We start from the raw sequence: 72,089 nt of genomic DNA on the forward strand, positions 1-72,089 counted from the left end.
AAATTTTGATGTTTGTGATTGCATCATTATTTCAAATCCTCGTCTGGTAACCTAATAATATAAATGTTCTCATGTAAATATAAAAAATTACGAGTTCAATCCTGCTTGCAATATTAATATTAAGGCATTAATGCCTGCTCCCATTAAATGAAATCTTTCATGTCAGTTAAGTGACAGGTTCGACCCTATCTGTAACCTAAAAGATTAATGTCTATCCTTTTGCTTGAGCACATCGGTGCTACGTGGAAAGCAATGCAGTCAAGCAAGCACGAGGAGTAGGGTATACTCTGTCCCTTTGATGAGGACAGGAGGGGAGTTGGGAATTTGGGAGCATTCATTTATATAGAGGAATTGATTTCATCAATTTTCTTTAAGAAAAAGCCGAATGAGTCAAGTTTTGGGGGTCTCATCATCATGAATTCATGATTAAGATAAGACTTTGAATTAATAGGATTAAAAAATATTGAGAAAAATATTTAGAGTAAAATACATTGACTATCCCTCTATTTTACTTAAATTGCAAAAATTCTCTTTTGTTTTGAAAATATATATAAACTTTTTGGGGAAATCACAAATAAAGACCCTCGAATTAGCAAAATCACTCTATGGTCACCTGAATATGCCAAATTACCATGAGAGACCCGGTCTCAAATTGTAATTATGAAATCATGGCCAAATTACCAAAATACCCCTCTTTAATTTTTTTTTTTAAAAGGAAGCCACTGCCTCACCGGAATCCGGCCACCGGCGCCGGAGCTCCGGCGGCCGCTTCCGGCCGGGGTCCAGCCGCCGGAGCTCCGGCGATTGAGCCAACAAATTTTTGTTAACATTATAATGCAAAAAAAAATATAAGTTAACTCATTTACTCTTGTTCCAGATGATAACAACAATACATTTGGAAATAACAAGTTCTGATTGTAAAATAACACGTATGGAATAAAAATTTAACAATATGTTTTTTTTATAACAATAAATTTTGTTGCAGGCAATAACAACAATACATTTAAAAATAACAAGTTTTGATTATAAAATAACAAGTTTGGGATTAAAATTTAACAACACGTTTTTTTTTATAACAACACACTTTGTTTCAAGTGATAACAACAATACATTTAAAAATAACAAGTTCTGATTATAAGATAATAAGTCTGGGATTAAAATTTAACAACACGTTTTTTTATAACAATTAATTATTTTATACTTTTAAAAAATAAATTATATATAACTTATAAAAAATATTTTTAATATATTTATTTCTCTAAAAAATACTTTTTAATCTGTATATCTATACAACTCATTATAAATCAAACTACTTCTTATAAATTATAAAGTATTTATAATAAGGCATTTTTAATCTATTAATCATAGTATAAATTTTATATTATTTCATTCTTTAAATATTAAAAATAGTTTTTATATTTAAAGAATAAAATAGTATTTTTAATTATAAATTAGAGATAAATTTCATTTATAAATTTAAGCAGTCAAAAAGTATTTTTAATCCACAATAAATTGTACTATTTATAATTTATAAGAAGTAGTTTGATTTATAATAAGTTGTATAGATATATAGATTAAAAATTCTTTTAAAAAAAATTAAAAAAGTGTGTTGCCATTTTCCCTAAATTTTATTTATAAATTTGAACAATAAAAGAGTATTTTTAATCTATAAAAAATTATACTTCAAGTTCTGATTATAAATTGGAGATAAAAATTATTTTTTTAGCAAATTAAATAGATTACAAGTACTTTTTATAATTTATAAATAATTTATTTTCCAAAAGTATAAAATAATTAATTGTTATAAAAAAAAGGTACTGTTGAATTTTAATTCCAGACTTGTTATTTTATAATCAGAACTTGTTATTTCCAAATGTATTGTTGTTATCACCTGAAACAAAGTGTGTTGCTATAAAAAAACATGTTAAATTTTAATCCCAGACTTATTATCTTATAATCAGAACTTGTTATTTTTAAATGTATTGTTGTTATCACTTGAAACAAAGTGTGTTGTTATAAAAAAAAAACGTGTTGTTAAATTTTAATCCCAAACTTGTTATTTATAATAATCAGAACTTGTTATTTTTAAATGTATTGTTGTTATTGCCTGCAACAAAATTTATTGTTATAAAAAAAACATATTGTTAAATTTTTATTCCAGACGTGTTATTTTACAATCAGAACTTGTTATTTCCAAATGTATTGTTGTTATCACCTGGAACAAGAGTAAATGAGTTAACTTATATTTTTTTTTGCATTATAATGTTAACAAAAATTTGTTGGCTCAATGGTCATTCCTTATTTGGGAAGCATTAGGTTGGGGGATCAAATCCCCCCAACCTCACTTCCCCTACTATTTAAAAAAAAAAAAGTTGCAAAAAAAAAAAACAAAGGAAGGCCGCCGGCGCCGGAGCTCCGGCGGCCGTGGCCGGATTCCGGTGAGGCAGTGGCTTCCTTTTAAAAAAAAAAAAAATTAAGAGGGGTATTTTGGTAATTTAGCCATGATTTCATAATTACAATTTGAGACCGGGTCCCTCATGGTAATTTGGCATATTCAGATGACCATAGAGTGATTTTACTAATTCGAGGGTCTTTATTTGTGATTTCCCCAAACTTTTTTTAAGATTAAAATATATGTTACATAAATCCTCCTTATATTTTTGAGATTTTATTTCCATCCATCCAACTATTAGTTAACCGCTAAGTTTAACTTTCAAATTATTATTTTGACCAAAATATCCCTCTTTAATATAAACATTATTTAAACATTTATATATATAAAAAGTAATTTTTGATGCAACAAAAAATAATTATAATATATGTATTTTCAAAATTTTTAATAAGTTATAAAATTTATTAATTTTTATTATATTGTATAATTATATAATTTTAATTTTTCATAAAATATTGAAACTTAAGGTTTAAATGGCAAGAAAATATTTTAAATGCTTTTTTTTATCATATAATTTAAATTATGTGAGTTTGAAAAATTATATAAATAATTTAAATTTAAAATTTAAAATTTAAAATGTTTTTTAAAAATTTTTTTGCAAACATTTATAACTTATTTAATTTGATCAGTTGTATATTTATCCAAAGAATTAATCAAATTTCTATTCAATTTTTTATTCTTATATTAACTAAATTAATTTTCTGACCCAATATGATAAGAATATTAAACAAACAATATTTTGTAAAAATAAAAAATAAAATTAAGATAAAGAAAAAAATTCAATTATTTAAAATAGTTTTAGTCAAAATCTAGGGATTTAGTATTACGAATAATAAATTAGTAAACAAAAAGTATTTCAACATAACTTTTAATTAAAAAAGCCTCTTTTTAAAATATTCTTAACGGAATTAATAATTTAGACTCAAATATATGTTTTTAAAATAAAGAGAATGTATGTGTAATTAAAATAAAATACAAAGAATGTTAGAGTATTGTACTCCATATTTTAGCAAACTTCGGCCCCCTCAATTGGAAAACACTTGAAAAAATGTTTGCTTGTGGGGCGGTGCATTGCCATCGTCTGTTGGTTGCCTTTGGTAGTAAAGGTGGTGGGGTATTAAAAAAAATTAATTCTTTTTTGACCAGCAAAATATATATATATATAAAATTCAAGGTAGTGGGATATTAACAAATTAATATATAAAGTAAGACAATGCATTAAAAAACTCTTTTCAAAAACTCTTTTCAAAGTACTCCTGTTGCAAGAATCATCAAAGTATCTTTAAAATTAATTAGCATTTTGATTGTCCAAGCATTAGTTGCTTTGGCTTTCTAGATGTCATTGATATTAGATGTTGAGTTTTGAATATAAAGTAATATTATATGCATATTTTCATGTTTAACTTAGTAATAACTTGAAATGCAAAGTTGTTTAAAAGTCAGTAAAAGGATCAATTTTATTGATTAAAAAGGAAGAGTACAATTATTAATAATATTAATAACTCGAGTCTGGTATTATTGATCAATATCAATATCTCCTCCTTTTTTTTAAAACCAGATTAATATCAATGTCGGACATGAGCATATAGCGCCTCTTTTTGATTCATTTACTTAAGGTTGTGCAGCTAAATCATGAGCTCTTGGGCCCGTGTGGGATGGCCCAAGTCCAAGATGGAGCCCAGAGTGAGGATTGATGGTGAACGGAATGGGCCCAGAGGGTGCCTGCAAAGGTTCAATCAACTTGGATTAGGGTTTAATTGTAAGAAAAAAACTGTTCTCTCCATAATTTTTTTTCATAAGACAAAATTATATTACTCACATTTATCAAGAGAATTCTAACCAATTCGTGTGCTTTGGTTCCTTCTGCTCTTTGTTTCTTTAATGTTTTTTATTCCGATTTTTGGCTGACAAGTCCCCCCCCCTTTTCTTTTATTTGGTTTTGGATTCGCAAGTATTGCTAATTTTTTTTGCCAGAAGCTACTTTTAATGATTATTTTCTTTAGTGAGAATATAGTCATATATTTGGCGAAAAATAAAAAGGTGGGCCAAGTCTTTTTATTCATCGATTAGGGATTATTTTTTATTAAAAAAACTATTAGAGTATGTTTGGCTCAATGAGAGGAAGAGGATGAAAGGGATTTTAATGGAGGGAAGGGGAGGGGATGAGAGTGGAAGGATTTTAATATTATCTTGTTTGGATTTATAAAAAAAGAGGGGAAGGGAGGGAAAAATATTTTAATATGGACAATTTTGCTCTTATTGTATTTAAAATATGAGCATAATGGTCACGACACGACAAAATATGGACATAATAGTTACAACATGGCAAAATATGGGTATAATGGTCACAACATGACAAAATATTGCTTTTTCCCTCCAAATCCTCCCAATTTTGGAGGGGAGGTTGAGGAGGAGAGGGGAGGAAATTTTTTTTAAAATTTTCTCTCCCCTCCTAAAATTTGTGTGTTGCTAAACAAGAAGAAATGATTAAAATCTCTCCCATTCCCTCCCCTCATACCAAACACATCCTTAGTTACTCCTAAAATTTTGTAAATTAAATTGGCAACGAAGGGGGTATCTTTTGATCTTGATGTTAAGTATTCTTAATCTTGTCAATATTGTGAGCGCGCACACACAGAAGCTTTGGTTTTTAATATAATAACTTGTTTGACTTTTATTTTGATCCTTAATATAAGACCCCAATCCACTTTATAAGGCTTACCTATTTTTTTTAAGGTAATCCTTATAATAATGATAGTTCTAATCAATACATTTGATTATTAAAGATATTTTAAGAAGGACAACACATATCTATTATAAATAAATAACTTAAATAATTTTTTTAATCTACTTAAATTAGTTAATTAGTTTTTATATTAAGGACCGGAAGTAGTATACATTAAAGTTCCGTTACAATTTATTCAAGGGTAATAAATTCAAGTGAGTCACTGTTTGTTCATTCTACTCAGGCAAAGTCGTGATTCAAATACATCCTCATGGCTTGACCTGATTGGATTCAAATTGATTAGAGCCTAATAATGTGATTTCTTGAAACAAAAAAGCAAAAAGTTTATTTCCTACGCAATTCATGGCCGTAGCCCTATCCTTGCTGATCGCACACACTATCCTCTAGCTCCAGTTATCAATATCCATAGAATATATACGTGGATATAGACAAACCAAAGTCTATTTCCAATTATTAAATGTTAATATTTTAAAAATGGATCACATAACTGTGTGTAATTGCAGAACTTAACATAACAGATATAAAAAAAAAGTTAATGTTAAGTATTATTCTATGATGAATAGTGTTAATCAGCTTCAGTAATTAGACCACTATACTAATTCAATGCTTTTCGTTGTCCTGCAATTTCTACTATCATGTTATACATTTGGCCAATAATGAGTCCCCTGTGTACTTTATGTTTTGTGATTGTCATGTAATCTAATTTTGAATCATATATCTCTAATTTGTCCAACAAGAATTGTTTACTACTACTTACGGTCCTTGATATAAACCCAATAGACTAATTTGGAGAGATTAAAAAAATTAGTTAAGTTATTTATTTGTAATAAACTGGTATTATCTTTCATAAAATACCTTTACTAATTATGTGTATTAGTTAAAATTACTATTTGATAGAACCTTTAACATATACAACTACTACCATGGATAGATTACTTTTCAAAAAAATGGATAAATATACTAGTAAAAGAAAAAGTGGATTGAGATCTTATATTTAAGACCAATTAAAAATCAAATTAGCTCTTATCTTAAAGATTTGAGGTAGTAATCATCTAACTATATACATGAGATTAATTATGTTAATAAACTTCTCACAATATATATATACATGAGCTAGCCATTACTCTGCATCCTCATATGCAAATATTTTATGTATGTCGACGTATATCATTATATTTTTACGTATCAAGTTATGGAGTAATACTTTCGGTTGGCTGTTTGCTAGACAAGACAGAGAATCTTTTATGTACCTTCCATACAATAAATTTTAATTAATATGAGAGCAAATTAACATTACATGCATCTTCCTGAATTTACATATACTCTAATTAATAATATCTTTTTCAGTTGTTAATGTTTTGATGGTACGTAGAAAGATGCTTCAGCGTTCGGGCTCTTTATATAATATATATATATATATATATATATATATAAAATAAAGAAAGAATTATTGTAAAATGTTTTATTGGCTGACCCATTACGGGAATCAGTTGATTGGATGATAATTGATAAAGGAACGCATATATATTGGAACCAGTCGGTGCCTATCTCTCATCGTTGTGGAAATAAGATGAAATATAATTTCAAAAGTCCAGATTTGAAATTTTCATCCAAAACTTTTTCAATAAAAAGTCCTTTTAAATTCCCTTTTTACAAGAAATAATCACTCTCGGTGTTTTTGAATACAAAAAAACAAGTCCTCTCAGTTTGAAATATTAAACTAATCTTTTCATTTTTATCCTATTAAAAATATCTCACTTATTATCTCTTTACAATAAACTTTTACTCATTATTGCTCATATAGTACTCTCTTCATAAACATGGATATAATTAGAAAAATATATTTATATCTTACATATTTATTACTTTTAATCAAATTTAAGTAACATTTTGAACCGCATGATTTATGATAAGGGGCGGAGGTAGTAGTTAAGAGATTATTTTCATTTTAAATTTTATACATATTAAAATATCCTCTATAAAAATAAAAGTTAAAAGATGAAAATCAATAGTTATGAGTTTTTGGTACTGATGGGAGCCTTTGTTTTTCGTTTTGGGGTTCTCAATCAAAAATAAATTCAAGCAATACAATATAGTGCAAAACTCAGGTCGTTTCACTTTGAGTAACCTTTATTTAAAATCCTAAGCAACTAAGTATTAAAAATAAAGAATTGACTTGGAAAGAGATTGATTTTCTTTTTAACTAACTAATTGGTAAAATTTAAAAGGATGCAAAATGAGTAAATAATTTTTGGATTTTTAGTTTATAAAATGGATATGAATGAAATAAATAAAGAGAATTAACAAGTGACAACAAATAGAAAAGCAATCCTCTAGTACAATGATTAAAGCTATCATTACTTCAATTAATTTGAGAGTTAGCTAAATTCAAAAGACTCTAAGGCTACCCGTTAGACTTAGTTTAATTAGAATAATCAACACCAAGCTACCTTGCATATTAATTACTCACAATTAAACTGTTTCAACACAATTAGCTAAAGAGAACTAGAGAAAAACAATTAACATTTTTAATCCAATAACCAAGCCACCTTGAATTACCACTGAATATTCACTATAATTTCAAAACATAGTCTAACCAAGTACAATGTAAGGAAATTAAAATTAATCACAGCATAATGTCAAATGCTAATCAAAGATTTCAGCAGCTATAACCAATCTTAATACAAATATAAATCATTACAACACATTCAAACATTACAAAATTCATTCTAAGACCTAGAAATCATAATTACAATGAAAGAAGTAAAGATTGGAAGAGCTGAAACTCTCCTTTAAAGTTTTAAGTTCAAGCCATGACCATTGCTCTAGAGAATTGGAAGTATTTAGCTGCTCCTAGCCATCACTACAACACCAAAATTTTAATTCGGTACAGCCATGAAGAACAATGACGATGGAATCTGGAGGTATGATTTCGCCGTGAGCTCACTGTTTTCTGATCCTTCATTCTGTCTCTGTTGACCGCCAGTCCTCTGGTTCTGTTGCGCAAGGCGGAGAGGAAGAAATGAAGAGTGCCGCACACGTAGCCGCCAAGCGCCCCTCGCGTCCTCTGCCGTCAGCTCGCACCCTTGCGTCCAATGAAGATGATGAATATGAATAGTTGAAACGTAGCTGTGAAGGAAAATGACATTAATTTTTTTGACCTCGGAAAATGACATTAATTTTTTTCACCTCGGAAAATGATATTAATTGTTATACTACTAACTAATTAGTTGTTACGTAAAATATCCAAATACTTAACATCAGAGGTTCATACAAGACACTCAAGAAGGCTTGCCATGGCCAATTTCTAGGATATATATAAATATGCCATAATTATGAAACTAGGCGTAAAACAAACTTATCTGTCATTAATAGATAAGGATTGACGAAATTCTTCATTTTTATATTATTCTAATACAAAATTACATTCCGAGTACATTTATTTATCAATATTAATGACTAATCTTTGCAAATAATATACACAATCTATCAGTTCAGATGTAGAACACATTTAACGTAAGTTAATCTACTTGTGAAACAAATTTTTGTATATATAATGACAAACTTTCTTCTTCTCCTCTAGCAAGCTAACTACTATGTAGGAATACTGATTTGTTTTCACACGGTCCTTTGATTTCGCCTATAAATATTCAGAGAGGCCATTCACCATATCAACTCATAAACAAGAGTCTCTTTCTTTCTCCTCAACGTGTAGAAAAACCAGAATATAGATATGGAGCCTGAGACAGAGCATTCTTGGTCGTCCTGTGAAGGCATAAGCTCAACTTTTGATCCTGTTGAGTCTTTTGACTTCAACGTGGACGCTCTTTTGTTCCCCACTTCAGAGGATGCTTCTTCTGCAGTCTTCTGCACTGATCATGTCTATTTCCCTATTGATGAACTCCCATCATTGATTGATGATTTCTCCATGGATCTTGATGCTTTTGATGCCACTTTGAGTTCTCAAAGTCCGGGTATTATTCATGGATGCCCTGAAGAAGGTGAGGGAATAAGCTTTGCTTCCCAGAACCCGTGTTTTCAGAGAGATGTTTGGAGTCCAACCACATCGATGCAATCAGGCATGTCTAAAGTAGTACAAGCACCACCATCACTGATCATACCAGGAGAAGACATGGAGATGGAGAACCAGTTGAGTCTTCCTCATCTTCTGGAAGCCATTGGAGAAGCCTTAGAGCAAGGACAGAAGATTCTGAGACGCATCAGCCACAAAGTAAGCCCTCTTGGTGATCCTCTTGAACGTCTGGCATTCATTTTGTCCCAAAATCATGATGATACAGAACAAGGGAGTTTCATCAAACAGGAGGCCTGCAAGAGCTTCCACCACTTTTTCAAGGCTATCTACCAAGGCCTCCCACATGGAAGAATTGCTCATTTTGCAGCCAATTCAGTAATTCTAGGATCCATACCAGCTGATTCAGAAGTGATACATATAATAGACTCTGATATGGGAGAAGGGGGTCAATGGCCTCCATTGATGGAGGCTATTGCTCAACAGCACAAAACTTTGAAACTGACTGCTATCACATTGGAAGAAGAGGAGAGTCCAGATATTGGTTGTGTTTCCACTCAATGGAAATTTGAAGAAATCAGAAGGAAGCTCTATGAGCACGCCAAATCATGTGGTTTGAAGTTGAAGGTGGAGGAACAGAGGATCGAGGAATTGGTGACAGAGCTTAAGAAATTGAACAAAAGGAGTGGGCATGGAAATGGAAAGAGAAATTTCGTGGCCTTCAATTGCATGGCGGGTCTCCCACATATGGGAAGGGTCAGAAGTAGGAGACATGTCTTGGAATTTCTACAAGTAGCAAAGGATTTCATCAAAAGCTCAACTCCCAACAGGGGAATTATAGCTTTTGGTGATGGAGAAGCCTGTGAGAAACTGAGAAACAGCACCGATTTCATGTCCTTCTTTAATGGCCATTTGGAGCATTACCATGCTTTATTAGAATCCATAGAATCAAATTTCCCATTCCAATTCTCAGAGGCAAGAACAGCTATGGAGAATCTATTCGTGGCGCCATATATATCATGTGAGGATTGGCTTCGGAGGTGGGAGGAGATGAGACAATGTGGGAATGTTCAATCAGGAATAGAGTTAGAGCGTGGAAACTTGAGGGAGGAGACATTAATGGAAGCTGGAGAAATGTTGAGGGGAATGGAAGGGTCGTACGAGGTTAAGATTGAAGGCAATAATGGCAATGAAATGGTTCTGCACTGGAAAGGAACGCAGCTTCTTAGAATTTCAACGTGGGCAAATTAAAGCTCAACGCCGAAGCAGAAAGTATTATTTCCCCTCTTATTGTGTACGTAATTATGATTCAATTTGTAAAGATTTGCTATTTAAATTTGTATGCAATGCATGTAAAAAAAATTATAAATACATGCTCGTTGTATTCTTACCCTACTGCAAAATTGATTATATCCGTTGAAAAATTAATGAAACAATAATGTTTTGTTTATGAAGTACTGTTAAATAACTATAATTTAAAAAAGAAAAGAGAATAAGAAGATACTAAATTCATGACTTTGTTTCCAGGATAAAACTTAGATCAAGTTAATTAGGTCCATTATGTCAGTATTTAATAAGCTTCTGCCACCTGTACTAATTTTCATTTAACCCCTAATAAGCTTTTGCTAAAAGCTGATGATTGTTTTCAGATACGTATTCTTCTACTCCCAAGATCCCATATAATTCATAGGCACCTATTGATGTTATTCTTCAAGATTGTTCTCAACAAATCTACAGCTTTCTACTGCCCTCAATTGTTCTCCATCATCTATCCTCTTCCTCCACCTTCTCTGATCACCATCGGAGTAGCTAACTTGCTGCCACCACCAGTGACGATGATTCTTCCACTCCGGCTTCTCTATGCAGATACAATACCGTCATACCAACACACATCTTTGATTATCTTCTTCGTCTAGTAATTACTGAACCAAAAAGAGAATTCTTAGTTCCAGAAAGCTTCAAGGACACAGCGTGAATGCGCCTGTGTTGGAATACCGGCACAAGAAGATTGGAAATTTAGGTCGATTTCATGGGGAATTTGCAGGAGACGAGTAGGAGTGAATTGAATTAGGGAAGATAATTGTTGGTTGCTGATACATTGAGGAATAGTGAACATGATGAAGACTGAATATGAAGAAGTTGAGATTGGATCGTTGAAGAAAAATAGAATAGAAGAAGAAAGGAATTAACAGCGTTTTAACAGTGGGTTTGAGGTTAAGTAAAAGCTAATACACGTGGCAAAAGCTCATTGGACACCTGGACATAATGAATCTAACTAACTTGACCTAAGTTTAGTCCTTGTTTCTAAACCCTGAACCCAGCAAAATTCCTTACGGTTTTTGTAATAACTGTGAAATAAAGGCTTTGCCTTGACGTTTATGTTTCATTGATAAGCATGGTAAATTAACGTCACATAAGCCAAAAGATGTCATAGTGCTTCCTTTAAAACTTGTTCTTAATCTTGTGTTTTTTTTTTTAACGCTTTTGGAGAGAGTGCGTATATATGCTACATATGGCCTATAATACAAAAACTAATTGACTAATATGAGTGTATTCAATGAAATTTGTTAAGTTAGTTATTTGTAATAAATATGTGTTATCTTCTCTAAAATATCTTTGCTAATCATATATATTAGCTAAAACTACTATTTGATAAAACATTTAACATAGACAACTATTATAAAAACTACCTTAAAAAAATAGATAAATATAAGAAACAAAGTGGATTAAGGTTTTATATTTAAGACCAAATTAAATGCCAAGCTAGCTTTTATATTAAAGATTGGAGATACCGTATCTTGGTGATCGGAGCGTACATACATACATACACATATTTGTTGCTACAGTATTTTATGTGTATGAGAATCGCATATATATGGGGACATTAGGATATTTATCAATTAAAATCTTGTTGAATTTGAATCTTAACTAATAATTAATCAGTTTTGAGAATTTTGGCCTGCCACAGCTGGATCTCCAGAACTTGCCCTCTAAGAACAAGTAGAAACAGACAAGCATCATATCATTAATCTTAACAAAAATCCTTCCTTAAGTTGAGAACACGTACTTTTGTTCAAAAAAGAAAAAATTGAGAACACGTACGTGTAGAATAATATTCGTCTGAAGCATTACTAGCTAGACAATAGTCTTATATAAATTCTTTAATTTTCTTTTTATAATATTAATGGAACTTTCATCATGAACGACACATACACACACACACAGACAGAGACGTACGATACATATAATTATCTGAAACAAGTCATGTATATGGTTCGCAGTTAACCTTAATTAAAATAATACTACCTCCAATTGTTAATGTAAGAGTTATTTGCAAATTTAATTTGATTTTAAATATAATACTTTAATCTGTATTGCCTCACATCTATGGTGCCCCAAAGTAATTCTTATGATGAATTCACATATTAGGGGTCTTTTTTTTTTTAATCAAAGAGTGGTTCCAAGCTACATAATTAACATGGATATTTTAGACACTTATTATAAATAATTAACCTACATAATTTTTTTAATATTCACGTATTAGTTATATAATTCTCATGTTAAGGATAAGAGATAGTATATTTGCATGAGGCCAAAGGGGTTTAAAAAAAAAAAAAAACACCGAGACATTTGCATGCGTAGAGGGCTTCACGCTTTATTCGTAAAACCAATAACTTAATGGTTACAACGTTTTTGGATCCCACGTGAGAACGATATATATAATGCATACTGTCATGAATGCCAAGGAATTAAAAAAATTGCTCAGCGTGGTTTTTAGTGTTAAAATATGTCAAATGATAATATTATTCATATATAAAACTAAACTTAATTACATGTTTTGTTCCTTTCACTTTCATCAGAGATTCTTTCCGTTTTCTTCCTTCTTAAGTTTCTCCTTCAAATAAAAGAATAAATGATCAAGATGATATATATGCAGAATGAAGGAGTAAAAATATCTTCGAGTATTAATTAAATCCGGACATTATTATTTTATTATTCACCTTATGCTAATGTGCACAACATAAGAGTCTGTGAGTTCACACATGCACGCAAGCATAATAATTAAGAGACAAATCTAAGATTCAATACTTTTTTGGATTAATATTTGGCCATAAAACTCTTTGGTTAATATATATATATGAATATTAAAGTGGCATTGCAATTGGAACTGTTCATATATGTGCGGTGTGCTACCCTTTAGCACCAGTCAACATTTTTTTTTTAGGTCAACAGATAAAACAAAGTTAATAATGTCAAATTATTAAAAGATTGTGGTTGTTGCTATCTGGAATCTTATAGTATTGCTTCTGTCGAAATTCATCAATGATCAAAATTTTAGGTCCAATATTATATAATCTGTATATTTTTTTGGCCAACATTTTATAATCTGTGTGTGTGTAGAAGCTATGTGAGTTTCACGTCAGGTTTATTCCAATATGACAATGTTGCGTTAGACCTGTGTCTTGGAAACTTCCTTCCTAGTTCCAATCACTACTCTTAGGGGGCATATAATGAGAAGTTTCCGTACAGGTTCCAAGCATGTAAATATATCGAAATTAATTCATTAATTATTCGTTCAATTGACAGATCCCATGCCACTCATTAGGTTAAAATATATAGGATTAAGGTGTATCCAGTATCCTAAAATATTTTTTTGGGTACATCCAGTACTTTAAAGTATTTGTGGCGCATCTAACATTCTAAAGTTTTTTTGGCCTTGGTGCTAGATGTATAAAAAAAAAAAATTTAGGGTATTGGATGCACATAAAAAAATATTTTTGGTTGTTAGATGTACCCAAAAAAAAAAAACTTCCTAGTGGTGGACGCAATTAAAAAAATATTTTAGGATATTGGATGCATCTAAAAAAATATTTTGAGGTACTGGATGCACCTTAACTCAAAATATATTAATTCCTCCACATGGTTAATATGGAAGCTATATAACTCATTCATAAATAACCAACGGGGGTTGAATCCAGCAGAATGGGCTAATCCTTCACAAAGTGGTGAACCAAGCTTCGAATCTCCTTTGAAAGAAGTGCCCACATTTAATGTCCGACAGTGTCTCGAATAGGATTGCCTCAAATAGGAGGATACCCATGCTTTAGCAAAAAAAAAAACCTCATTCTTAAATATTAAAAAATTTAATGATTTGTAAAAATTATGTATAATTCTGTTGAAATACCTTTTTAATAATTTGTATTCAAATTATCTTAATAAAAACTTTTCAATATGTACAATCAATTGAAACATTTAAAAAAATTATAAATTTAAGAAAGGCATTGAGATTTTATATTTAGAATTAAAATATAAATTTCATCACTAACTTTTATATTTAGAAGCAAGGAGAGTATTAACATATCTTCTAAATTCTCCTAAATTCACTGATAATAGTGTTAGCTTCAAAATGCTCCCAAACTAAGAATTGGACCATAACTTCTAAATGCTATCTTTTCGGCTTTGCTTTTACTGTGCGAGTCCATTTTAGATGCTTTTGTGTTCTGTAAAAAGTTGTGAAATCTAATTTTAGATCATTAAGTTGGACACTTAAATTGTATCCCAAAAAAAAAGTTGGACAATTAATTGATTTTTTTCAATAAGTACTCTTTAATTTAAACTTATAATGAAAATAATTTCTCAAAGTTATTAGTAATTGTAATTAGAAATATAGCTAACTCATGCATTGTAGAAGATACGTTATTATGAATTTATGATGCAAAGAATCATGGGACACTTCGTGTAGCCGGATGAACAAAAAGAACTTTACTCTCTCCATGTCAATGTTAACTTCAAGTAATTCAATTACTCAAATAATTAAGCGTAAACATCCATCCAAAATCATCCAAAAAGTACCATATTCCCAAGTCAAGTCACATGTATACTTTGGGTTCTTACAAAATTTATATATTGGTATATAAATGTTACATTCAATCATCCTCATATGCAAATTAATCTTGTACCTATCGAAGTAGTATACATTTTCACAGAACAAGTTATATATATATATATATATATATATATTGGTCAAAGATAGAACGTTACACACACACACACACAAACTATAAAGCAATGATGTAACGCTTTTGATTGAGTGTATGCTACATAAGATCAAGAATATCTTTAGCTCCCGCACAAGAATGTTTAAATATGCACTGCATATGAATATTACATCTTCCAAAATATACAAGTATACTTCGATTAATGTTTATTTGTTTTTTCATGTTGGAAGAAGGAAGAAGTTTTATAGAGACTGATCAACGTAAATATATATATATATATATATATATGCAAAATTTAGAATGACTATATGTATAACGTGAAATTCACGATTTTACACGTACGTACGCGAAACATAGCATTCCAATATTGCAGACAGAAGTGATTTATTGGTTGGCCCATTCTATATGACCTCTTCAATGGATTATAAATAATTAATAAAGGAAAGCGCATATGATGCTATTTATTGTATCACTACTGGTATACTGAAACAACATTTATGCTTTATCTTGCCAAAAGAAATTTGAATATTATTAAACTCGTCTCTGCTATATATGTCCATTTTTGCTTCTGATAGTTGACTTTTGCTTTTGTATGTGGGCGAACTTCTTTAATGTTTGGTTTGGATGAAGGAAAAAGTAGGAGGAAAACAGAAGAAAGAAGACACATTAGAAGGGAAAATTCTCAACAATAATAATCTTTTTTTACTATTCTTTGGAGGTTTCCTTCTTAGTATCCTTTTTTCTCTATTTTTCTTAATATCTTTTAGATAAAAAAAAAAAAGGAAAAGAAAACAGCTAAAGATAGTTCAACTAATTTCTGATTTACTAGACCTAATTACGATAAATATGCCTACCATCTTCATCTACACACGCACAGGAGTTGAAGGCATGCATGTATACATTTCCATTAATGATCCTCCTAATTTTAAATCAAATAGCTAACAATGCGGGGAGGGCTGGCAAAGACACTCTTCACATAGTTTGATGAAACAGACAATCTCAAACATAATATTCCATATTTAATTAGTCATATACATCATATATATATACACACACATCTATAGGAACAAATTAAAGTACGTGATGGAGAAAGATGAAAGAAGAATGTATTTGCGGGTCTTTGGTATTTTTTGATTTTGAGAGTGAGAATGAGGGTTGATCTCATTTTCCCTTGGAACAAAATACTACCTCCAGTCCTTAATATAAGATATTGTTTGACTTTTATTTTGATCCTAAATATAAGACCCAATCCACTTTGTCTATCATATTTATGCATTTTTTTCCAAGTTAATCCTTCTAACAATGGTAGTTCTAACTAATACACTTGATTAGTAAGGATGTTTTTGGAAAGACAACATCTATTTATTACAAATAACTAACTTAACTTCTTTCCTTAATCTCCTCATATTAGTCAACTAACTCTTATAATTAGAACCGGAGGTAGTAGTTCCTAATGAAATATTGTTGATTGTGAGCAATCAAATATGTTATTCGTGTGGAAATGCAAAATGAATTTGTAAGATTTGAGCTTGGAGAAATCCAGCCAAACACATAATCCAAGTTTTAATTAGAGGCATGTTACTATTGAATAGGTCATTGGCTTGAGAAAATCATTGGGTAGATGTGGGTGTGTGTGTGTGACTTGATGGAGATTCTTACGTCATGATGTACGCACACACGCACACTATAATAGATTTCATTCACTCCGTTTATCCAATTTTCAGGTCGAATTCATTAGTTAGGCGAAAAAGTGCACTTAAAAAAATTGGTTCTTATTAGAGGCTAACACGTATCATTATACAAGAATTTCCCAAGATCTTCTTAATACTACCTCCGGTCCTTAATATAAAATCCTGTTTGATTTTTATTTTGATCCTAAATATAAGACTCCAATCCACTTTGTCTCTCATATTTATACATTTTTTTTCCAAAGTAACCCTTCTAACAATGATAGTTCTAGTCAATACACTTGATTAACAAAGATATTTTAGGAAAGACAACACCTATTTAGGACAAATAACTAACTCAACTTATTTCCTTAATCTCCTCAAATTAGTCAACTGACTCTTATAATTAGGATCGGAGATAGTATTGAGTTTCATCGCGTAACGTGGCCATTTCGGTGAAGCTTCTGCATATGTTCCTAATGATGTGAAACGTAATTGTGATTGGAAATGGACATTAATTATTAAACTAATCTCTTGGTTTTATAATTAATGCATATAGTTAACATCAGAGGCTCATTCATCCACTACAGGACATTCTAAAGATGCTGCCAAGTGCCGACACGAGAGAGGCGTGCAATGGCTACTTTCTAGGAATAAAAACTATGTAATTAAAAGGCAAGTTGGTGTGTTTATCTATTATCACCTGATAACGATTGACAATACATATTCTTCACTTTTACATTATCCATTCTAGAACTAAAACAATTTTTTCTTGTAAATTTGATTTACTAAACATTATATCATCATAACATTATACATAAAGATGTCAAGCATATTTAGTATTACTAGTTTATCATATATATATATCCTTCTTCTCTAACTAGCCGCTACGTTGGATTTATTTGTTTTCATATGTTTCTTCAGTTCGCGTATAAATATTCAGAGAGCCAACTCACCATATCACCCAGAGTCTCTTTCTTTCTCCTTGGCGTGTAGAAATATTAGAATAGAAAGAAGATGGAGCCCGAGATACTTGAGCCCTCTTGGTCGTTCTATGGAGGCATAAGCTCAATTTTTGATCAAGTTGAGTCTTTTGACTTCAACATGGATGCTTCATTGTTCACTGCTTCGGAGGATACTTGTTCTGAGATTACTTCCAATCTCCCCTTTCCTTCTACCCTCTTCCTCGATAATCATGTCTACTGTACAATTGATGAGAACAGCCTTCAATTCCCATCATTGATTGATGATTTCTCCATGGATCTTGATGGTTTTGATCCCACTTTCAGTTCTCAAAGTCTGGGAAACCATGGATCTGCACAAGAGCGTGAGGGAAGCCTTCCTTCAAAGAAATTGTGTTTTGAGACAGAAGATGTTTGGAGTCCAACCCCATCTACGCAATCAGACATGTCTACACCATCACTCATCATACCAGCAGAGGACGTGGAGATGGAGAACCAGGTGAGTCTTCCTCATCTTCTGGAAGCCATTGGAGAAGCCTTGGAGCAAGGACAGAACGCACTTGCACAAGTGATTCTGAGACGCATCAGCCACAAAGCAAGCCCTCTTGGTGATCCCCTTGAACGTCTGGCATTCAATTTGTCCCAAAATCATAATGCTACAGAGCAAGGGATTTTCATCAAACAGGAGGCCAGCAAAAGCTTCCTCCACGCTTTTAAGGCTATCTACCAAGGCCTCCCACACGGCAAAACTGCTCATTTTGCGGCCAATTCAGCAATTCTGGATTCCATACCAGCTGATTCAGAAGTCATACATATAATAGACTTTGATATGGGAGACGGGTGTCAATGGCCTCCATTGATGGAGGCTATCGCTCAACGGCGCAAAACTTTGAAATTGACGTCAATAAGACACGAAGAAGAGGACAATCTTGATGCTGATTTTGCTTCAACCCAATGGAAATTTAAAGAAATCAGAAGTAACCTGTATGAGCATGCCAAATCATGTGGTTTGAAGTTGAAGGTGGAGGAACAGAGTATAGAGGAATTGGTGACAGATCTCAAGAAATTGAACAAAAGAGGAGGGCATGGAAATGGAAAGAGAAGTTTCGTGGCCTTCAATTGCATGGCGGGTCTTCCACATATGGGGAGGGTCCGAAGTAGAAACCATGTCTTGGAATTCCTTAGGGTAGCAAAAGATTTCATCAAAAGTGCACCTTCCAACAGGGGAATTATAGCTTTTGGTGATGGAGAAGCCTGTGAGAAACTGAGAAACAGCACCAATTTCATGTCCTTCTTTAATGGCCATTTGGAGCATTACCATGCTTTATTAGAATCCATAGAATCAAATTTCCCATTCCAATTCTCAGAGGCAAGAACAGCTATGGAGAATCTATTCGTGGCGCCATATATATCATGTGAGGATTGGCTTCGGAGGTGGGAGGAGATGAGACAATGTGGAAATGTTCAATCAGAAATAGAGTTAGAGGGTGGAAGCTTGCGGGAAGAGACATTAACGGAAGTTGGAGAAATGCTGAGAGGAATGGAAGGGTGGTATGAGGTTAAGATTGAAGGCAATAATGGCAACGAGATGGCTCTGCAATGGAAAGGAACGCAGCTTCTGAGAATTTCAATACGGGCAAATTGAAGTCCGCAATCCTCTTATGTTTACAAGTCTGATTTAGTCTGTAAAGATTTATTATTCAAATTTGTAAACCAAAAATATAAATACATGCTCACTGTATTCTTCCTGTATAGCAAATTTGATTGTGTTATTAACAAATTATGGATAATTTGACATATTATTTGGTATGATGTATTTTTTCTGGTCATTATAAAAATTTTGTGCATGTTTATTGTATAACATGTATAACATTTTTCACTTGATGTTTATTGATGATTTGCTTCTGTTTGGAGCCGCTAATGAATGCCAGGCTCATTGTATGATGAATTGTCTTGAACAATTTTGTCAACCATCAGGGGAGAAGATCAGAGTAAGTCCTCCATCTTTTTCTCTCCTAGAGTTCCAGATAATGTCAGGATGAGCTTTAGGGAGGTTACTGGTATGAGAACCTCTACTGATATGATATAGGGAACTATCTGGGGTTTCCAATCATCAAAGGGGGCAAATCATCAGAAACTTTTCATTACATCATTGATAGGGTCAGATCTAAGCTGTCTACTTGGAAAGAGAACTGCCTATCACTAGCGATCAGGATTACTTTAGTGCAACCAGTCATTAGTGCTATCCCTCTCTATCTTATGTTTGTTGCTAAGTCACTTCTGACCATTTGTTTGGAAGGGGAGAGGTTATAGAGGAATTTTGTATTGGGAAAAGGCAACAATTCTCATGGATTCCATCCTATAGGTTGGGATTAGTTGACACTCCTTAAGGATTATGGTGGACTTGGTTTTAAACATTTATCTTCTTTGAGTAGGGCGTGTGGCACCAAAATTGCGTAAAATTTGATCATGGGATTCTCTTCTCTCTGGGCTGAGGTTTTATTGCAAAAGTACATGCTAAGAAATAAAGTTAATTGCTTGAAGCAGCCGGTAGTGATTCTCTCTTGTGGAAATTTGTGTCCAGGCAGAAAGATATAGTGGAAAGACGTATATGAAATGGAATGTTAGAAATGGTCTTTGCGTCAAATTCTTTACTAACAATTGGATTTCCTCTGAGATTAAAGTAAGTGATAGACATCTTAGAAGTCTTAACTTAGAGGAGGAGGAAAGTAAGGTTGCCGAGTGGATAGCGTTTGGTGCTTGGGATTTTGAACATTTGGCTAACATAGTCTCAAGTGAGGTTTTCCAGAGATTAACTACTATGTTGGCCCCCATGCCTGAAGCTGGCAATGATGTTTTATCATGGAAGGGGTCGGTTGATGGATCATTCTCTTTAAAAAGTGCCCATTATGTGATCGAGGAAGATCCTTCAAATCTCTACAGCCCAGTTTAGAAGCAAATATGGAGATGGAGAGGAGTGGAGAGAATTCGAGTATTCATGTGGATTGCTTTCAACAAGAAGCTACGTACCAATGCTTGGAGAAGCAAGTGGTCTTCCACTTCTGTTGTTTGCCCGTTTTGTGACGCTGGCACAGAGGACGTTATGCATATTCTTAGAGACTGCCTTTATGCATCCGAGGTATTATTCCAGTTTTTTTGCACCTTGATTAACAGACCGGTTTGCTTTTAATATCAAAAGGAATTTAGGTAATGACTTGAATTGCATGTGGAACTTGATTGTGGCAGTAGCGATATGGAAGCTTTGGGATTGGAGGAATCGTAGTGTGTCTGAAAATGATTTTAGTAAGCCTATAGATCCTGCGTCTGTTTTCCTTCAAACATGGAGGAATTTTGCTCACCTTGGGATGGGTTAAGTTGAATGTGGATGGTGCCATGTGCGTCACCAATAAGAAGTCAGGCTGTGGGGGCGTTTTACATGATGATGCTGGTAAGTGGATTGCCGGTTTTACTCATTTTATTGGCTTCTGTAATGCTAATGAGGCTGAAAAGTGAGCAATTTTAAAGGGACTCATGCTTGCCTGGGATCTAATTGGATTTAGGAGGATTATACTTGAGTCTGATTCAAAGAACCTGGTGGATCTATTATCCCCTAAATCCATTAATAAGGGAGCAAGTTTAGACGTTGGGCAGCTTTTGAAGCTGATGAATTATTCCTGGGAAGTATCTTTACATCACATATCTCGTGAACAGAACAAGTTGGCCGAGGCTTTTAGCGAAGGATGGTCTTCAAGCTCTTCAATATTGGATTCTTGCCCGCTGTATTTGAGATCTTTGGTTACAAAAGAGTGTATGGGATCTGATTTCCCTGAGTTTTAATTTTTGTGCTTGGGCTTAGCCCTCTTTTATGCAGAAAAAGGAAATTAACCATCAACAAACCAATATCCCAATGGCAGTATTCAGCATGGTAATTGGTATGCTTTATGTTAGTGTAAGTATATATGGAGTTAAAAAATTATCCATACGTCACAAATAAGAAAATTAAACATAAATAAATCTCCTCATCATTGTTATTATGGCCAGGACTCTGCAATCGGCTAGATAAAATTATGAAATTCAGATTAGATAGATATCAATACACACACATAAATAAAGTTGCGTCGATCCACTGCCTTGGGAACTTGTTCTTAATGATCTTATGCCATTATTTTTAACGTTTTTGGATTTATCAATTAAAAATTGTTTGACATGAAACACCACTCATTCTTGGGAGAATTTGGCCTGCTAGGATTCCTAGAATTTGCCCTCACAAGGAAAGAGACAAGTAGAGAGAGACAAGCATCATATGATTAGTCTTAACAAATCATCCTTCCTTAAATTAACAACACGTGTAGTAGAATCAGCTCAAGTATCACTAAACAAGTCTTAATGTAAATCATGATTAATGCTTAATTAGGATATTTGCAGGAAAACTATATCGTTTTCTTCTTCTACACCCCATTTGTTTCCTTCATTTGATCCAAGAGTTAAGAGAGAGGAATATAATGCCAGAAAAAATGAATCACTGACTAAGTTTTGGTCTTAATTTAAGAGATATACACGCCCATGCGTTATGTTCTCATATTTGTCCCCTTTCATCATAGATATCAAAATAATAAAATAAAATCATAGCGTCAATGGGATAATCTTACACTCATAAGCTAGCTGAATTGGAACTCACATAAGGATAAACAATTCAAGTTATTCAGCATTTGTTTTTCTAAAATAGGCTTTGGGTTCAGGTTTTGCAAAGTTGAAAGAATATAATTTTGCTTTAGTGTGATCTAACCCAATTCAATCTGAGATAGTTTTAAGTCAATGTAATTTTTTGATACTAGTCAGTTTTTTTAACTGCTTGGTACTTGGTATACCTCACCACAAAGTAGAACCGTATATGATATCATTTTTCAGTTTTCACCAACCTATATTTAATTTTGTGATATGTGTGTGTGTGTGTGTGTGTGTCTATGGGTCAGCTAAAGAAAACGAACTCTGTTTGCAAATATTAATGAAGAGATCTATATCAGCAAACCACCAGAATCTTTAATGCTATTGTTTTTTCTAATGAATTCTTCAATATATAATCCATAACCAACATGCTAATGCATTCAAAACTCTGAATTTCATATTAGATTCATTCCAAATGCAATCAAATTGCGTTTCGCCTGTCTTTGACACTCCTTCCTTCGTCCACTTTTGTCAAAAGAAGTACAATATATTAAGTTAATATTATGTTAGGATTTAGGAAGATCTCATGCATTAGTGCTCATACGCAGATACTCCTCCGGTCCTTAATATAGGACCCAATTCTTGAGTTGATTTTGGTCCTAAATATAAGACACATTTATCATATTTATCAATTTTCTCTAAATTACTCCTATAGATACTCCCTCAACCATAATTAAGTAAAAGAGAGAAAGGGGGTATTAAGAAAGATAATTATGGTGTTTTAGGAAAAATGTGTCAATTTTCTTATAATTAACTAACTTACCTAACGTCCTTAATCTAATCAAATTAGTTAAATGGGTCTTATATTAAAGACCGGAGGAGTATAAAATAAGAGGGGAATATTACGAGAACTTTGTCTATTATATAAGGATCTTGCAGTGCAGGGCCTTATCCATAAGATAAGCACAAAAGTCAGACCAAACAACCAAAGCAGCATCAATCAATGTCTAATGTTTACGTTAAGATATTTAAGTTGCATGACAATATGAGGACTGTTTTTTAATCCAACACGTTGCAGATTGTGCCAAAAAGAGCTAATTTCATAGCTAGTAGTTTATCTGGAGACATCCACCAATTTTAATGTATCCCATTATCAAGGTAAAACAATTTTTTTTGTATAAAAAAAAAAGGTAAAACAACATTTGCATTTCCTAACTCTAAGATATAATATGGTTAATTAGAGTTATGTGATTTACTTAGTTACAGTCAGGTACAGAAAGCAGCTAGTAAAATAAATACACACTCTTTTCGTGTCTCTTACTACGGGGGTGTTTGGATAGAAGCTAAACCATGTTTTAAAATTACTTTTATAGTATACGAAGTAAATATATAAGGAGTTTGTCTTGGTTTATGGAAAAGTATTTTTAAAAGCACTTTTTCATCTTGCCAAACACCCCCGACAACTTTATATACATGATCATAATATTATTATCCCTACAGAATTTATGTGAAAAGAACCAAAATATCTGTTTACAGAACCAAAAATGAATTGAACGAAGTCTCTAGTGATATCTAATCATAAATAAACAAGTCCAAAAGGGCAAGTTGTTCTCTTATGCAGTGAAAAAGTACAAGAAATGGTCACAGCAAAATGTGAATTTCTCAGCCAGAAATATATTGGCAAAATATATAAATTCCAAATTCGTTAATTGGGGGGAAAAAAGGATCTTTATGTACATCACGTAACTGAACAGTGGATTACCATTCTTCCTAGCTTGGCGCAGTGAAGCCCAGAAGTAGCAATGTGTACAAGTTGAAAAATTAGCCGGCAAAACCATATATATAATCGAATGACGCGTATTTACAAGCTATCCTGCTCCTCTTCTCTACTTCATCTTCTATCTGAATCCAAATTACCTTTTAACGCCTCTCTTCTGCAATCTCAGCTTTCAAAAGGCTGGCCAAAAAGATATAGACCATAATGTTTCTAGAGACAAAATTCCTTAGATAATTAAGGACAAAACTTCAGCACAATCAAGCGTTTGCTATTAGAATCTCCAATGAAAATAAGTAGAAATTTTCTAAAACTCAACACTAAATGATTGGGCTTTTCAAAGAAGCTCTTCCATGGGTTATGTCTCATGAAAAACAACTGAAAAATATATTACCTCAGTCTTGTCCCGTAGATAAACAGCACCAATCATCACAGGGTCTTCCTGTAAGTACTAGAAGGCAAGAATAGGCTGCATGTCTGCCAGAGGTAACGCAAGGAGAAAAATCGCCATCACCTAATCGCCCAACTTTTGTTCATTAATTTGTCCCTTTGCTTTATCACGAAGCTCCATCATCTCAGCATTGCTGGGATCAAGACAAAGGGCAGCTTCACAGTCTCTGATGGTGGAAATAAAATCACTCATTGATTCATAAAATGCTGCTCGAAGATACAACAGTTGAACATCTGGCTTGAATCTAATGGCCCTTGTAAGCTCAGCTATTGCTTCGGCTTCTTTGTGATCGTCCATCAAAGCTGGAAGGCAAAATTTCCATGTCAAAAATTGAGCACTGTTGTATCATGCTGCTCATCACAAAGAAAATTCATCATGAATTGACGCCAAAACTCACTGTGGAAAGACCAAAGGCATACAATACAAGACTTCTAATAAGCAAGTAATTACACATGGATATGCTGAAACTCAGAAGATCTTTTCTCTCTCTATTAAAAAGATAATCTCCATTAGTAAGATAGCCTAGCTTAGATTTCCCCTGACAGAAAGATTTGACATGAAGCTTCAGCTTCCTTGTGATTACCCTTTAACTAGCACCGGCAGACATAGTTCCACGTCAAGACTCGAGAAGTTTGGAGCTCTAATTGTTGTCACAAACAACTAGTATTTCTGCGTTAACCACACTAGCACCGTTTATGGAAAGAATGAAAGCATGGAAAGCAAAAATGCATATCTAATAGTTACGTCAACATACATGGATAAAACTAAACCAGAAAATAAGTCATATCACTATACTTCAATATGGTCACAGAAGAGGCAACCTTGCAACAACAACGGGTGAAATGATCAAATAACTTCCAACCACAACCAAAATTCTGTCCCTCCCTCTCCACTCAAGAATTTACACGCCCTACCCCTCAAAGGAGGATGAGGAGGAGCAGAACAAGTTGTTGGGAATTTACCTGCTGCCCTGTATTTGTATGGATATGTCCTTAGAGGATCCAACTCTGTTGCCATACTAAGATCACTCTCAGCCCTGTCACGTTCACAATATTCTGAACGTTTCTCATAAGCTGATGCATTATTCTGAGCCTTTTCTATAAGTTTTGTCATCTCATCATATGCATCTTTACGTTGATTTTTTAGATGATACACACGTGCTAGCCCCTGATGTGCTCGTGTATGCTTGATGTTGAGCGCATTCATATAGCAGTCAGCAGCATTGTCCAGCTTATCACAATCTACGTAGATACTTCCTAGATTATTTAGTGCCTATAAAGTAAAGGAGTGCCAAAAAACATATACCATGGGTTAGCATTGAGAAGAAGCTAACTTTGTATGAATTTGAAACCATATGTACACTCACTTGTCCTTTCCGAAGACCATCTGAAGGGCAACTAAGCGCTTCCTCTAAAAGATGAATAACGTACTTTGCAGTCTCGGCATCAAGACTTGAGTCTGCTAAGGCATATGCCTTGAGAAAGAAAGCCTCAAATGATCTCTGGATGGAAATAGACTCCTCAGCCTTTGCCAAAGCTTCTTCCCGCAGACCAGTGTCATACAATATCCACCCTTCATAGACGAGCCTTTCATGCTCAGAATTAGAATAATTTCTAGCCAGCCGCAGGCTACGCATAGCTGCCTTTGGACAGTTTAACCTGCAAGGCTCAGAAACATCAACATCCACAATTAGCCGGATCCTTCATTACAAACATCATATTACCACAGGAGAACCAGATCCCATGTGGGAAGCAAGCACTTTAATTGGGGGGGGGGGGGGAAGCAAATCAAATTGTTCATAGCCAAAACCCCTACGCAGTAAGAAAGGATTTGTGCGTTGTAAATGACAAATTCATCTAATACTCGTTCTAAGGAGATACCGCCTATATATCCAACATACCTACAAGGCCATGATAATAACATAGTGAATGGCCTGGACTAGAACAAGGACCAACATAAAAAAGATCAAGGTAGTACATCATGTCCAACTTTTCAATTGTTACACCTTTTAAAGGTCTCCCAGTTTTTAAGTTACTTTAGGGGAAGATGCATCATTAAAATATTCATTCGTGAACAGCACTTACTGAAGTAACTTCTTAAACAATTATCTTCAACCAACATAATAAGAGAAGGAAGACAGGAGAACTCAATATGTGCAAAGAAGTTGCGTTCACTGACGTATAAATGCAGCAATTAAATGCTCCAAGCTTCAAGTTACTTTCTCAGATTTGCTTTATTAGATAGTCAAAAAACCATACCTAGACTGTTTCTGTTACAATCCAATATTGAGAAAGATTCTATATGAGGGCAGAGAAGAAGAGCAGTATAGCACAGATAGAGAAGGGTAGAGAGAGACTGAACAGAATGATTCGAGTATCCATACCTGATACACGTAACCCTTGCCTTATAAACTAAACAAAATTCAGTTGTAAGGAAACAAACAGGAAATACTCCTAATGAAATAGCAATTACTAAAGATTTCTTCACTCTGTTCCAGTTGACTATAACCAACGAATAGTGAGCTACATCTTCAATGGACCACTTTTATTATCAACCAACTATTAGTAAACTAAAAGATCAATTAAGTAATTTTTTGTCATATTTTTCTATCAACTGGACAACTGTTTTTGGGCTTATGCCCCTTAGTTCACCCAAAAAAAAAAATCAACACAAGGAATAGTCAGCTTGAGCCTTTGTCCATACTTCAAGCCCGACCTTCAGGGAATAAGTGCTTCTTGACAGCTGTGATAGATGGACATTTCCACTAAATGCAAAATTGTGACAGTAAGCTGATTCTATTAAGCAGCAAACAAAGCCATGAATACAATACAAAGATGATCAGATAAAAATGAAAACTGGCTTAAGATTCAAACATGTCAAGCCAAATTTCGATAAAACTCATTCCAACTGATGAAGAGAAAGCTAAAAGCAATTTACAGAGGATATTTGTACGGAAGAAATTTAATAAGACACATAAGAAAAGAGATCAAGACAGAACGCTTCATAGTCAAGCTATAATTGAATTAATTTAAAGGTTTCACTTACCTTAACAGGAGGAGAGATTGTCGAAACCGCAAAAGACTTTTTCCTGGGTCATTTTCTAACATATGGTGTACAACAGCCAGAGAGCCAATATCATCAACAGAGGACCATCTGTCATACAATTGGATCCAGCATTCAGCCTGATTCCACTGCTGAACTGCAGGACGAAGGAGTTCTGTCAAGTCGTCAGCAGGCATCCGTCCAAAGAACATCATGTAGTTAGGATCCAGCGTCACAAGTGCCTGCACATCTCTTAAGGCTCCTTCATAATCCTTCATAGCAATCAAAAACCAAGCTCTCAATTCAAGGCAATCAGGAGAAACCTTAAAACTGATTATCTTGTTAACTTCTGAAATGGCAGCTTCAATCTTGTTCTCCTCCAGCAAAGAAACAGCTCGATATTTGTATGGAAAAGAAAGAGTTGGATCTAATTCAGTCGCAGAGAGCAAGTCCATCAATTTTTCCCTCCCAATACAATACAAAGACCTTTCTTGATACATCCAGCCAACAGGTTTACAATCAGAGATAAGGGAATTCATCATCTTAAATGCTGTATATTTGTGACCGCGCTTATACTTTCCCCTTGCAGCACCCACTAAAGAATAAATATGTCCTGCCCCAGCTGCTGCCTCAAACCAACACTGCGCATCTTTGTACTCTTCTCTCTCAAGCATAACAACACCTAATTGGTGAAATGCAAGTTGTTTTTGCCATCCTTCTTCAGCACACTCTCCTAATCTCTCCAAGAGCATCACAGTTGTGTTAGATTTCATCTCTTCCTCCATCGCAATCTGACTTAAAAAATAATATAACAAAAAGGATGCATGACCTGTCATAGCTAGTCTATCCCTACCCTCTGGACAACAAAATATTCTCACGACATTTGGACTATGCATCGAACTTGGCAGCTCTCTCAACAACACCTGCAAGCAAGCTGCCACTAGAATATGCGCCGTCTCCTCCAATCCATATTCAATCAACAACATGGCATCCTCCATGTCACAAACTAGAGATGCCAAATGAACATCGCAAGCAGACTTCATCTCCTCGCAACAAAATTTGTTCGCAAATGATAGAAGATCCAGAACAATATGCGGAGGAAATTGACTCAATCTTTTTGTTCTGCTATATATCTCAGCAGCCGTCATTGTCTCGACAGAAATCCCATTCTGCGAGAAATTTATCTTCTCTCTTCTTGTCTCCATGAAACCACCATACAGCATTGTTTTGAAGGGCCTCGAGAGGGAAGAGATATTGTATCGTCTACACCTAATTTCAGCGTCCCCAATGATAAATGACATATCGCCATCTTGGTCATCTTCCTCGGAAGTTGAGCATTCCTCATCGTCCATCATGGTTATGTCATCAGCGTCCTCTCGAGGATTACGATAACACATACAAGGTTCATATACCGATTCTGGGTCATAGCCAGCTACTAAATTCGCCACAGGACATTCAATATATCGTCCACAACAATACATCGACGATGATCCAATAAGTTCGTCCTCCCTCCTCTCATATCTTAACCAAGAAGCAAGGACAACCTTCGAATGCACATCAATTGCATGTTGTCTGGCCGACCGGAGGCTCTGCCGAATCAACTTCGGATCCGATAAGCCACGAAATAGTGCACATTGCTCCAAATACAAATGGGACTTCTCCAAATCGGGGCAACTCTCAATTCTACGATAAATATCCGCAAGCGTTTCGACAAAATCAACGGGCTTGATAGAGGGTTCAATCTGGGGTTCTACCTGATCAGCCTTGGGCAGGCCATACGGAAGAAGATTATCAGCAACAAAGTCGATTGCTTTCGCGTCTGGAATTTGCGATTTCCGAATGGATTTGCTCCGCGTGCATTGGGTTCTGATCTGATCTTGGTATGGGTTGAAAGGATAGACTTGATTACTCCTACACCCATCCATGATCTTCAAACTACGCATTGTGGCAAATATATTATGCTGCATCTCTCGTATTCTCGTGTTCAAGAATAAGTCAACGGTCCAACACTGAACAAAATTAAAAGTCTACAATTGACACATTCAGAAAAAATGTCAAAAAGTAAATTTACCTAAGGATTTTAAATTGGCCGTGCAAACACCGTTGGGTTAATAAGATGATCAGAGAAAAGCTGGTGAAAACTCGACGGTGATGCAGGCAAATTGAAATGTATCAGATGATGTCCCTGCGAGAGGTTTGGTTACTCTGGTAATGCCAGGTTTCCCTCTTTTTCTCGCCCCTGAGAAAATGGAGAGAAAGAGGAAAAACAAAAATGGTGAGTGGAATTTGACCAAATTAGACGTTGAGGTGGAGAATTGAAGATGGGTATGGCCATTTCAACGGCCATTCTTGTTGCCTGGGACAACCTGTAAAATCTTGCAGCTTGATATCTAAATATATGAAATTTTCCATTTTGTATGATGGGTTTTGCTATTTCTAAAGCGTCACAATATTGGAGCCTCTAGTGTCTTCCATCTCTGGAAATGGAACTCAGTTTTACTGAGAGGAAGATATGCAAGAGAGTTCGCAGCGTTCTCTCTCTACAGCTTGCAGAGCCCGTAACCCCCGCGCTATTTGAAGAGGAGGCGGATGTTCCTATGTGTGCATGATACAGAATTCATTACTTGAAGATGAAGTTACCAAAGCAGAATGCTTTAAAAAATTTGTAGACTAAAATTTACATAAAAGACTATAATTATACTCTCCGTTCTTAATATAAGACCCATTTAATAATTTGATTAGATTAAGGAAGTTAGGTAAGTTAGTTAATTATAAAAAATATGACACATTTTTCCTAAAATACCATAATCATCTTTTTAATACCTTCACTCCCTCTTTTATTTGGTTATGGTTGGAGAGTATCTATAGGGGTAATTTAGAGAAAATTGATAAATATGAGAAATTGGTCTTATATTTAGGACCAAAACCAACTCAACAATTGAGTTCTATATTAAGGACCGAAGAAGTTTTATAATTCTTTTAAGGAGTAAAAACGGACTAATACTCTCTGGACAAAAAAAGGGGATTGGTACTCTAAAATACAAAGAAAGAGCAAATTATAATAACATCCCTTTATTTATCTCAATTATGAACAATATTTTTTTATCTTCAAAATTTTCAGAAACTTCCCCTCAAATCAAAGTTACATAACACACCTTGTTCTATATTTTTAAAATTTTATTTCCAATCCTGTAATGATTAATTCACCATTCAAACATATCCTTTGGACCAAAATATCCCTATTAATAATGAATGTTGCTTATGTGAGAAAAAAAACTTTGGCTAAATCACTATTCTATAGCGTTGGCCAAAAAAAATTATTATTGTTGTTGTTGTTGTTCTTATTATTATTATTATTATTAAAGCGGAATTTTTTCATCCAAAAACTTCAAACCTCGCAGCCGAAACCTTAAATCCATCCAATTATATATTAAACGAATGACATATATAACAATTTATGATTAGAAGGTCAATCAAAGCAATACTTGGTAGTAATCACTATATAACAAAACCTTAACCCTAACAGAAAAATTGTGTATAACAATTATAACTAACAAAATCAGTAAAAAAAAGTCTCTGTTCAAAAACTTTTATTGGTTAAAATGACCTAATTTCAAGCATTTGTATAACTTTTTGTATAGAAATAATGTTATAGGGTGTTTATACTTCCTGTTTATAAAAATATATCAAATTCTTATAGTCAACAAATTTTTTAAATAGAGACCCCCCCTACTTTTTTTAATTATAAATCATCCACTCATTACGAAGAGTAACACATTCTAAAAAAGACATTATATAATGAATCTAATGATAGTAGATAGGAGGAATCAATAATTTGCCTATTGGGTAAGGCGTTTGAGGGGTTAAAAAGTAACTTATAGTGTGATAAGTAAGTTTGTAAATTTAGAAGATTTTTGTTATAGTTTTTGGCCAATCTAATTTATGGGTCAAAAGCTTTTTTTTTTTTTAAGTACAATTATAAAAGCATTTAAAATTTACTTATGACTTATATAAAAATAGCTTTTTAGAATTAAAATATATTTTTGCCCTTATTTTTATATTGTTCTTATGCTTCTTTTTATATGTTCCTTATGCTTCCTAATCAATTTTTAGTTATTTATTTTTAATATTCTTTTAAGTGAAAATAATTTTAACAGTTTTTATAATATTTTAAATTTTAATATTTTTTAATTTTATTTTTATATAAATTATGCAGAGTATATCGTCCAATTAATTATGTAATACTCTTCCGGTTTTTAATATAGGACCTAATTGTTAAGTTAATTTTGGTTCTAAATATAAAACCTGTTTCTTATATTTATCAATTTTTTCTAAATTACCTCTATGAATACTCCCTCAACCATAATCAAGTAAGGAAAGGAGGATATTAAGAAAGATTATTATGGTATTTGAGAAAAAACATGTCATATTTTTTATAATTAATTAACTTAGTTAACTTCTTTAATCTAATCAAACTAGTTAAATAGGTCTTGTATTAAAGACTGAAGGAGTATTATTTGGTTCAAAAATTTTCACATTACTATAATTTCTAATCTAAATATATTTTATTCATTAAATATAATTTCTTCCTATTATAATAATTTAAAATTATTATATTCTGTAAATTCATATTTTTAATCAGTTTTTATTATTTAATAAAAGTCATGCCCAATTTGGTTATTCTATAAAATAAACTTACTTATTCAATCATAATCCAAACAATTTTTTTACTTTTAAACTAACTTTTATAAAAGTCAATGTAAACATAAATCGCATTATTTAATCTAACTTTTTTAAAAATCAGCAATAATATTTCCTTGTACATTGTACATTGAAATGTCATGATTGAAATGTGAATAATAATACACAGAATATTAAGGAAAAAGAAATTTAATATTTATGCCCATGAAATTTAGCATTCTAAAATCACGTTCCATGCGTATAGATATTCGCTCTCCCTGTTTTTTTTTTTTCCCCCTGTACAGCACTGAATATTTTATGTATGAGTTTTAAATTCTTGGTGTATGACTATTAAACGATATAAATTATTTGTTTCATTCACATTTAGGCTGTCACATTTTTTTTAATTCTTAAGAAAAAAAATCTTGGCCATAATTTTATAATTACTTAATTATTTAGTTCTGAAATCTAACGTCCTTTTCACATTTCACTATGCATATAATTTTGTAGGAATCCATATAATTTTATAATTATACGCATATAATTACTTAATATGCATATAATTTTATAATTACTTAATTGTTAGCTATGAAATCTTAATATGCATATAATTTAAGTAATTATTGCTCTTACAGTGGTTAGAATGGAACTTGAATAATACAGCTCATGTGGATGGTTTCATATGGAATTTGTGGTTTGCTTTTCTTGGCCGATCCTTACGGCTAGCACGAAATGCTCATATTTTAAACGGAGCGTCAAGCAGATGTACTGATATTATTGCACACACACGGGCATGCATTTCATGGTGCGTCTTTCCACTCCACCAGCTGGGGACAAGCTCCCTGCCTCCAATTCACTGGTCTCCTCCCCCTCAGGGTGTCGTTAAATTTAACGTTGATGGCTCCTTTAACGGTAATACTGGTATTTGCGCTTGTGGTTAGATCCTTAGAAACCATGAAGGGAAGTTTATCCGAGGCTTCATGTACAACATCAGAGTAGGAAGTGCGTTTACTGCATGGGGCATATTATGGGCCTTAAAACTGGCTTGGGACTGGAATTTTAGAGATGTAATTATTGAAAGTGACTGCTGCGAGGTCATATCGGCAGTTCGAGCTGAGACTCCCATCGAGCACCACGATTATGCTGTGCTGACAGAGATCCGTGGTTTGTTACTGCGAAGCTGGAAAGTGGAGCTCGTTCTATGTGACAGGGAGGCCAACGCAGTTGCTGATGCTATTGCTAAGGAGGCCGGAACCTTGATGCATGATTTGAGGATTCTGCAGAGTCTGCCAGATGGTGCTCGTCATTTGATCCAGGAGGAAGACACGAACTTAGCTTCCTTTTTGAGTTGTAGTGGGTAGTTTGCCGTAGCTTTTCCTTTCCTAATAAAAAAAGAAATCTAACGTCCTTTTCACAATTATTAAGAATGATCCTGTCCAGTCCCCTATGGTTACTTCAGGGTGGGTGGTTGGCATTGACTGGCCTGACTTGGGAAGCTTCGTACCTGCCTTTTGCTCAGTATGAGTGTTCAGTGATTGGTTGGTTTTGGGAATAAATTAAATTTTTGTTTTATTAAAATAGCATGATAATTACCCAATCTACCCATGGTAAACAAATCGTGCGGCCCCAAATCGAGCTACGGTCCCTCACGCTCCACTTCACTTGACTCTGGTCTTGTACTTCTCTCTGTTCAATTTTTCCCCTCAGCTCCGCAGCGAGCAACCATGAAGGATCGCTTCCTCTCTCAAGTCTCAACTCCATGCTTAACATTTCATACCACTCTCTCTATTTCTCTTCAGTCTAATTTGCTTTTCGTCTTTTCTGCGCCATTGTCTTTATTTGCTTCCTTCCTCTTCCTCTTACCTACTCCATCGCCGTTGCAGATGTTCTCGTGCTTGAGGTCGCCGGCGAAGACAATCCAGAAGGGCACATTTTTGGATCGCTGCCAGTCAGCGGTTACATTCTTCATGAGACAGCTCGTAGTCTTACCGGTGAGTCTCTCGAGCAGAGCTTCAAATTTTCTCTCTGGCTGGCACAGTATTTGTATATGTCTTTCTCTGTTTGGTGAAAGGTTTTACAGAGACTATATCAGTAAGGAAAACGTTACAGATTATAGGGCTAATTTAGCCCCAAAACACTAGCCAACTGTCAGTTAACATACTAGTGGCGTGGTAAACACGAATTCAAAAACAAAGAGATGGAATGTTGAGTATAACTCAAGGAAAACTTCCGAACTTCTTGACAAAAACACACTTTTTAACACTGAACCGACACGCAGGAGGGCGACTTGACCCTACGCGCTCGTCAATGGAAAGACTCGAGCTTCCCCCTTTTAGTACTCCATAAATATAACTCTTTCCTCGTATTAACAGTATGTGTTACTGCCTCTTCTTTCTTAGTCATTTGCCAAAAAGAGAAAAGATCATACACTAGCTAGTTCTCCGTCCACGATGAAGAAGAACGCTAGTTTTGGAAGACACTTATCGGACTGGCTCCGAAATGGGCTGGTTCTCTCCAAGACTCTGCCCTTCATCCTTGGTAACATTCGCTTCTATGTCTTACATCAACATGTTCTTGTATTAGCTGTATTTTCTATCAGAATGAACTCTCTTTGGAGTGATTCAGCAATGACTACTAACGCAATTATTCCTCCAATTATATTTGTATTAATTCGGGTTTAATTACAAGCCATGCTTTGATACAAAACGCAGTGGTGGATGTGATGGTGGACTTCCTTACTGATAAAGATGAACATCATCAGAGTCATTGGAAAGCTGCTATACTTAAGAATCTGGTAGATATGATATCAGAAGTGCTCAAAGTTGCTATAGCGCACGTATCAGATACATACACTGGTCCCTTCACTGTGATCAGCTTCTGCACCGCCGCCTATGCTATGGTAAGCCACACACACTGCTCATTCTCTGATGTCATCATCTTTCTTCTTCAACTCCACCTTCTTCCCTGATTTTGTCGAATGTTAATAGAGAATCCATGAAAGGCAAGAACCATGCATGACCGCCGTACCTTGCTGAAATCCACGATCGAAGCCATGGCCATCGTCCTCCACACCTATTCTGTCGTCCGACCTTCAGGCCTAGCTTTCATATAAAATTCTGTCCTCAGGTGGATCAGTAAGTAATTAATAAGAAGATAGTGTGACATGGATACAAAGTAAATTACATATGTGTTGGGTTCGGGGAATGAGAATCACAGGTATTCTTGCGCTTACAAAGTTAGGATGCATTACTTAATATATTAGCAATTATTTATTGAAAGAGTACTTTAAGATCAAATAACAAATGTAAATTTAATGACAGGGGTTGATGTTACTAGGGGTTCGTGGCATGTTGATTTTCGCAATAGTACTTATTGCGTTGGGCAAAGCCGGGAAAGAACCAACTTCTGAATTTTTTTTATAACCAGCTGATGAGGGAACAAGTAAGTAGAAAACGTACTGAAGAAAAAGAACATCGCTCAGGATTTTTGTGGCATTTTCTTGCTTCCTACGCTGGTAAGGCTATAGGTGTCTTTTCGTTAGGCAACTACAAGCCCTGGCGGACAAGGTTCAAAATTTCGTCTCTTGTTATGGAAACTACGAGCTTATTATTCTTCTCTGGCATTTTTTTTCTATTACTCTGAACAAACTATAAACAGTGAGGAATCTAGTGGCAAGAACAATTCCGATGTTGAAAGTGAAGAAAGAGTGGAAGCTGTTCGCACAGAGGAGGAGCAAGTGAGGGACGTGAAGAGCCTTTATCCCCCTATTATACTCTTGGGGTTCACCTTCATCCCTTACAGTTTGGTTTTAAATTGTGGCGACACTTATTTTGTCGTGCAAACAAACATGTTGGATTCTAGTGTCGGTGGATTCGATGTGAGTGTCATTGTTTTCTTTGTACTCCAATCTTCGGTTGCTTCTGTGGTCAGATTGATCCAATCAAGATGTCAACTGATGGAACCAGTTTGGAGTATGGCTGTTGGGATCCTTTGCTCAGCACTTTGCGCTTCTCTTGCTCTTCTGGTGGAAAGTGTTGGGAATATTTCCATAGGCATCTGGGTTTTAACCCCACAGTATTTGCTGCAGCGAATAATGGAAGGATTTGCAGAATTTGGTCTAGCGAGCTTCCTTCATAATCAGCTGGTGCCTGAATCAATGAGAAGATACGTGTACCCGTGCGTTCCGATACTGTTCGGGATCAGAAGATTTTTCAGCATACTATTTGCCTTAATTGTTGTTCGCCGGAACCCCTTGGATCGGTGTTTTCTGATATTGGCAACACTAAGCTTCGTGTCCTTTTTGATTTATCTGTGCTTAGCCAGGTTAGTGTTTGCCAGGTTTCAAGGGAAGGGAGTGTTGGAAGGAGCAGCGACGTCGAACGAGTCCAGGTGAATATTGAGAGGGAGTTAGTTCTGTTATCAGTATAGTTATAATACTACCTCCGGTCCTAATTATAAGATCCAGTTGACTTATTTGAGGAGATTAAGGAAATAAGTTAAGTTAGTTATTTGTAATAAATAAGTGTTGTCATTCCTAAAATATCCTTACTAAATAAGTATATTGGCTAGAACTATTATTATTAGAAGGATTATCTTGGGAAAAAATGCATAAATATGAGAGACAAAATGGATTGGGGTCTTATAATTAGGACCAAACAAAAAGTCAAATGGAGTCTTATAATAAGGACCGGAGGTAGTAGTAACTTGCAGACGTTGTTTCTGTTTGCTGATAACGCATTATACTTTTTACGTTGTTTTGATCGGATCTTCCTCCAGGTTGGATTCTCAGCCTAGTCAGCAAGAGAATGGTGAAGCGGCAAGTCGCGTGAATCAGGTTCAAATACAACTAGAAAGAAGCAAGACGATCAAAAGGAAGACGTCGCAGCTGATGCAGCTGGAAGAACTGGTTTAACTTATTTTAGGTGTTAGATTTTTGGGCTTGGATCCGCCCTTGATGGGCCGGATTATTTGACCCGGTATAAAGAGAATATATCAGTCAAATATCCAAGCGATATCATGATATGTTTGACTTGGTCAAACATTCTGAATCATATCCAATCGGTTACGATATAAATCTAATTAATTTATATTGTATAGATTAAATATATATTAAGTATATATATTTAGAATTAATTAAGATTGATTCTGGATTTGAATTCAAAATATCATGATATTATGAGATAAGGATATATTATATCTTATCTCAGATTTTATCTGATGGGCTCAGTGGATATTTTTATGCTACCCAAAATATCCCTGACAAAAGCTATAAATAGAGGCTTCCCCCCATCAGTTTAAATCACTCCAGTAGTAGAGCTTTCCTACTATCTCTCTCTCTCTTAATTTTCTTTCTTGCAAAAGTGGTGCTCTGCTGTGCACTTAAAAGCTCAGACTTTTATAGTCTAGCTTAAGCGTGAGCTAAGGAGATCCGACCGACCCGACCCGAGATCCGACCCGGTATGTTTTCGATCCATTCTCCAATTTTTCTTACATTAGGAAATCTTGGCTTGTAAAACGTGTTAAAAAAATGTTCTTTTCAATTGAAAGGGGGAACGAGTTTTTTTGTTTTTTTATCGTTGTGATGAGTGTCCCAAACTCATTGTATCTGAGCTATTTAGATTTGATATTCAGATTTGATTTGAATGATTCAAATTAATTTTTTTATTTTTATTTTTAAATAAAAAATTATTTACCAAAAAAGATATAGTTAATAAATTATCTTTATTTTAGATTCTATATTCATTAAAATAATTATTTTTAAAAACAAAAATTAAAAGGAAATTAAATCTAAACCATCCAATTCCAATCTGATGATTCAGATATAATATACTTGATTAAGATATTAAAATGTTACTTATTTTACGTAAAATTTAATAATAAAAAGAAAATCCAAAAAACATTTACGAAGAATCTCAAAATTAATCGGCAGGCTGGAGGTACAGTTGACTTAGGGACAGTAAGCACCCCAGGCCCCAGCCCAATAATTAGGGCGTGTGAATAGTAGACGCGCAAATAAGAAATGGAGTCCAGTGCATCTTTAACTTCAGATTTGGGCAACACTACTTCAATTTTTCCTTGTCTCGGAATCCAGAGTTAAGGTGAAGGTTAAGGGCCTGTCTGTTTCTTTTTTGTTTTTTTGTTCTCAAAAAATTTTATAAAATTATTTTTTAGAATAAGTTTTGAAAACAAAAAACAAAAAAATTTGTTTGGATAGATGAGAGTTGTCGTTGATAGTAGTAGATGGTGGATAGTAGGTAAGAAGATAAAAAGATTTCTTAAAATTTTTTAAAATAAAAAAATTTAAAATAAAAACAAGAAAACATATAAAAGTTGTTTTGATTTTTTAGTTTTTAAAAACATGTTACTGTTTTTTGTTTTTTAAAATAATCAACTAAAAACAAATTACCAAACATTTTTTTTTGTTTTTTTGTTTTTAAAAACAAAAATTGTTTTCAAAATAAGAAACCAAACAAGCCCTAAGAAACTGAAGTTTTTTTTAATTGCCCAGAGTATCATCTCACCTGAACGGTAAGAGACTAATATCTCGGGATACTGTTAGGTGCCGTAGCGGGGACTCCTCCCAAAAGTATTTTTTCCATGCACAATCGCTCCAAAGATTGAACCCAGCTTAAAGAAATAGTTAAGTCGTTTGAATAGAGACATATGAGCTTTACTGTTGCCGAGACACACACTAAACTAAGCTGGGGGAATCAGTTTCAATACTCATCACTTTGATGAGTATCCTAAATTCATCATATCTGGACCGTCTATATCTTATTTGAATAATTCAGATTTAAAATTTTTAATTAATTATTTTTAAATAGAAAAACTATTTTTTGAGATAATGATATTTAAGAGATTATCTCTATTTTAGATCATATACATGTTAAATAATCATTTTGAATAAATAAAAATAAAAAATTAAATATGAATTATCCAAATACTCCTCCTGTCCTTAATATAGGACCTAATTATTGAGTTGATTTTGGTTCTAAATATAAGACCCATTTTTTATATTTATCAATTTTCTCTAAATTATCCCTATGGATACTCGTTCAACCATAATCAAGTAGAAGAGAGAGAGGGGTATTAAGAAAGATGATTATGATATTTTAGAAAAAATATGTCATATTTCTTATAATTAACTAACTTATCCAACTTCCTTAATCTAATCAAATTAGTTAAATGGGTCTTATATTAAGAACCGGAGGACTAAGATATTGGTGATGTATATGTGATGAGTTTAAGGTTACCGAAACTGGTTCTTCTAAGTTGGGGGTGTCAATTGGAGGAAAGTTCCCTACTTCCCGCCTAATTCAGTTACTGATATGTCTGTAAATCAAGCAAAGTAAAACCTGTAACACAACCTGTATTCGAGAAACAATAACAAAGGATCAACCTATATATACCAGGTCTCGAGCCGCTTGATCTTTAGCTCTGCCACTTTTGGAATCAACCTGCGAAAAACCAGACAAAGAGGTTGTTGTTGTGTCTAGTAGGCTGTTCCAGGTTTCGGTTTGGACAAAAATCAAATCCAAACAATTGGTTCACAGAAATATTGGGACCTAATTAGCCACCAGTTTTCAATATTTCATCCATGGAGGATGATACTTTTTATGTTTTAAATGTGTGAATCCCTTTCATCTTCATCGCTCTCTCTTCAGACGTGCTCTATATTTTCCTCTCTCTGCCTCTCTCTCTCTCTCGCCAACCTGCTTTCTCAATCGATTTCGAATATTAATCTTCTTTACATTACCATTCATCTCTTCCTTCTTGTTTGAGTAATACCGCAGCTTCCTCCCCCACATTCTGCTCATTGTTATCGATAGCCAAGGACCAAAACGATGCATATAGATGGATATATATATATATATATATATATTAACACTTGACGTTTGCCACTCCCGCTCACAGCTTCAGGCTCGTCCTATGTATGCATCCACATTTATAACAGAAGTTTTGCAGTTTCTCATTTTTTATCTCCATCCATGCGTCCCATTCAGTGCTCATCGATAAAACGGCTTCGTTTTATCAGACCGGAGAACTGTGAACACAAGAGAGAAGCAATTTTACAATAACTCAGAGATAAAGAAGAGCGGGGGCCGCACGAATTTGGAAAGGTTCCCATGTCCTGCGGAACAAACTTTTAAGGGAGAATAAAAATACGTCTTGGTAAAATTAAAGCATTCTGTAATTTTTTTAAGTAATCGCTATATTTTTCTGTTCTTTCTTAAAAGTTTGCTTTGGAAATTTTTTTTTTGAGTACAAATTTATTCTCAAAGTTTTGACTGGAGTATTAGGTGTCTAAAAATTTTTTTGAATGCAAATTTATCTCAAAAGTTTAAAATCATAATAATATTATCCTAACTGTTAAAAATATTAATTAACAGTTAACGTTACTATTTTAATAATCTATGTTAGGGCCCGGGAAACTGTCAACGCTCGTGGTGCCCACGCTCTCCTTTCTCTCTGTCATTGACTCAGTGTATAATTGCTTCCCTCTCGCATTCATAGTTCTCTAGGCTGACAAAACGAGGCCGTTTTATTGACAAGCATTCAGTGCGACGCTCCTCCAATCCACACTTCACAATCCTTAGGTTTGGGGATGCAAAATTCAGATGCCAAAGGCTTTCAGATGTACAAAATTCCGTCATTAAAGCACGGTTCCTCAACCATCACCGCCTCTCCAGCGCTACCTTCTAACAACATTTTTGTCCCTCATAATTTTTATGATATTCTATTCACACTTATAAGAAAAAGTAAAAATAAATTTCTCACTCATTCTAATAGCAGAGGGAAATTAATTTAAAATAAAAATGGAAAATAAAATTTCTTAACTATTTTGGTCAGCGGTGTTCATCAGACATAACAAGGCTACAACAACCTCCTTCTATCTCTTCCAATGACAACCTTTCCGTCTCGTGACCCGTTCTTCCCTAACGGCATTTCTTCTCGTTCGGGACTAGACATAACTAAGATGGGTCAAAGAATGAATTTTAATAAATTATGCAAAATGACCTTGTTAATAAGTAATCTGTAAGTTCTCGTTATATATAAGTGCTCTTTAAATCATGTCCTGACCCTAATGAGTTTTAGAGACCCAGTTCACCTAAATTTTTCTTGATAAAAAAAATTATGCAATTTGAATTAAGTTGTAATTAATATATGTAACATATAGATAAAATGGTAGAAAGATAAATCAATTATTAATACTCTTCTCCTCTTCCCCTTTTAAACCAAATAACGAATCATTAGAAATCAATCCCTCCCCTCCCTTCCAACAAAATCAAACAAGCCCCTTCCCCAACCCTCCCCTCCATCTCCATCCTAAGTCAGGAGAATTCATCGTCAAGTCTTAAGCATCCTAAGTCAAAAAGGTTCTAGCCTATTTGTTAAACGAGGTGCAGAATTGAAATGTAAACGTTTTAATTGCAGGGGTTGATGTTACTATGGGTTTGCGCCTCGTGGAATTTCAAGCTTAGTGCAGGAGTAGGTCTTCTTGTGGTGATTTTGGCAACAGTACTTCTTGCGCTAGGCAAGGCCGGACGCACAACTTTAAGTGATTTTCTCAATTATCAATTGAGGAAAAAAAATAAAGAATATATATACCGATAATGACAGAGAAAAGGAATACATGGAGGAGTTGGAAAGGATTCAATTCCCTCTACGTATGGAATTGACTTCAGATCTTACATACAGAAAATACATGAGAAGTTTTAGCACTAGGATTGGTCCAACACTACTGAAATCCAAAGTAATCAATAGAAGAGGGAAGTGGATAATTGTCACTAAAATAGTTGTACCTCTCAATCTTTGGAGTGCTTCTGCTCAGTTAATTGCCATTCCCATAGCTACCTATTTCTTACTCAACAGTCGCTGGCTGATAAGGTTCCTAGTTTCGTCTCTTGTTATGGGGCATGCTTATTTAGGATTCTTGTCTGGGATTTTCTGTTACTACCCAGAAGAAAGACACACAAGTAGTCCTCTTACTACCATTTATAGGGTCTTCAAGGCAGCTTTTCGGAAACGTCGATTGCCATACCCTTCTTCAGCTGAGGCTTATTATTATTCTTCCTCTGACGGCAACATTGAAGCTTCGTCGAATGATTCAGAATATCCCCTCTATACAAGAGAAAATGGTTCCTCCAATGGCAGCAATGAAGGTCCAAGTAATGATTTAGAAGATCCCTTTGATCAAAGAGAAAACGATCAAGAGGTTCACTTGAAGCCACCTCATCCATCATTTTGCGGCGTTTGGACAAGGCCGCTATAATAATTAAGAACAACGAAATTGAAGAGAGACAAGAAGAGGTTTGTACGGTGGAGCAGGTGAGGGACGCGAAGAACCTTTTCTTCATTATACCCTTGGGACTCTCCTTCTTCGCCTACAGTTTGGTTTCTGCTTCCGGTAACACTTATTTTGTCAAGCAAACATCCAACTTGGATTCTAAATTTGGTAGTTTCGATGTTCCTGTTATCATTTTCTTTGTACTCCAACATTTGGCTGCTAATGTGGTTGGACGCATCCCATCAAGAAAGAAAGTGGTGGGACCAATTTTGAGTATAGCTGTCGGGTTGTTTTGTTCCGTACTTTGCTGTATTTTTGCTGGGGTAGTGGTACGTTATAGGCTGCCCAAGGCTATTGGGAAGGACCCGGATATGGACGTTGTTCCCTTAAGCATCATGGTTGTAACTCCACAGTTTGTCCTGCTGGGGCTAATGGAAGGATTTGCAGAAGGTGGGCTTGAGGCTTTCGTGCAGGATCGGGTGCCCATATCAATGAGAAACTTTGTGGAACGGGGCATTGAAATGCTGTTGGGGATTGGAAAATTCTCCAGCATTCTATTTGCACTCATTTTTCATTGGTGGATTAAGGATTCCATAAACAATAGTCACCTGGATTTGTATTTTCTCATGTTGGCATCACTCAGCTTCGTGTTCATTGGGATTTATCTCTGCTGTGCCAAGTTCGAGTCATCAAAATTGCCCAAATTTGAAGGACCGGACACCAAGGAAGAAGAGCAGGGAATGTTGGGAGGATGAGGGAGGTCGAAATCGAGGTGATTAATTAGTAGCTAGTAATAATTGATATTTGATAGTTAATTAGTTACTGCTTATTTGTTAAGTATGTAAAACAACTTCTAGTAGTTCTGTTAATGATTTGTGTGCGCGCAATTTCTTCATTCATTCAATTTATACAAATAAACAAATATACACGTCTCAACTTGGAACTAAATTTTCTTTTGAAATTTCTGATTTTCGTTTCATGTTTCTGGTTTTATTTCCTTTTCCAGTTTCTTGCTTTTTAAACTGAGTGCCTGTTTGGCAAGGCATTTGGCAGGCAAAAAGTAGCTTATAGATGTATGATAAGTCAATTTGCAAATTTGGAAGCTATTTGTAATTGCTTTTGGCCGATCTGACTTACGAGTCGAAAGTTGTTTTTTTTCAAATACGATTACATAAGTATCTAAAACTTATTTATGACTTATGTAAAAGTGGCTTTTTGAAATTAAAAGACATTTCTGCTCTTATGTTTATATTGTTCGTGTGCTTCTTTCTATATGTTCCTTGTACTTCCCAATCCATTTTTAGTTATTTATTTTTAATATTCTTTTAAGCAAAAATAATTCTTAACTTTTTATAATATTTTTATTTTTTTAATGTTATTTTTCATTTTATATTTATATAAGTTATGTAGAGTATATCATCCAATTAATTATGTAATATTCTTTGGTTAAAAAATTTTCACATTATTATGATTTCTAATTTAAATATATTTTATTCATTAAATATAACTTCTTTCTATTATAATAATTTAAAATTATTATATTTTTAAATTCATATTTTTTTAAAAAATTCATTATTTAATAAAAGTCAGACCTTTTTTTGGTTATTTTACAAACTAAACTTACTTATTCAGTGATAATCCAAACAACTTTTATACTTTATAAACTAACTTTTATAAAAGTGAGTCCAAATATAGTTCACATTACTCAATCTTACTTTTCTTCATCCAATCCGATCGGACCTTGAATCTTTCATCTTTCAGTCCAAAAATAAAAACTGAATCTTTCATCTGTGAGGTTGAAGGCGGAAAACTTTTGGTGACGATAATGACTTTTATTACTGCCTTTGATGATTTCAATTCACTGTAGTGAAATTGGATTTCAGTTCTGGGTCTGCAGATTTGTGGAAGGTGAGAGTTGAGAGTTGCGATCATACTGGTCTTTACTTAAGTTTTCCTTTTCATCGAATTTTTCTAGCATACCAAAAAAATTCCATTGAATTTTCCAACATAAAAGCTTGATTTTTTAAAAACTTTTTTTCCCCATTATATTTCCAAATCCATTTTCAATTCATTTTCCAGTTCTCGCAAACAAAGGGGGGCTTAGTGTTCCAAAAACAAATAAATAATAATTTTTTTAGTCATTAAAAATCAGGCCACATTTAGCAGCAGCTAGATGATTTTCAGTAGAAAACAGAAACCAGAGGCATCAATCAATATGAAAGGAATTTTTTTTTTTTTTGGCTAAAAATATGGAAGGAACCTAAAGGCACTGTATGGTTCAGGATTTTGAGAATGTGATTTCACAGGTCAAATTTTATTTTAATTAATGAAGAAATTTGTTTCATTTTTATAATAAAATTGATGTTATGTACAAGCTCCCTGTTGTTAGTTGAATGATACTTTTGCTATAGCCAAGTCAAAATTGCAAAACATGAAGTTGGTCTTATAAGTCCATAATCATCCACAGTGAAGCTATAAGCTTCATGCATCGTGAAGAATCTTCGTCTCCACCTCTTTCCAGTTTCCTCCTTCTCCGTTCATACTTAGCTTACTCAACCCCAGACACGTCACATTATAACACGTGCGTGGGAGAGGGGTGCTGGGTCCCCCTCATTTTCCCTCCCTTCCCAAATGTTTTTTTTCTTGTTTCTTTTGATCACTATATTCTTCATGCAATGACATTTTAATATCTTATGAGCAAAAAATAGAGCTGTTTTCAATTTTTTATGATTTTTTTTAAAGATTTACATAAAAATCTGTGCTGTTTAGAGTTTTTTTTTCCTTTAAAAAATGCAAGTTGTTTTTGCCATCCATCTGCTGCACACTCTCTTCTAATCTCTCCAAGAGCATCACAGTTGTGTTAGACTTCATCTCTTCCTCCATAGCAATCCGACTTAAAAAAATAATATACCAAAAGGGATGCACGACCTGTCATAGCTCTTCTATCCCTACCCTCTGGACTACAAAATATTCTAACAATATTAATTTGGACTGCCACTGGAATATGCGCCGTCTCCTCCAATCAATATTCAGTCAACAACATGGCATCCTCCATGTCACAAGCCAGAGATGCTAAGCGGACTTCATCTCCTCGCAACAAAATTTGTTGGCAAATGATAGAAGCTCCAGAACAATCTGCGGAGGAAAACTCGACGGTGATGCACGCAAATTGCAATGAATCAAATGATGCCCCCCTGCGAGAGGTTTGGTTACACTGGTAATGCCAGGTCTTCCTCTTTTTCTCGCCCCTGAGAAAATGGAGAGAAAGAGGGAAAACAAAAAAAAATGGTGAGGGGAATTTGACCAAATTAGACGTTGAGGTGGAGAATTGAAGATGGATATGGCCGTTTCAACAGCCATTGTTGTCGTCTTTGACAATCTGCAAAATCTTGCAGCTTGATGTCTAAATATATGAAATTTTGCATTTTGATTAATGGGTTTTGCTATTTCTTTTTTTTTTTTTTTGATGTATGGTTTTTCTATTTCTAAAGTGTCATAATATTGGAGTCTCTTGTCTTCTATCTTTGGAAATGGAATGAAATTTAGTTTTACTGAGAGGAAGATATGTAAAATTTTGACCAGAGAGAGAGAGAGGAAGATATGTAAGAGAGTTTGCAGCGTTCTCTCTCCCCATTGCAGACCCTTAATTCCCGCGCTATTTGAAGAGGAGGCAGATGCCCCCGTGTGTGTGCTACAGAATTCATTCCGTGAAGATGAAGTTACCAAACCAGAATACTCAAAAGGAATTTTAACTAGGATTTTTCCTTGAGACAAATACTTTTATGCATACCCCTTCTAATTGATCTATATATATCTATTTTGTACAACCCAAAATCATTTATAATAAGTTAAACTAGTTGTTCTGTCTGTTTCGGCTGCGAGGTCTTCCTTTTGATCGTATTGCTTCTTCCTAGTTGATCTTGATTCACGTGACTTGCCGCTTCACCAGGCTGAGCATCCGAGCTGGGGGAAGATCTAACCAAAACAGTGTAAAAATGGTATAAGCGTGATCAGCAGTTATAAGAAAACAGAAACAACGTCCGCAAATTGCTAATACAACCATACTAATAACAGCACTAACTCCATCTCAAATTCACCTGGACTCGTTCGAACTCGCTGGTCCTTCCAACACCTCCTTTTCTTGAAACTTGGCAAGTACAAACTTTGCTAAGTACACATAAATAAAAAAGAACACGAAGCTTACTGATGCCAATATGAGAAAACACCAATCCAGGCGAATCGGGGGGACAAAAATGAATGCAAACAGCATGCTGAAGAACGTTCCGATCACGAACAGCATTGAAATGCATGGATATACAAATGTTCTCATTGATTTAGGAATCAGCTGATTATGAAGGAAACTCTCTAGTCCAAATTCTGCAATCCTTCCATTAGTCCTAATAGCAAATACTGTGGAGTTAAAAACCAGATGCTCAAGGAAATACTCCCACATGGGTCTGTTATAAACTGAATCAGACAGAGCCTACGACATTCCACTAGCCAAGCAGCAATAACGCAGAGTATCGAGGAAAACATCCCAACAGCCATACTCCGAATTGGTTCCATCAGTTTATATCTTGATTGGATCAATCTGACCACAGAAGCAACCGAAGATTGGAGTACAAAGAAAACAATGACAGGCGTATCGAATTCACCCACATTGGAATCCATCAGGTTTGTTTGCACAACAAAATAAGTGATGCCACAAGTTAAAACCAAACTGTAAGCGATCAAGGTGAACGCTAAGAGAGTGATAGGAGGATAAAGGCTCTTCACGACCCTCACTTGCTCCTCTGTATGAACCGGTTCAACTACTCTATTTTTACTTTCAGCATCAGAATTGTTCTTGCTACTAGACTCCCCTTCGTTCATAGTTTGTGGTTCAGGGTAATACAAAAAAATCCCACAGAAGAATAATAGACGCATAGTTTCCATAACAAGAGAAGAAATTATGAACCTTGTCAGCTAACGTCTGTTGCCTAACCAAAAGATAGCTATAGCACCAGTGAAGGAAGCAGTAAAATGCGACAAAAATCCAGGGCCATATTTTCTTTCTTCTGTTGAGTCCTCATCTTGTTGTTTCTTCTCACTTTTAGTACCATTTTTATTGCCTTCTTCCCTCGTCAGTTGGCTATCAAGAAAATCAGAAGTCCGTTCCCCCGGCTGTGCCTAACGCAATAAGTACTATGCAAAAATCAACATGCCACGAAACCCTAGTAGCATCAACCCCTGCCATTAAAAATACATTTGTTATTTGATCTTTAAGTACTCTTTCAACAAATACTTAATTAAAACATATGTCCTTTACTTTGGATCAATGTTACTCTATCTTAATTATTTATTGATCCACATGATGAGGACAAAATTTTATGAGAAAATCAAAGGTTGAGAGAGCCTTTTGGTTGCCGAACTTCTTTCAAAATGTGATGTTAAATACCAACGTTTGTTTGGTATGATATATTAGGAGTGAGGGGAACAAATTTTGTTCTTATTGGCAAGATCAATATGGCAAGACAATTTCGATCATATTCAATCAACTCGCAAAAATCAAAACTGTCTCTGTTTCAATCAGCTAGCAAAATTTAAAAGCAGATGAAACAAAGCACAGATCAAACCAGAGATACCAGTGGAGTGGAAAACAAAGCAAATAACCCAGAACATATTCGAAACCCAGATTATAAGGAGCGTAATGGAATCGAAAGCCGCGTAACGTTCAAACTAGCTAGAAGATGGAGCTAGAGGCGACCATATACGGCGATTTTGGCTCGACCAATCTTGAATTAAAACCCAAGGAAGGCGTGGATGAGGAAATGGAAAGCCGAATGTGATCATGGAGGAAGGTGAAGAAGAAAGGAGATGATATCTGAGAATGGGCGCTGTCTGTATCTTACCATAACATAGGCCGCGGCGCAGAAGATAATCACAGTGAAGGGACCAGTGTATGTATCTGATACGCTCGTTATAGCAACTTGGATCATTTCTGATGTCATATCTACCAAATTCGTAAGTAGAGCAGCTTTCCATAGACTTTGATGATATCCATCTTCATCTGTAAGGAACTCCGTCAACACATCCACCACCGCATTTTGTATCAAAACATGGCTTGTGAACAAACCTGAAGTAATACAAATATCATTGCAGGAACAGGTGTGTTAGCGTTAGTCGTTGTCTGCCAGAAAATATAGCTGATATACCAGAACATGTCGGTGCAAGACATAGAAACTAATGTTACCAAAGATGAAGGGTACGGTCTTGGAGAGGACAAACCCGTCTTGAAGCCAGCCCAATAACCGTCTTCGAATCCTAGCCTTCTTCCTTCTGGTCGACGCAGAACTAGTTGGTGTATGATCTTCTCTCTTTTTGGCAAATGACTAAGACGTAGTAGTAACGCAACAGAGGAAGGGCTTTATATATTTATACAGTAGTAAAGGCTGCCGGAGCTGGCATCTTTCAATATAATTGAGCACGTGGCATTAAAAAGTGTGTGTTTCCTTGAACTTTCTTAGAACTTGACTAATAAATTCCATGTTTTATTTATTTTACGAATCTAAACAAAAGTCATACTCCACATTTCATCTCTTTATTTTTGAATTTGTGCTTGCCATCCACTAATATGTTAATTGACAGTTGACTCCCCAGAATCTGTAACTTTTTTCTTGTTACCGATGCATCTCTCTCTCAAAAGGCTGAGGAGAGAGAAATTGAACGGAGAGATGTACAAGACAGTAAAGGGGCAGAGCGAGGGACCAAAAGCTCGATTTCGGACCAGATGGGGTTGTGTTTTACATGGGTAGATTAGTAATTATAATAATGCTATTTTAATCAGAAAAATTTATTTCCAAATTAGCATCACAGTTGTGTTTGACTTCGTCTCTTCCTCCATAGCAATCCGACTTAATAGAATAATATACCAAAAGGGGTGCACGAGCTGCCATAGCTAGTCTATCCCTACCCTCTGGACTACTAGAATATGCACTGTCTCCTGCAATCCATATTCAGTCAATAACATCGCAAGCAGACTTCATCTGCTCGCAACAAAATTTGTTGGCAAATGATAGAAGCTCCAGAACAATATGCGGAGGAAAACTCGACGGTGATGCACTCAAATTGCAATGTTCCAAAGGATGTTGCCCTGTGAGAGGTTTGGTTACACTGGTAATGCCAGGTTTCCCTCTTTTTCTTGCCCCTGAGAAAATGGAGAGAGAGGAAAAACAAAAATGGCGAGGGCAATTTGACCAAATTAGACGTTGAGGTGGAGAACTGAAGATGGGTATGGCCGTTTCAACGGCCATTCTTGTATGTGACAATCTGTAAAATTTTGCAGCTTGATGTCTAAATATATAAAATTTTGCATTTTGATTGATGGGTTTTGCTATTTCTAAAGTGTCATTATATTGGAGTATCTTATCTTCTATCCCGGGCAATGGAATGACATTTAGTTTTACTGAGAGGAAGGTATGTAAAATTTTGACCCGAGAGAGAGAGAGAGAGAGAGAGAGAGAGAGAGAGATGTTTGCAGCGTTCTCTCTCTACAACTTGCAGAACCTAACTCCCGCCCTATTTGAAGAGGAGGCAGATGCCCCCATGCGTGTGCTACAGAATTCATTCCGTGAAGATGAAGTTACCAAACCAGAATACTCAAAAGGGGGGGGGGGGGATCTTACAAATATTTACATAAAATACTATAAAATTTATAATTACACTGTAATTCTTTTATTTTTTTAACTGATACACCATAATTCTTCTAGAGGACAAAAACAAATCAATTGTATAAAATAAGTTGCCTAAAGGAAAGAGTAAAATCCGTAGAGCTCCCTTTAATTTTACATTAATTATAAAGATATTTCTATTTTCAAAATCTTCTTTCTTTTAATATTTCATATGAATTATAAATATATTTTTATTTCAATATTTTCAAAATCGTTAGAAACTTCTATTGAAATCAAAGTTACATAGTTGGCACTTGGCCAACGAAAGAAAATCAAAGTTACATGAGACACCTCCCCTTATTTTTAAAATTTCATTTTCATCCATCTAATTATTAATTCATCATTAAAATATATTTTAGACCAAAATACCCCGAATAATAATGAATCTTTTGTTAAAAAACATTTAGGATAAATTATTCTATAATGATATTTTCTCATCCAAAAACTTCAAACCTATAGTTACTACCAGAAACCCTAAATCCAACTATATATATTAAGTGGATGACATAACAAGTTATGATTAGGGGGTCAAACAAAACAATTTTATAGTAATCACTATAATAGAACCTTAACCTTGACACAAAAATTGTGTATAACAATTATAAATGGGAAAACCAATTAAAAGTTTCTGTTCAAGTACTCTTGTAACTTGTAGTGTATGAATACTGTAGGCTGATGGTACTTTTTGTACATGAAAATATAAGATGTTCTTATAGCCAATAAAATTTTAAATATAAACTTTTGCTAACTTTTTTTAATTATAAACCATTCATTCATCCCTACTCATTTCGCAGGTAGGAGGAGTAAAACATTCAAGCACATACTACTTGGATTATCGATGTGGTTAAACATAGTGACAATGTACTAAACTTGATAGCAACCATTGTGAATATCTTTTCCGTAAAAGTTTTCACTTATGAGCTCTAGATATCTTGAAGCTTTTTTGGGTGTAAATGTGCTCCAAAAGTTTATAATCATAGCAATGTTGTCCCCTTACAATTAGAAATGTTAAAAATCAATGTCATAATTTTATCGGTTAATGTTAGTTTTTTTAATAGTAGAGGGTAACATTACAATGATTTTAAACTTTGGAGGCAAATTTGCACTCAAAAAACTTTTGAGTACTCAACACTTCTAAGTGAAAACTTTCGAAATACACACATTAACCATTATATGTTAAATTTAAAATGACCCATAAAATGAAATCCTAGCTTCTTTGAGAGAACAGGGCTTACAAAATTCAAGGATGTGGGTCTCTGCATACAACAATAATAGTAGCAAGTAGCCTGTAGAATCCTTCCATAATGTACCAATATAACTACATATGATAACACCTCAATTATTCTCTCGGATTTAACTTCACTTACTTTGTTTGATGATCTATATAAAAACGTACAGTTATTCAAGGAATTTCTTGCATCATAAAAGTGGTGGGAATTAATTTCTTATTTTTGTCATTTAATATGAGCACGAGAGGAATATAATCTTTACGCAAAGGCCATCCTATCTAATTTCTCTGTATTAAGATACATGGATGATTATCATAAGAGATTCTTACACATCATAACATTCCCTCTTTTTCCCCCTAAATCCACACTGTTCCAAACCCCAAAATAGAAGGAATTTTAGCTAGGATTTTTTCTTGAGACAACTACTTTTATGCATACACCTTCTAATTGATCTATATATATATATATATATATATGTACAACCCAAAATCATTTAGAATAAGTTAAACTAGTTGTTGTGGCTGCTTCGGCTGCGAGGTCTTCCTTTTGATCGTATTGCTTCTTCCTAGTTGATCTTGATTCACGTGACTTGCCGCTTCACGAGGCTGGGCATCCGAGCAAGAGGAAGATCTAATCAAAACAATGTAAAAAATTATGAGCATGATCAGCAGTTATAAGAAACCAGAAACAACGTCTGCAAATTGCTAACACAACCATACTGATAACAGAACTAACTCCATCTCAATATGCAGCTGGACTCGTTCGAACCCGCTAGTCCTTCGAAATGGTTTTAGTCATATATACAATTTTAAGTAGTATAAAATTATTTGTGTTTTTTTACTTAAAAAATACTCACAAGAGAAAAGAGGAACGATTTGGGAGGGCTAAAACAATCAATTTTGTTTTTTAAAATTAGAGAGGAGCGTTCTGATCATTTAACAACATTAAAAAAATTTCTAAGGAGGCCTCATGACCTAATTAGAAATTTGTTCAAAATGTAGGGTTAAATTTGAATTTAGATATTTTAATTAAATTTAATCGGAATTCTCTTGAGATTTTTTAACAAAATTAATTATTAAAGATTAAACTAGTTCATACCTACCATATCCAATCACAGAAGAATCACAAGTAAAGAATTTGAGAGAAAAAAGCACAGGATTGGATTCTCCAACTACAAAGCTTCTCAGTCAGGACAGTCAAGCCTAACTACCCCTTGTGGAGTCGGATATACCTTCTTCTCCATGCTAGCTCCCTCCTACAAGACTTTTTATAAATCGAATGTCAAATATCTCATGATTCGTATACTACTTCCGGTCTTGAATATATAAAATCAATTTTGTAGTTAAATTTGTACGACAAACTTTATTTTAATTGCATTACAAACTATATATTATATTTAAGAAGTTTCTTCTGTTGATTCCAATATCGAGGGTTTTAGCCCCTTCAAATCATGATACATATGACCTCACGCTTACAGCTTCTAATGTCAGATTTATGCCTTCAAATCATGACGATTTTCTGGGATGCCATGTACAATTCCAACGCAGCTTATTACTTCGTCTACTTTGGACAACTTTGGATTGATTTTTTCCTTTTAATTAACCTTCTTCCGCTTTAACTAAAAATTAATATGCATGCAGAAAAGGAGCTCAACTAATGATAAATCAATTTCAATCATCTACATATTGTTTTCTTAATTAATCACTTAAGGCATCAAAGAACTTTTTTTTCTTGAGGTAATATTTGATAAATCCAATGGAACTGTTATAACTAATCCTTAAATTAAAGGGAAAAAAATACTAATGTCATTGTTGGTCCTCATAATTTCATTCAATTTTGGTTTCAGTTCTTGTAGTTTCAAATACAATCATAGGTTTTAATCCCTGTAGGTTTTTCCCAGTCCAAAAAAAAAATCCCTATATTTTTTTTCAGTCCAGAACATTAGTACGTATAGTTGCATAATGATTTTGATTTGAGTTTAACGGAGTAATTTCGTTAGCGGCATTAATATAGGTATCAAAACCAAAACTCGTTAAAAGTATAAGAATAAGAACCAAAAGCTGTAGGAACCGAAATCAAAATTCGTTAAAAATACATATAGGGACTAATATCAAAACTCATAAAAAAAGAAAAAGAAAATATCATAACCAAAATTCATTAAAAACATAAATAGAAAAGGCAATTTAAATGTTTGATAGATGACAATGAAATCAATTTTCACTGAAAAAATCGACTTTGAGTGGAGAAATCAATGTTTAATATAAAATCTTATTCCCAATATTTTAATTCATGTCAGGTTTCTTACTTTTAATTTCTATTTCATCAATTTGAAATTTTTTGATAAAATTCGTCAATTTGAGATGGTGCAATCAGTTACGGCTGGTGCAACTCTTCTTTAACTATTTGCAACATATGCAAATAACTTCTATATTAAAAAATGAAGTATTTCGGGCATACCTGGAGTCTGCAATAAAGTCAGGTTGCCATGCGGAGGTCCGATCACGGTGACGGAGTCGGATTTGGGAGACACAGCAAATACACTGGAGCACGGAAAGATGAGGAAGAGTGAACTGAGAGAGGAGAAGGGGGTCTAGAGCACGAAAAAATGATTACACATACTGGCCCTTTTTCTTCGGATAAAACAGTTTTTTAACTCCCCCTTTTTTTCAAATAAAAAACCGTCTCCTCCCACCTGCAACCGTTCCCTCCTTTTTGGCAAATCATATAAAATGGCAAAAATTACAATTAAAGACCCATAAATCTTGCTATTCACACTAGGACCCCGAATGATAATGGACTTGGGTCCAATCCACCAAGGGTAGATTGGCCCATTTTCTTACATCTCCCACTCACACTTGGTGTATTAGATGTCGCGGGTCTAGTCTCTTCACCTTCCCTCAATTTCATACTTAGTGCTTTGCCGTGACCGCGTGGGCATGACGTCTTCGCTTGGGTCCCTGTACTAGAAATCCCTTTTATAGGATCAGCACAGGTCACCCTCTCCTTTGTGTAGCTTGAATTTTAAAATTATGCCTCAAATGTCCTAGATTTACTTATATACACTTTTTCACGGTAAATCTAATCCCTCTCGAGTCAATGGTTGACTCAGATTACCTTTCTCGTATGTCTAGTATCCACACTTACGACCACAAAATATCATAAGGGACATGTCACAGACACTAGCATAGATGTGTATATCACAATCAATCTTCCTTTCGCCCAAATATCACTTTGAAATGAATCAGTCGCTTTCTTAGCATACTACCTTAGATCGCATCAATCATGACCACAGGACATATGCCAAAGTAGCAGCCACTGAAACATATCTTCATGATATTGTTAAAGTCAAAGGACACCAGCAGGAGGATAATTCCTCCCTGGGACTCACACAACAATGAAGCAGGGATCTTTCACTTACTTCCCTTTTGCGGTTCTTCCAGCACATGTGGTATGAAACACATGCTACGGTGTTACTCTTTTACTATAAGAGCGTATGTCGATTTGGATTTATTATTAACACCGTACAGACTTTGGTCCAGACACACTCAGTATCTAAACCTAATTTCTTCAACTTTGCTCATTGTTATGATGTCGACGTTGAAGAGTTTGTTGTCTGGCTACAACTTTGATCCAACGTTATCAATGTGGATCTCATCTTGACTTGCTAGACTTTAGTCAAGGCGACATAAAGTTTGTGTTTCTTCCCTACCATATCAGCATTCATTGCTGCTTTATTGGTGAACACAAATGTCTCATCTTTGTTCACTCCACCTGAGTGTTAAAGGCGGTTGCCCATGTGAGAGAGCCAACCTTTTTAACCTGTACGACATACTAGACATTGTATACTTTCAGACAGACACATAAAGTGATAACGAAATACAATTTCATTAATAAAGCATTCATATTACACTTTACGTATACCAAGGGCTTGTACATGTTCTTTAAAAACTTTTTCACCTATTGGCTTTGTCAGAGGATCTGCTACCATACATTTGGTTGAAATGTATTGTACAGTAACAATCTTTTGTGCTATGTAATCTCTAACAAAATTATACTTGATGTCAATGTGCTTGGTTTTGCTGTGATATTTAGGATCTTTGGTATAGGCTATGGCTGCAGTATTGTCACAATATACCATCACCGGATTGGTACTCTCGTTTCCAAATCCTAGGTGTTCTATAAATCTCTTCAGCCATAAAGCCTCTTGCACTGCTGCAGTGCATGCCACAAACTCAGCTTCCATTGAATGTAAGGCAATGCACTTTTGCTTCTTGCTACTCCAACATATGGCGCCATTGTTGAGCAAGAAGGTATAACCTGAAGTTGACCTTTGTTCTTCTTCATCTCCTCCTACATCAGCATCGGAGTACCCAATAAGACGCAGGTCACTTCCTTCGTAGCACAGTGCGTAATTGGAAGTGCCCTTCAAGTATCTCAAGATCCTCTTCACTACTTTCCAATGCTTTTCACCGGGGTTAGACTGGAATCTACTTACCAGTCCCACTGCATAACAGATGTCTGGTCTTGTACACATTATTGCGTACATCAGACTACCAACAGCACTAGCATATGGAACTCTTTCCATCTTCTTTTTATCAGATTCGGTTTTGGGACACATGTCAGAACTCAAAGCCACTCCAGTAGCAACAGGGGTACTCATGGGATTGCAGTCTTTCATGTTAAATTGCTCAAGAATCTTGTTAATGTAATTCTCTTGTGAAAGAGAGAGGATTCATTTTGAACGATTTCTTTGGATTTTAACTTCAAGTATGTATTCTGCTTCACCCATATCTTTCATTTCAAAATTCGATGAAAGCCATTCTTTAATAGCCACCACCGAATCTAGACTATTTCCGGCTAATAGTATATCGTCTACATATAAGGATAATATGACAAAATTACCCTCAAACCGCTTAATGTAGACGTAGTGGTCTTCCTCTATCATTTGGAAGTCATATGAGGTTATTGCTTTGTGAAACCTCAAATGCCATTGTCTGGATGATTGTTTCAATCCATAAATGGACCTTTTGAGTTTACAAACTTTATTTTCCTTTCCATTTTCAATGAAAACTAATGGTTGTTCCATATAGATTTCTTCATCCAGATCACCATTCAGAAATGCGGTTTTTACATCCATCTGATGTAATTCTAGATCTAAACTGTTTACTATTACCAAAATAAGTCTAATACAATTGAAACGCACAACAGGTGAGAATGTATCTTCATAATCTATTCCTTCCTGTTGTGTGTACCCCTTTGCCACTAATCGAGGCTTGTATTTGTCAATTGATCCATCCACTTTTCTTTTAATTTTGAGAACCCACTTGCTCCCAATGGCTTTACGCTCTTTTGGAAGATCAACTAACACCCAAACTTGGTTCTTGTTCATTGAGTCCATTTCTTCTTCCATAGCTTTCATCCATTCATCTTTCGCAGGACCTGATAAGGCTTCTCGTACAGAATGGGGCTCATCATCCCCTTCTGGAGTAACTAAGAGAGATTCGCCTTCTAATCGAGGCTTGTATTTGTCAATTGATCCATCCACTTTTCTTTTAATTTTGAGAACCCACTTGCTCCCAATGGCTTTGCGCCCTTTTGGAAGATCAACTAACACCCAAACTTGGTTCTTGTTCATTGAGTCCATTTCTTCTTCCATAGCTTTCATCCATTCATCTTTCGCAAGACCTGACAAGGCTTCTCGTACAGAACAGGGCTCATCATCCCCTTCTGGAGTAACTAAGAGAGATTCGTCTTCTATTTGAAAGCGTCTTTTGGGAACACTTTCCCTGTTACTCCTTCTGACGGGAGTTATTTGCTTATCTTTCTTTCTTTGTTCAGGTCTTGGTGTTGACCTTGCTTGGCTCCCCCTCAAATTGACACACCTAGACGATTCTAGTCTGTCAATTTGTTCTGCATTGACTTGTTCCTGTGTCTCATAAAGAGATACAATGCGGTCAACATCTCCTTTTTTAGGAAATTCAGTCTCAATGAATGTGACATCTCTTGATTCCATTTCAGTCACTGTTCCATCTTCGTTTTCACCTATGAAAACGTATCCTTTGGATTGTTCAGAGTACCTTATAAAAATACACTTCTTTCCTCTTGGACCCAATTTCCTATGCTTGTGGGAATCATCATGAACATATGCTGCTGACCCTCAGGGTCTTAGGACACTTAGATCCGGTTTGCATTTTGTCCATAATTCATAGGGTGTGGAAGCGACTGATTTTGAGGGCACACGGTTAAGTATGAAGGTTGCCGTTAACAAAGCATCGCCCCAATATGAAATTGGTAGGTTTGCTTGAGCCATCATAGACCTAACCATGTCTAGAAGAGTTCTATTCCTCCTCTCAGCCACTCCATTCTGTTGTAGAGTGCTAGGGATAGTCAGTTGTCTAATTATCCCTTTTTCCTCACAGAGCTGTTTAAATTGATCAGATAAATATTCACGACCTTGATCAGTATGTAATGCTTTAATTTTACTGTCCATTTGATTCTCTACCTCATTTATGTATCGTCTAAAGCACTTAAGAGCTTCAGACTTATGCGAGATCAGATAGACATGACCATATCGTGAAAAATCGTCAATAAAGGTAATAAAATACCAAGCTCCGTGTCTCGCCCTCACACTCATTGGACCACATATATCAGAATGGATTAATTGCAATGGATTTTCAGATCTTGTTCCCTTACCGAAAGGTTTTCTAGTTGCCTTACCAACTAGACAATTTTCACATAAGGACATTTCCATGTTAGGGATTGTGCCCAACATTCCTTCTTTTGCTAGTTTAATCATTCTATTTTGATTAATATGTCCTAGTCTAGCATGCCAGATATTCATATCAGGATTGCTTGAACAAATAGCAAAACAATCATGAGCGTTAAAACCAAAAGCAAGATCCATAACAAAAAATTTCTGGAATCTGAATGCTGAACCATAAAATTTAGAGTTGAAGGAAATGTCTGCAACTTTATCATGAAAATAAACATTAAACCCAAAGTCTACTAAGCAAATAACAGAAATTAAATTCCGTCGGATGACAGGAGCATGAAGCACATCATGGAGTATCAAGGTCTTTCCACCACTCGAAGTAAGCTTGCAGGTGCCAATGCCTCGAACCTCAATTCTCGCATTGTTCCCAACATAAAGCCACTTGCTTTGATACGGCAACCGACGGTATTCCACGAAGGATCCCCGATCCCTGCTTACATGGTCTGTGGAGCCTAAGTCTATAATCCAAGAAGAAGAAACAAGTTCTGTTAGAAAAACAGTACTAGAAACATATGAAACATGTGAATTCACATAATTCACTAATACCTTTTCGCTTTCAGCCTGTTTGGAACAGTCACGTGCGAAATGGCCCATCTGTTGGCAGGCGAAGCATTTGACCTTCTTCAGGTCCAGCTTCTTCTTCTCGCCTTTCTTTCCCTTCTTCTTGAATTGTTTCTTGCCCTTTTTAAATTGAGGACCGCCCTTCTTTCTTTTCTTTTGGGACTTCTTGCCCTTTTTGAAATTGGGCTTAGATTGGGAAGTTCCAGCATCCTCAGTCAAATAGGTTTGTACAGAGCTCTTGTAAGCCTCCAGACGTTCATCTTCCAGCTCCAGATGCTTAGCTACGTCATTAAAAGTGATGATGTTTTCATTGTGGGTTAGGTTGACTTTCATGTGCTCCCAACTTGCAGGGAGTGACCTGATGACAGCCTGCACTTGCTGCTCATCAGACAGATTATGTCCAGCTTCCTTCAGTTCCCGGATCATATTGGCCATCTCTCTCAGATGTTGCTTCATAGGATTGTTTGGCTTGAGCTTATAGGTATCGAACTTAATCGTCAACCTTCTAAGCTTGGTCTAGAGACTCCGCCAAACTTATCCTTCAATGATATCCACATGGCCTGTGCAGTTTTGTGCGACTCAAACTCACACATTAGGTCATCAGCCATGGAGCTCAAAAGCGTGATTCTTGCTATGCTATTCTTCTTTTTCCAGGTTAGATATGCCTCTTGGTCTCTCCTGTGCTGGTTTGTGTTGCCAGCCTCAGGTTCAACCATAGCAGTGGTGAGAGGCTCTATCGCATCCTGTTCCTCTAGAATATACTGGACCTTTCGGTGCCAGATGTCCCAGTTGTCCCCGTTAAGCTTTTCTCCCTTGTTCAATTCAGCAATTATGTTCTTGGTTGCCATTCTTAGTTCTGTGACAAATCTATCTCACATTAATCTATGTTCTCTTAAAAGAGAACCGAACCGAAGAACATTTCAGTTATATAGCACAATGAAGTATACAATGTAATGTGCCTATATTATCTCGATCAGTAAATAATGAAATTAAAAGATCTATGATCAGGAGAATAAGTTTGTACCTCCCATCACATAGATACTAGCAATTATCATTATATTCTATCAAGAATACTATATAAGCACTTCAAAAATGTAACCTTTAGAAGTCTTATCTTCTAAAAGCTCCCACTTATAAAAGGCATACATATGATATTCATAAATAATCATACAACAATAATTCAAGTAATTTCATTAAATGAAATAACATACTTAGTCTGTTTACAATGCATGAAACCACAAATTTAAGGCGAATACAAATATTATATCATTTGATATGAACATAAATGTAATCAAGCATTGCTTTTCTTAGGCTTCTAAGTTTGCGCGTTTTGTTCATAAAGGAGGACACTAGCTCTATGGCCCAAATCCAGTAAGACTTTCTTATGGGTTTGCCTTTAGGTCCACCTTTAACTCTTATTGCTCTTATGTACTCCATTATGACTCTAAGGTAGAATTCGGTATTCTTCTTATCGGTCATGTAATGGACGTAGCTAGCGAGCACACCATTGATTCCTTTTATATTTGTCAGTTTTGCTGCATATGTCTCAACTATACTCATAGCTAATGCGGGGGTCAAAGGTTGGTTCACCTCTTTTCCTTCCTCAACTTCAATTTCATTAGGGAGATCCCATGAATCTTTATAGACTAATTGAGGTGCGATAGGGAGGGGTTCAGTGGGGAACATAGTTTCCGACTCAGGTCCGGAATCCACTAACTCCTCTGGGTCTTCTTGAGGAACCTCTTCAAGGTCCTCCTCAGGATCCTCATCCTCAGGTTCATATCCTGGAATTCCATCACCTAAGAATGAATATTTCAATGAACCATGATCGGTATTTTCAGTGCTACTAGAAGCCTCTTGCTCCATTTTCACCTAGAACAAAATAATATAAATTATTTTGAATATTCTGGAATTTTTATCCACATTAAAACACCAGAAAATGCACTAAAATACTCATAAATGGATCCTAAATTGCCTCTAAAATTATCAAATTATATATTAAAATGAAGATCCTAATTTTAGGGATTTTTAGAGACAAACCACACCCCAATTGGACCATTCACGCGCCTACACGCGCCCCTAGAAGGAAGAATTAGCGAAAAATTTAAAAAAAAAATCTTCGCACACTCTCGCTGTCAGCGCGTGTACGTCACGCGCCACCATGGAGCCGGCCGCTGAGGACACACCCCGTGCTGGCGGCCTCCACGCGCCACCACCTGTCAGGTGGTGGTGTCCACGTGTCGAAGAGGTGTGCCACGTGGCGGAACGCTCCACATGGCAATTCTAGCACAAAAAAAAAAGATTAATTTAATTTTTAAAAAAATTTTAAAGGTTATTATTATTATTTTTCTTTTTTTTTTACGGGTTGGGCTTGGTCCGGTCCTATCCGGATCCGGACCAAGCCAGCCCAACCGACTCAGCCGCCCCCCGTTTTTTTTTTGGACGACGTCAAAACGACGTCGTTTGGGAGCTGGAGGTTGTCTTCAACCTCCAGTTGGGTCTGACCTGCCCGGATTCCTTCGCGGGTCAGGTCCGTCGGACCCGGAATATTCTCTCCCCCATATCTCCTCTGTCCGACGTCCGTTCTTCGCGTTCTTGGTGTCATTTTCTTCGTTTTTCCGAGCTCTACGCAATGGGATAATTTTTGAAGCCTAAAACCTTCATTTTTCAGACACCCAAAAACGAAAGCCTTCACTGTGCGAAAACAGGTCTCTTAAATTATGAGTTTCATGCTTCCAAACCTACGTCTTTACCGTTTTTCGGATGTTTTTTATTGTTTTCAGTCATCTCCCATACAGAATAGTAACATACAATAATTGGAGACACAAATTTATGATAACCGAAGCCTTAGAAGCAATGAGTAACTCAGAAAAACAACACTAAATTATCTAAATACACCATAGACAATTACTATACTGAATATAAGAGAGGATTTGCTTAATATATGAGAGCAAATCACTTTAGTTGTACTGGAGTCTAAACCGTAAAAACGAAGATGCATAAGAACTCGGGCAGCGGAAGAAGAAAAGGAAAAAAAAACCTGAGCTCTGATGCCAATGAAGTATTTCGAGCATACCTGGAGTCTGCAATAAAGTCAGGTTGCCACGCGGAGGTCCGATCACGGTGATGGAGTCGGATTTGGGAGACACAGCAAATACACTGGAGCAAGGAAAGATGAGGAAGAGTGAACTGAGAGAGGAGAAGGGGGTCTAGAGCACGAAAAAATGATTACACATACTGGCCCTTTTTCTTCGGATAAAATAGTTTTTTAACTCCCCCTTTTTTTCAAATAAAAAACTGTGTCCTCCCACCTGCAACCGTTCCCTCCTTTTTTGCAAATCATATAAAATGGAAAAAATTACAGTTAAAGACCCATAAATCTTGCTATTCACACTAGGACCCCGAATGATAATGGACTTGGGTCCAATCCACCAAGGGTGGACTGGCCCATTTTCTTACAAAAAATTTTGCACATAATTTAAGATATATTTTGCATACATGTGCCATTAAAGAATGATTATAGTTGTCGAGAATTATTGAACCAGGTTGGGGCCTACTCCCCAATTTTTCTCTAAAATTTGGGGGAAATTCGGGGGATTTTTTGATTCGTACTTTTAAGTTTTAACAAAATTTAATTTGGTTCATTTAAGTTTTGATCCCTATAAATGTGCAATAAAAGGGAAGTTGAGAAAACTCATATTCAGAGATTCCTTGTGTTTAGATTTCGGCAATTAAAGGGGGGGCCCGGGGGGCGGAACAGTGCAGTCTTGGGAAAACTCCGTGAAAGTTTCCTTACTTTAGTTTGCATGTGAAGCACTGGAATGAATGAATGGTGCATCACTCAGCGAGGACGGTGTTTCAGATTTTAGGAGTGTTTTGGAGTCAAAACACCTGGAAAGAAGGAAAAAAGGTAATGTAGATAGCTAAAAAGTTGAAGCAAAAGTTGCCATATTTTGTCGCATATATATACTCGGATTGACATTGGGAAAACCGCTGCCGACACGTTCAGTTATATCGAAACGTACAAGCTCCTGTCTTGTTATTAGTTGCATGATACTTTTGCTATAGCCAAGTTCAAATTGCAAAACATGAAGTTGGTCGTATAAAGTCCATGTTCGTGCACAGTGAAGCTATAAGCTTCATGCATCGTGAAGAAGCTTCGTCTCCACCTCTTTCCTCCTTCTCTGTTCTTACTTACTAAACTATAGACACGTTCCATTATAACACACATATATAAGCTCCCATACATGCACGTTTTTGTTTGTCATTTTAGTTTGCACAAATATATGCGCGCGCGCGCTTCCCACATTGAAAGACCTAAGCTTCAATTCGTCTCTATAGCTCTTTGCTCCTGTTACTTGCTAATCGCCTGTTCATATTTACTACGATGATTATCATCACAGCTATCCTGCAAATGCTCCGCAATGGTTTTGTCCTCTCCAAGACTGTCATCTTCATCTGGGGTAACATCAATTTCTCTGTCTCCAGATTAAACTCTCTCGCCATTAGTTAACTTCTTTTCTTTTTTAATTTGCTTTCGTTCCGCACCCACTCTTTAAGGGTTTATTTCTAATATTCAGGTTTAGTTCTCAGCCATGCATTGGTAAGCAATGGGGTGGTGGACGTTTTCGCGGATTTCCTTGGAGATGAAAAGTATAATCTATGGAAAGCGATTATGGTTAAGAGTTTTTTAGAGGGATTATCGGCTGTGTTAAAAGTTGCTGTTATACATGTCTCAGAGGCTTACATAGGTCGCTTCAAGGCCATTATCTTCTGCACTGGATCCTTTACTATGGTTAGTTATCATAAACTTACTAGCTATAGCGAGCAACTTTAAATATATTAACTCATGTTAAGGCTTGTTTTGTTGAAAGCTTCCAGTTCATGAAACATGAGTTGATAATTTATAGCTGTGATTATTTGCTAACAGCTTACTTATGGTCTTGAAATACAACATGAAATGATTAAGTGACTATACATATAAAATTGAACATCTTTCGAGTTGACTCACTTTTGGTATATATGTTTATTATTCACGATCATCATCCTATTTTTATTAATTATTTATTGAAAGAGTACCAATATAAAATTTAAAATTCACAAGATGAAACGAAAGAAGGTATTATTTTTAATTGCAGGGGTTGGTGCTACTATGGATTCGCGCATCACACCTGGATATCGTTACTCTGATTTTCGCAATAGTACTCATTGCATTAGGCACGGCTGGAAAAGAGCCAACTTTAAGAGATTTTTTTGATTATCAACTGAGGGAAAAAGTAAAGAAAAATTGTACTGAAAAGAACGAAGGAGAAGATAAGGAATCATCACAAGAGAAGGAAAGATCAGGTAAAAATGACAGCGCAGCTACTAATCTTTGGTGGTCTACTGCTTCCATTATCGGTTCCGTTATAGCTTCCTTCTTCTTAAGCTCAGATCATTGGGGGGAAAATTTTGAAATTTCGTCTATCGTTATGGGAGCTACGTGTTTACTGTTTATCATCGGCATTTTCTGCTATTATCCTGAAGAAAAACCATCAGAAAGCCCTCTCACTATCCCTTATAGGGTCTTTAAAGCAGCCATTAAGAATCGCAGACTGTCATACCCATCTTCAAAACAGGACTATAACAATGAAGATTCAGACGATGCTTCATCAGAAGATTTCTTTTATCGGACAGAAAATGGTGAGGTTCACTTGTTGCCACGTCATCCATCATTTTCGTTGTTCTTGGACAGGGCTGCTATGATGAACAACTCCGATGATGAAGAGAAAGTCAGAAAAGAAGAGGTTTGTACGGTCGTGCAAGTGAGAGATGTCAAGAACTTTTGTCTTATAATTCCCCTGGTGGTTACCCTCTTCTCATACAACTTGGTTTCTACTTCTGGTAACACTTACTTTGTTCTGCAAGCAAGGACCTTGAGTTCTTATTCCATTGGCGGTTTCGATGTTCCTATCATGGTTTTCTTTGCGATCAAATCTCTTGTTACTTTTGTGGTCCGAATAATCCAATCAAGATATAAAGTGGTGAGACCACTTTGGAGTATGGCTGTTGGGATGTTTTGCTCAGTACTTTGCTGTATTGCCGCTTGGCAAGTGGAATGTCGTAGGCTGTCTTTGATTAGGTTTCTAAAAAAACCAGACGATGAGATTCCCATAAGCATCATGATTTTAACTCCACAGTATTTCTTGCTAGGGCTAATGGAAGGATTTGCAGAGGGTGGGTTTGAGAATTTCCTGAGTGATCGTTTGTACCCTGAGTCAATGAAAAACTTTGTGGAACCGTGCATTGAAATGTTGCTGGGGATTGGGAAATTCTCCAGCATTCTATTTGCATCAGTATTTCACAAATGGATCAAGGACGAAATAAACCATAGTCGCCTGGATAACTATTTTCTAGTATTGGCATCACTAAGTTTCGTGTACCTTGGGATTTATATATTCTATGCCAAGTTCAAGTTCCAGAGACGCCGAGTTGCAGTTCCAGCAGAAACCATCCAAGAGACTATTGAGAGGATGGATGAATAGTTAGTCGTGTTCTCAGATCAGTTCAGCTGTAAATTAAAGTAACTCGTAGTGCAATAAATTTCTATTTGTTAGAGCTAGCTGCTAATTTATTATTTACATTGGTTTTGATGCTCTTTAATTTGTTGGAATGTGCACGTCACGCAGTGTAATTTATAGATGAACTACTTGTTTACCTGAGTCAGTAGTGTGTGTATAGCTTATATCCTAAGATTATTCCGCAAATAACATAAAACTCACTTGAATAATTTGGAGGAAATTAAGAAAGTTAAATAATTTACTTTAAAATATTATATTTATCATATTTCTCTAAACTAATTTGTCTTACTTAGAACTGATTATAATTTAGATACACATATGTATTACAAAGAGATCATGTAACATTTTATAATTAAGTACTAGCTTCTGACCTTAATATTGGACCCAACTAATTAATTTGAAAAAATTAAGAAAGATAAATAAATTTCTTTAAATATTTATACTTGTGGTTTTTTTTTTTCCGAACTAATTTGCTTGATTTATGAACCGATATGTAGTCTAATCATACACATAAGTATTTGAGAAAGGTCTTGTAACACATGCTATAATTAAGTAATTTTTAGTTTTCTTAATCTTCTTAAATTAGTTATTTGAGTCTTATATTAAGGATTGAAGGTAGTAATTTTTTAACTTTTTTAATTTTTTTCAAAATATTCAATTGGGTCTTATATTTAATTAAGGACCGCAAAATATTCTCACAACATTAATTTGGACTGCCACTAGAATATGCGCCGTCCCCTCTAATCGATATTCAATCAACAACATGGCATCCTCCATGTCACAAACCAGAGATGCTAAATGAACATCGCAAGCAGACTTCATCTCCTCACAACAAAATTTGTTGGCAAATGATAGAAGCTCCAGAACAATATGCGGAGGAAAAGTCGACGGTGATGCACGCTAATTGCAATGTACCAAAGGATGTTCCCCTGTGAGAGGTTTGGTTACACTGGTATTGCCAGGTCTTCCTCTTTTTCTCGCCCCTGAGAAAATGGAGAGAAAGAGGGAAAACAAAAATGGTGAGGGGAATTTGACCAAATTAGACGTTGAGGTGGAGAATTGAAGATGGGCATGGGCGTTTCAACGGCCATTCTTGTTGTCTGTGACAATCTGTAAAATCTTGCAGCTTGATCCTAGAACTATTTTTCAGAAGCACTTTTCTGCAAATCGAGACAAGCTCCTCAACATATTTACTTCATGTACCGTAATATACTTATGAAACCATGGTAGTGTTCTTATCCAAACACCCTATGAAATTTTGCGTTTTGGTTGATTGGTTTTGCTATTTCTAAAGTGTTATAATATTGGAGTCTCTTATCTTCTATCTCTGGAAATGGAATGAAATTTAGTTTTACTGAGAGGAAGATATATAATATTTGGTCAAATTCTCCTCACCATTTTTGTTTTCCCTCTTTCTCTCCATTTTCTTAGGGGCGAGAAAAAGAGAAAGTTATCTTCATTGGTTTTAATAAGCTTAATTAACCAACCTTATGCTGTTATGAGTTCTCTAATGATTTAAGGGTTTTTGAAGTTGAGGGTTCCTTTAGTTTCAAGTAGGCAATTAGACTTATTAATTCCACTCTCTTATCACTTTCCTTTGGTCTAATTAACTGATTAAGGTTATAAAGGTTAAATCCATACAAATCATAAGTTGTTCCCTCTACCTTACTTGAAGAGAAACTTCTCAATTTTTACTTGTTATTTTTCTTTGCTCTTTAGTCAACTTTCCTTATTTATTATTTTTTCCAAAAAAAAATCCCCCCAAAAATTGCATTGCATTTATTTAATTTAATTTAATTTTCATATAGATTTTAGGATGCTTGCATCTTGCATTTAGAATTAGAATTTTGCATTTTAGTTTAGGTCCAATTTATCGCATTTTTTTTATCACCTAAATTTTTACCTGAAGAAACCCATAACTTGCTCCTTGGAAGTAATGACCTAGGTCGATTCTAAACTACAAATCAATTAGGACTTAGTTTAATTGAGTGCTTTAACGACAGAGGCATCATCAATTTTGGCGCCCAGACTTTGGATCTCAGCTCGTTTATTTTCGCTATGGTCCTGACTGCGTTAGGCACAGCCGTACAAGAGCCAACTTTAGAAGATTATTTTGATCATCAACTTAATGAAAAAGCAAAGAAAAAATTACCGAAAATGACAAACGCAGCAGATCATCAGGTACCGATAATTTCTGGGGGACTGCTGCATCTTTTTGTGCATCCGTTGCAGCTTTCATGGGCTTGGGCAATGCTCCTTGGTCAACAACCTTCCAAATTTTGTCTTACGTTATGTCAGCCTCGTATTTGTTATTCTTCCTAGGGATTTTCTGCTATTACCCTGAACAAAGACCCTGGGGAAGCCCTCTGACTACCATTTATAGGGTCTTTAAGGCAGCTTATGACAAGAGGAGATTGTCATACCCTTGCACAGAAGAGGGTTATTACTCCACCAAGAACAATAATCAAGGTTCAAATGTTTCAGAAGATTCATTATTTTATCGGAGTGAGAATAACGGGGTGGTTCACTTGTTGCCCCGTGATCCATCGTGTTTGATGTTCTTGGACAAGGCCGCAATAATAATTAGCAACAACTCTGATAACTCCGAAAGGGAAGAGAGAAATGGAGTGGCTTGCACGGCGGAGCAAGTGAGGGACGTCAAGAGCTTTTATCCCATCATACCCTTTGGGTATATGTGAAATGTGACCTGTCTTGCTTACACCTTAGGGTCAAATTCAAAATTAAAACCAAGGATTGTACTATAGGCACAACCTCGGGTCGTTTCACTTGTTGGAGCCTTAACTATTGATCCTAAGTTAACTAAATGCCATGAAAATGCAAATTGACTAGGGTAAAGTTGGGGGTTTTCATTAAAACTATTAATTGAGATAAAATGCAATGTAAATATATTTTTGGATTTTTGGGAAATTACGATGGAATGAATGGGAAACAAGTATTGAAACAGTTGATAAAACCTCTTGAAAATGGACCTTTGGCAATCATAGTTCAAAATGATTTTGGGGAGTAAAAATCACCAAGTTTTCTAAAGGAAAAACCTTAAAGAACCCTTCAAGTCTAGGATCTTAATCAATGGCCACCCATCTTATAAGATCCTATTAAGCTTACTTAGTGTGTGTATTAAGATTAATTAATGCACTTGGTTTAATGCAAGCCCAGATTAACTCAACAATCAAACAATACCATGCAAGAAAAAGAGTATCAAAAGAGTTGCATAGAAACATATATGTAACCACATATATTGAAGCTCAAATTCAACATTAATTAATCCAATACACAAGATAATCATCCAGAATTGATTACAACCATAATCAAAACAGTTCAGCCCCAATTTACGAATCCTAAGACCTAGAAATTCATAAATAAACAACTAGAACTATGGATGAAGCTAACTCCCCTTTGAAGCTCTTGGAACTCATGCCAATCAACCATCTTCAAGAGTTGAAGAACCCCTAGCCCTCCATCACTCCAAGCATTGCTCCAACCGGTAACAATAGTTGAATCTCCATGGAAGAAGAGGTTATGGATGGATTAAAGGGAAATATGATGGAATGTAATGAAGAATTGGTGGAATGAGGAGATGAGAGGATGATTCAGCCAAAGAGAGGTGAGGAGAGACCGAATGAGGCTTCCCTAGGTTGAAACTCAGCTTATACTGGTTACTAGAGGTGGTTTGGGGTCGGGTTGAAGCTTAGGGATCCGAATTAGAATGCTGAAATCGCGACTTTTGCAATTCTGACAAATCCGCCGCAGCGGATTTGTCCATCCGCCACGGCGGATGGTACCTTTCAGCCAAAACGCAAAGCTTCATTTACTCAGGGCCTCTGGTGTAATTTCTTGAATTCTGGGGCCTTTTTCTGTGATTAATCCGGTCTTTTACTACCTTTAATGTTGGGACTAAAGTGTGATTTCCAAATTTGCCCAAATTTCTCCCAAAGTACCTACTCCCAAAGTACCTACAAGGAAAATCATACATAATATAGCATCAATTATCCTAGAAATCAATTAATAATAATTAATCTCCAATTATGACAATTTTGCCCCTATTATGCACTAATTCAAGGTAAGACACTTTAATATAATTTAAGCACAATAAACACTAAAAGAGCTACTAATTATGATAAAAACCCTTAAAATGATATGAAAAGACAATAAAGAGTTGGGTTTAATCAATTCCCCCACACTTAAACCTTTGTACTCCTGGACAAAGGCAATACAAAACCAAGGCAAGAGAATAGCATTGATACAAATGGGAACCGCTATGAATTCAAAGTAAGAAAGCAGTAGTGCCATTAACCCAACTCTTCGAACAAGCAATCATAGTGATCCAAGTTAATAAGGAGGGATTAAAGTAGAGTACAATCAATGCAGCAGGAATGAGCAAAAGAGAAAACACTCAAGATATAAACTGTTTCACTCTACTCACCATGTTGGGGTAATTCTCTCTCAAATCCACTTAATCAACCACTTAACCATACGCTTGTTAAAATCCTACCTCTCCACTCTTAATGCATGAATGCAATGATCAAGAGGACTTTTGAGGTTATGATGAATGGAAAAAGCTAAATGGAATGACATGAAGTGAAAAGATACAAAGTGATAAAGCACCAAGCATGATCAGAAAGGGCTTCCAACTAACATTTACTTTCTCTTGAAGCACAACTTTGTTCTTCAAACCACCAATGAACTGCCTTATTTCAAAAATTTATTCTTTTGGTATCATTTTATTTTTATCTTTATTTCTTTGGCTTTTCTCAACATTTTCTTCTATTTCTTTGCCTTTTTCTATTTCTTTTCTTTTGTTTTTTTTTTTGGCAATTCCAAACCCAAGAAGACAAAGTTCAACAAATCATGAATGTAATAGTAAGATGTTGTTGAATACTTGGACATGTAATGCATGCTTTGGCACTTCAGAAAAGGTGAAGGCTTAAATGGCTAGCAATGGATGAAATTGTGAGGGTTTGTGTTTGGGATGTAGGGGTTTAGAAAAGAATGCCTCTATCATGCTCATCAAATCAATGCAACTAAGTCTTGAAAAGGACTAAAACAAGTTCTAGAAAGTAGAAGATGTAAGTGGATACAACTCACTATGAATGGAAATTAGGTTCAAAGAATCTTCCAACAAGGCTAAATCTCAAATGCTCATGCACAAAGATTAATTGTACTCCAGATTAATCACAATACATTAACTCAATCACCATAAAAGCAAACTTGAAGAATTGTGACCAATGAGACTAAAACAATCAACCTTGAAACAAATAGCAATTCTCATGAGTATCAATACAAGTTCAAAAATAGCTACCAAAGTCCAAGAATACGCAAATTCAAGTGTAAGTTAATTGAAGCAAAATTTTTCAAAATTTTTAACTCAAAATCTTCAATTTAAGTTCGAAAATCAATCAAAATTTTGAAAATTTTTAGAAAACCAGATTTTTCAATAAACACAGAAAAACACAACACAATTATTGAATATCAATCCCTCCCCCACACTTGAACAAAGCATTGTCCTCAATGCTTGACCAAGTAGACAATTAAGCACAAAGGAAGAAAGGAAAAAGACAAGAACATAAAGGGGAAAATTATTAAAATAAAAAAAAACTACAAGCTAAAACTAGACTACTTTTTCCTACTGGTAAGCTCCTTTCCTCACACTTATCTCACTAACTCATGCAACAATCAAATCAATCAAAACAAAGCAAAACATGGTAAACAAGATAGGTAAAGGAAAGAAGCAACCTGAGGTGTCATGGAGGCTGATAGCTCTCCTTAAAGAAACGAAGGCGCTCCTTTTTGACTTGGAAGAACCGGCCTTCAGCATCCTTTATCACAACCTTCCTACGCTGGCATGTTGACTGAACTTCAAAAGGTCCAATCCATTTGGCCCTTTTCTCAGCCTTTGGAGTCTGATAAGTGGACAGTAGACCCCATACCTCAGTACCAGCTTTAATCTTCGCAGCCTCCTCAGGAGTTGATAGGAAAGGGTCTTTATAGACTAGATCAATGACCTTGTAGTGGTCAATGGAGAAAGGAGGGAAAGTGGCAGAAGGTTTCTTAATTTTCTTCTTCTCCTTAAAACAGAGCTTGAGAGATGTAGGCTCTTTGCTCTTTTCCTCAGAATCCACTTTCTTTCTATCAATAGGAGCAGCCACCATCTCTTGATAAGTTGTCTCAGTTGAGGGTGTAGAGATGGTAGGGTGGATAACAACTGGAACTGTAACAGGTCCATGCACAGCATTCAGGGCACGCAGCTCCCTAAAAAGGTTGAAATATTTCTTTTCCTTGGAAGTCTTTTCAGCTCTACTAACACCTGTAACATCATCAAAAACAAAGCCTTTCTCGAGCTCATGAGGGTTAGTAGAAGACTTCGCAAATGCAACATCAGTAATAACATAATCAGATGGAGTGGAAAGGGTGTAATCTAACTGATGAACAGTAGAACAGTCCACGTCACTACCATTTAAAAGGGAGGGGGAAGCAGAATCAA

General features: G+C 35.3%; 7 protein-coding genes across 8 annotated transcripts; 6 read left to right on the plus strand and 1 right to left on the minus strand.

The window, feature by feature from the left end:
- The first annotated feature begins 8,931 nt into the window (after positions 1–8,931).
- LOC114719606 (nodulation-signaling pathway 2 protein-like) lies at positions 8,932–10,479 on the plus strand. Its single transcript, XM_028905120.1, has one exon. The coding sequence runs from the start codon at positions 8,932–8,934 to the stop codon at positions 10,477–10,479; it is 1,548 nt and encodes a 515-aa protein (XP_028760953.1).
- A 7,432-nt stretch (positions 10,480–17,911) lies between these two features.
- On the plus strand, positions 17,912–19,501 carry LOC114719608 (DELLA protein RGA2-like). The gene has a single exon (XM_028905121.1). The coding sequence runs from the start codon at positions 17,912–17,914 to the stop codon at positions 19,499–19,501; it is 1,590 nt and encodes a 529-aa protein (XP_028760954.1).
- Positions 19,502–20,854: 1,353 nt separating this feature from the next.
- LOC114719609 (uncharacterized) lies at positions 20,855–21,369 on the plus strand. Its single transcript, XM_028905122.1, has 2 exons — positions 20,855–20,995; positions 21,172–21,369. The coding sequence occupies exons 1-2, from the start codon at positions 20,855–20,857 to the stop codon at positions 21,367–21,369; spliced, it is 339 nt and encodes a 112-aa protein (XP_028760955.1).
- A 2,838-nt stretch (positions 21,370–24,207) lies between these two features.
- LOC114719579 (ethylene-overproduction protein 1) lies at positions 24,208–29,802 on the minus strand. 2 transcript variants are annotated; one of them, XM_028905089.1, is made up of 5 exons: positions 27,792–29,802; positions 26,113–26,404; positions 25,709–26,018; positions 24,690–25,048; positions 24,208–24,478 (listed from the first exon to the last, which is right to left on the minus strand). In XM_028905089.1, exons 1-4 carry the CDS (start codon positions 29,753–29,755, stop codon positions 24,810–24,812), a joined length of 2,805 nt encoding a protein of 934 aa, XP_028760922.1. In that variant the 5' UTR covers positions 29,756–29,802; the 3' UTR covers positions 24,208–24,478; positions 24,690–24,809. The 2 variants fall into 2 exon arrangements, with proteins under 2 accessions (XP_028760922.1, XP_028760921.1); XM_028905088.1 differs by lacking the exons at positions 24,208–24,478; positions 24,690–25,048 and adding an exon at positions 25,328–25,415.
- A 3,459-nt stretch (positions 29,803–33,261) lies between these two features.
- Positions 33,262–33,829, plus strand: LOC114719610 (uncharacterized). Its single transcript, XM_028905123.1, has 2 exons — positions 33,262–33,327; positions 33,410–33,829. The coding sequence occupies exons 1-2, from the start codon at positions 33,262–33,264 to the stop codon at positions 33,827–33,829; spliced, it is 486 nt and encodes a 161-aa protein (XP_028760956.1).
- An 8,273-nt stretch (positions 33,830–42,102) lies between these two features.
- Positions 42,103–43,511, plus strand: LOC114719611 (protein NRT1/ PTR FAMILY 8.3-like). The gene is made up of 2 exons (XM_028905124.1): positions 42,103–42,684; positions 42,798–43,511. Exons 1-2 carry the CDS (start codon positions 42,103–42,105, stop codon positions 43,509–43,511), a joined length of 1,296 nt encoding a protein of 431 aa, XP_028760957.1.
- A 19,903-nt stretch (positions 43,512–63,414) lies between these two features.
- On the plus strand, positions 63,415–65,551 carry LOC114719613 (protein NRT1/ PTR FAMILY 5.4-like). The gene is made up of 3 exons (XM_028905125.1): positions 63,415–63,490; positions 63,608–63,822; positions 64,166–65,551. Exons 1-3 carry the CDS (start codon positions 63,415–63,417, stop codon positions 65,549–65,551), a joined length of 1,677 nt encoding a protein of 558 aa, XP_028760958.1.
- Positions 65,552–72,089: the final 6,538 nt, after the last annotated feature.

The sequence above is a fragment of the Neltuma alba genome, unplaced genomic scaffold (genome assembly GCF_004799145.2).
Source record: "Neltuma alba isolate B1F8T4 unplaced genomic scaffold, ASM479914v2 tig00011927_pilon, whole genome shotgun sequence".
Classification (NCBI taxonomy): domain Eukaryota; kingdom Viridiplantae; phylum Streptophyta; class Magnoliopsida; order Fabales; family Fabaceae; genus Neltuma; species Neltuma alba.

Coding starts and splice junctions, on each gene's coding strand:
- LOC114719606 (XM_028905120.1), top strand. CDS start 8,932: ATGGAGCCTGAGACAGAGCATTCTTGGTCGTCCTGTGAAGGCATAAGC.
- LOC114719608 (XM_028905121.1), top strand. CDS start 17,912: ATGGAGCCCGAGATACTTGAGCCCTCTTGGTCGTTCTATGGAGGCATA.
- LOC114719609 (XM_028905122.1), top strand. CDS start 20,855: ATGTGGATTGCTTTCAACAAGAAGCTACGTACCAATGCTTGGAGAAGC. Junction 20,996..21,171: donor ACTGCCTTTATGCATCCGAG/GTATTATTCCAG, acceptor GTAAGCCTATAG/ATCCTGCGTCTGTTTTCCTT.
- LOC114719579 (XM_028905089.1), bottom strand. CDS start 29,755: ATGCAGCATAATATATTTGCCACAATGCGTAGTTTGAAGATCATGGAT. Junction 26,405..27,791: donor CAATCTCTCCTCCTGTTAAG/GTAAGTGAAACC, acceptor TGAGCCTTGCAG/GTTAAACTGTCCAAAGGCAG. Junction 25,049..25,708: donor ATACAAATACAGGGCAGCAG/GTAAATTCCCAA, acceptor TTTGCCTTCCAG/CTTTGATGGACGATCACAAA.
- LOC114719610 (XM_028905123.1), top strand. CDS start 33,262: ATGCATTTCATGGTGCGTCTTTCCACTCCACCAGCTGGGGACAAGCTC. Junction 33,328..33,409: donor TCCCTGCCTCCAATTCACTG/GTCTCCTCCCCC, acceptor GCTTGTGGTTAG/ATCCTTAGAAACCATGAAGG.
- LOC114719611 (XM_028905124.1), top strand. CDS start 42,103: ATGGAGGAGTTGGAAAGGATTCAATTCCCTCTACGTATGGAATTGACT. Junction 42,685..42,797: donor AAAGAGAAAACGATCAAGAG/GTTCACTTGAAG, acceptor ACGGTGGAGCAG/GTGAGGGACGCGAAGAACCT.
- LOC114719613 (XM_028905125.1), top strand. CDS start 63,415: ATGATTATCATCACAGCTATCCTGCAAATGCTCCGCAATGGTTTTGTC. Junction 63,491..63,607: donor GACTGTCATCTTCATCTGGG/GTAACATCAATT, acceptor TCTAATATTCAG/GTTTAGTTCTCAGCCATGCA. Junction 63,823..64,165: donor GCACTGGATCCTTTACTATG/GTTAGTTATCAT, acceptor TTTTAATTGCAG/GGGTTGGTGCTACTATGGAT.